The sequence below is a fragment of the Varroa jacobsoni genome, unplaced genomic scaffold (genome assembly GCF_002532875.2).
Source record: "Varroa jacobsoni isolate VJ856 unplaced genomic scaffold, vjacob_1.0 contig00699, whole genome shotgun sequence".
Classification (NCBI taxonomy): domain Eukaryota; kingdom Metazoa; phylum Arthropoda; class Arachnida; order Mesostigmata; family Varroidae; genus Varroa; species Varroa jacobsoni.
The window spans coordinates 33,817-105,905 of NW_019214510.1; the positions used below are offsets into that span (position 1 = coordinate 33,817).

The 72,089-nt window shown below is 39.7% G+C and overlaps 2 protein-coding genes and 2 long non-coding RNA genes across 8 annotated transcripts in view; 3 read left to right on the forward strand and 1 right to left on the reverse strand.

Moving 5' to 3' along the window:
- LOC111271495 (sodium-dependent proline transporter) overlaps positions 1–4,940 on the forward strand; it is a 20,721-nt gene extending 15,781 nt beyond the window's left edge. For all 4 annotated transcript variants that reach the window (XM_022852326.2, XM_086972946.1, XM_022852325.2 and 1 more), the window contains 9 exons: positions 487–643; positions 888–1,062; positions 1,408–1,464; positions 1,765–1,946; positions 2,704–2,815; positions 3,056–3,181; positions 3,616–3,844; positions 4,073–4,329; positions 4,629–4,940. In XM_022852326.2, the coding sequence (XP_022708061.1) occupies positions 487–643; positions 888–1,062; positions 1,408–1,464; positions 1,765–1,946; positions 2,704–2,815; positions 3,056–3,181; positions 3,616–3,844; positions 4,073–4,329; positions 4,629–4,769 (1,436 nt within the window). In that variant the 3' untranslated portion in view covers positions 4,770–4,940. The remainder of the gene's footprint in view (positions 1–486; positions 644–887; positions 1,063–1,407; positions 1,465–1,764; positions 1,947–2,703; positions 2,816–3,055; positions 3,182–3,615; positions 3,845–4,072; positions 4,330–4,628) is intronic.
- Positions 4,941–13,730: 8,790 nt separating this feature from the next.
- On the forward strand, positions 13,731–30,256 carry Ndg (Nidogen). 2 transcript variants are annotated; one of them, XM_022852320.2, is made up of 27 exons: positions 13,731–14,622; positions 15,731–15,814; positions 17,111–17,286; positions 17,431–17,590; positions 17,874–18,015; positions 18,182–18,236; positions 18,603–18,756; positions 19,399–19,561; positions 20,191–20,309; positions 20,741–20,795; positions 21,083–21,187; positions 21,591–21,673; positions 21,793–21,950; positions 22,243–22,290; positions 22,584–22,672; positions 23,293–23,418; positions 24,283–24,465; positions 25,249–25,380; positions 25,632–25,829; positions 26,035–26,120; positions 26,247–26,361; positions 26,637–26,811; positions 27,056–27,185; positions 27,566–27,716; positions 28,578–28,739; positions 28,903–29,003; positions 29,393–30,256. In XM_022852320.2, the coding sequence occupies exons 1-27, from the start codon at positions 14,443–14,445 to the stop codon at positions 29,477–29,479; spliced, it is 3,417 nt and encodes a 1,138-aa protein (XP_022708055.1). In that variant the 5' UTR covers positions 13,731–14,442; the 3' UTR covers positions 29,480–30,256. The 2 variants fall into 2 exon arrangements, with proteins under 2 accessions (XP_022708055.1, XP_086829071.1); XM_086972945.1 differs by lacking the exon at positions 15,731–15,814 and having other exon boundaries at positions 13,732–14,622.
- Positions 17,157–38,565, reverse strand: LOC111271494 (uncharacterized). The gene is made up of 3 exons (XR_002686910.1): positions 38,505–38,565; positions 17,497–17,612; positions 17,157–17,247 (listed from the first exon to the last, which is right to left on the reverse strand). It is a non-coding gene; the product is annotated as an uncharacterized LOC111271494 (long non-coding RNA).
- Positions 38,566–39,744: 1,179 nt separating this feature from the next.
- On the forward strand, positions 39,745–40,142 carry LOC111271492 (uncharacterized). The gene is made up of 2 exons (XR_002686908.2): positions 39,745–39,835; positions 40,046–40,142. It is a non-coding gene; the product is annotated as an uncharacterized LOC111271492 (long non-coding RNA).
- Positions 40,143–72,089: the final 31,947 nt, after the last annotated feature.

The window sequence follows — 72,089 nt, forward strand, 5'->3', positions numbered from 1 at the left end:
TTTCGAGCATATCCTTCTTCGAATAAATGTTTTCTGGTTTTCATATAGTTTTCGACAAATATATGAATCTGAGACAATTAAGGGATTATTTGTTTGGCAACGGTACTGATATCTTCGGGAAGCAGATCCATTATATTCATCTATCATACACTGCTTAAATTTGATATTAATACAACTTGAACGAGTTCGCGCATAAGAACTTAGAAAATGAACTTCTTGAATTTAGTAACAATGACATCGTAGCATTGAAAATGCTACGATTCATAGAAGCCTGTCCATCCATCCGAGAAAACGATTAATGAAACGAGGCACTTTTTGGAGGTTTTTACCTATAACGGATAAACGTCATGAAAAGATATATATAGGTATATGTAGAGGTATAATGACTTTCATTTTTGACGGCAATTCTGTCCTTTCTCAAAAGTCGTTCTTACTTTAACAATATTTACCGATTGTTTCGTTCCCTTCAATTCTTCACGATTTCAGATATAACACTATGTCGCAGCGTCCCGTATATTCTACACCTAAAATATGGATCGACTTCACACTCGAACGACACTAGCGGCTGGACACTAATTACGTACCGAGGTGTTTCATTTCTCACGCCGCTGGCGGAATACATCCAACTCAACAACACCTGCAGGTACGAAAGAGCCCTAAAACAATTGCGGAAGGCGTTTAAGCGACAGATTCTCTTTCACAGTGTAGACCATATTTGTTGGCTAACTTTTTTCCATTTCAACTAAGTATACATATTTTCCTGTACAATAAGCAACATTATAAGAAATGGCGGTTCAATCCTAATTTACAAATGAAAAGGAAGGATCACGTTAGGACGATTACAGTGGGCGCTACTCTTTGTGTAAATTTTTTTCTTGACTCCACAGTGACGTGACCGGTACAACTTCGGCGGCCGAGCAATTTTGGGAACGGCATGTTTTAGATCTATCTCCAGGTATCGAACATGTCGGTGGACTTAAGTGGGACCTTGCTGTCTGCCTGTTTATTTCGTGGGCGATTGTGTTTTTCTGCCTCATGCAGGGAGTGACGTCTTCAGGAAAGGTAGATCACGATCGAACACTGGTAACTGCGGCTGTTGCTAACCGCAAGCCTAACAAGATCTAGATACAGATCTGGTTAAATGTTAAATATGTTTTTGTCTTCTACTTAAAGCTACAATATTCATCTTCTGTTTCTTGAAGTATATTTAAACACGACTAGTTGTTGTGTCTATCAGAAAATCATCAGATGTTAATCCGCCTAGAATTAGATTTCGCTTAAACGACATAGACAATATAGTGGAACATTTTAAATGATACGCAACGATCACAACTGGCGTTGAATCGAAGAAAATGAATGCGTTCCCTAAAGATCCAATATATGTTTCTCCCGCACGATTGTATCTAGGTCATGTACTTCACCGCTACCTTCCCGTATGTTATGCTGACAGTTTTGCTAATCAAGGTAAGCACAATGAAGCCTTGCACGCTCCCTGACCCTTATGACGATTATACAAATAAAATGAAGGCACGAATTCGGTTTGGGTTTTGCCCCAATTTTGCCATGAGGTGATTAGGGTACTGTTGCGCCCTGATAGAGAAAAGCGATGAATTGATCTACGTTAGCATATCTTGCTGTATTCTGTGTACTACAGATAATAAAAGTGTTTTCATATATAGCCTGAATCAAGCTTCTAATATACATCTCATGCGTGTGGTATGATACAATGATGATGACGACGATGGGAATGATAACTTGGAATAGGGCGTCACTCTTGATGGTGCGATGCTGGGAATCAAGTATTTTCTCGTGCCCGACTTTTCCAAGTTGACGTCGTTAACGATTTGGCAGAGAGCGGCTGAACAGGTTTTCTATTCACTCGGCATTGGTTGGGGCGGACTTATCGTGAGCGGGAGCTACAATCATTTCCGTACAAGTATCGTCATGTAAGTTCCTAATAATATATTGACACAAGTAGCGCAATCGTTAATGACGCTAATGTGGCTGTACAGATCGCGGAAATATTCCCGTCCACAGATCAACAAAATGACTGTCTATGTAAGAGCTATATCGTGCAGAAAATGCACAAGCGAATATAAATCAACCACTAGACTTATTCTTACTCTAACTGGAGTAGATGCATCAGTATATGCATATATATATAATCAGTAATCATATATTATACAATAGCTATCTTCAATGCTATCACCCAATACTAAAACGAAGCTATTTCGAACACGGCGAAGCAATGCTTCCGTTTCTTTATGAGTTCTCATGAGCAGACAACATTCTCTAGAGGTATCCCGTGCAGGGAATGGTGTAACAAGTATTACGCTTTTCGGTGTCTCTATGTGATCCTATTAGAAAACCGAGCATCGTAGCAGCTCCAAAGAGTAAATTTTATGCGCACCCTGTGAAGGTAACTCTTTTTTATTCTTTGAGACTCTTTTACAAGAATATATCTAGACAATATGTGGTTGTAATAGCTTTTGTGACCTACCTGAGAAAGTGAACAAATCTTACTGAGCTGAACTTCATCACGGTAGGTCTATATTTACCCAAATATACATTTACGATATTACTCGAACGCCTGAACGCAAGCCTAGAATGTTTTGTCAAAACTTTGTCTGACTAATCCGGTTAGAAGGGACGACTAACAAGTGCCGTTTGTCACTTCTGCCGCTGTGGCTATTTTCTTTGTAGCCAGTCGACAATTGTAAATGTTGCTGATCTACTGACCTCATTCCTTGGAGGTATCGCCATCTTTTCGGTTCTTGGCTATATGTCCGTTACGTATGGTGTTCCGGTTGAAGAGGTGCGTACTTTTTAATAACTCCGATCAAGCCAACTTAATTTAGTAGTCTAATTACAGTAGATGCGATCAATCTACGAGATAGAGCCTTGTCTCGAAAGATCCCCTGAGTTGAATTCTACTTTTTCTACGAAGTTCTATCTGATAAAACTTTATATATATATATAATTCGACTCCTACTTTGGAAGTAGTTATTACTCAATAGTTAAGTGGAGATTTATTTCTGGATATTTCCGGCCTCAGGTCGCTAAAGCCGGTCAAGGTTTAGTGTTCGTTGTCTTTCCGGAGGCGTTAACAACGTTTTGGTGCCCCCAACTATGGTCCGTTGTCTTCTTCGTAATGCTGTACCTGCTCGGCATCGATTCGGAGGTAAAATTCACTTGTATTACAAAAAAAACGATGCCTGCAATCTGTGCACAGTGCAATGGCTGTTAGAATTCAGAGGAATTGTGTAATTTTGTTTCCACTCCACAAAGGCCACTCGAATGATGGCGTGTCGGGGCCGTATTACATCTTGGAGGGCAGGGGCTAAAATGAATGCGTTGTTGTCATAAATAAGATTAGATTTTCATTTAGCACATTACTGAGACTCGACACTCTATAACTTAATAATAATGTGACCCGCTCTTACGACATCTCAATGAAAAAAATCATAGTTGTGGCAGATAATTGAATAACAAGATGTACAGAGAGGAAAAACAAATCTCTTGAATTTTATGTCCAGTGATGCCTTAGCTAAGCATTGCTGAATAAGAAAAACAATAACTGACGCCTGCTATGATAATTTAAAATGTCCTTTTCAGTTTCCATTGGTACAAACCGGTCTCACAGTGCTTTCGGATGCCTTTCCAGTCCTTCGAAAGTACAAAGGTATCACGGCATTTGTTGCGTGCACTTTGTACTTTCTTGTCGGGCTGACCTGCGTGACCCGCGGCGGCCAGTATGTTCTGAATCTATTGGACACGTACTGCGCCGGCGTATCGCTATTAATCGTGATTGCTACAGAAGTGATTTCTCTTATGTGGATATATGGTTAGTTTAGAGGTGCATTAATTTCTTGTTTTTCTTACTGTTTATTTTAGTACATTAGGCAGTGACTTCCACATTTATCAATTTACAGTACACGATGCCTACCATAATTATTACTCTGCACAATTATATAATCCCCGCTAATAACAAGTATATAACATCTATACTGCAAAGTTTTTGGTCATAGTTTGGTCCGCTATATATATATATTGTCTATGCTGTAATTCACAGGCGTATCAAATCTTTCATTCGATGGTAGTTTTATGCTGGGTTCCCCACCAAATATTTTCTTCTGTTTGTCGTGGACGGTTATTTCCCCTATTCTTCTGCTGCTCATCATTACGTTTTACTTCTATCAATGGACGCCAATAACCTACAACAACGTCGAACCCTATCCACACTGGGCTGATGCGGTCGGGATGGCATTCGCAGCGTTTTCGGTGCTTCAGATACCTGTTGTAGCGATATGTGTTCTTCTCCGCAAAAAGGTAAATGTCGCAAAACACAGGAAAAGAATAAAGTAACATTAAGCAGGTCTCTATCTCATCCTTTTGTTGACATAATCTTTCTTTTAAACCAACAGACGGACAAGCCATATAACGATTAGATACTTGAATTAGGTACAAGCATCATGCATAGACATAGACTAATATCAATAATTTTTTTTGCAATTTTGCACGGTGCTGCCTATAAATCGGTATATGGAACGCCGATCAACTATGTTACTGCTAGCGATAGTGTTTACTGAAGTAACCCGCCTTAATCTTTCTCCCGAATCAATCTACAGAGTCTGCAAGCGGTCTTCCGTCCCGAATCAAACTGGGGCCCTGCAGACAAACATCTGTTTGAAGACTACCGAAAATTCAAGGCCCAAAAGAGGAGCCTTCCGCTGAATCATCGATCATCGATTATCAATGGACACACGTAAATACGTCTTGTGCGCCGTACTGTGTCAGCATTGGTTCTCCAGTGTGGTCAATTTGGACGTTTATGGGTTACGGCTTGAAGCACCAGCTCAGCTCTAGGTCTGAACGGTCATAAGGCGATGTTTTATTCTGTCCATCGTATACAAAATAAACCTAGCATAAAATTTACAAAACCTTTAGTAATCTTTTTATATCTAACCAGTGTTATGCATTATGTGAGTCTATGTGGACACAGTTACTAACCCCATTCTGAGTAGGAACCACGTTATGCAATCGAGGAATAACAACGTCCAATATAATTAGTCTTGCTAATCCATTGAGCTCTTGGTTCTTCTTGAACTTGAACTATATGTCCATCTAAATATTTAGTTTATAAGCTACAGCGTACAAGACATTTCATTTTATGACATTTGAATGTTACGCTCCTTTAAAATATTTGTCGTGCAATAAACGTTTTTACGACAAAAACGACAAAAAGTTTTTTCTTCTTTTAAACCTAACTTTTAAAAACTTCCAATGCTTGTCTCCATAGAGTACAATAATAATATAGAAATTACAGAATTTAAATATCAAAAAACATCTGACTCTTTATGCGCTATTCATTATACGTACGGTATTCCTGGTTTCTGTATAACTACTGTTATACGAAGGTGTTATATTCGCTGTTTTCTACGCACTGACAATGCTTCTGCCCGTTTCAAAGTCTACACAACATCCTATACTTATCGAGTCCGAAGGCATATTAAGGTGTAAAACGCGCACGTGATGTTTAATAGGAGAAAAATACAATGAAAATAAAGATTGAACGGTAATGATGTCGATGCTAGTGATGGGCAAAGCAACTTGGGGTCGTATACTTAGTATTAACATCTGCCAATCATTTGTACGTTTCGATATTCATAGTTCTTCTGATTTGCAAGTAAGACCGAGGAAAAATTAAGCTTAAGCTAAACTTAATATCTACTTCACAGCTTCGGTATATATATATATATATATAGCAGGTATGAATGGACAATAAGATTACCATAAGACAGTAATGCAAAGTAATTCAGTTCACTGAAATGTCATATGGAGTATACGGAAATTGCAAATAATTTTCCAAGTCACCTGAAAGCTGCCGGTCTTCAAATTTTAAACTTATGTTGTTAGGTTACTTCAGCTGGAGTAATGCTATCGGGACGACAGTACAGTTCATTATGAAGCGGTTTTTCTAAATGACCAAGCTTTTTAAGGATACTTTGACATATTCGGTTTTTCTAGAATACCGTTTGGAAACTAATTATTCCTGACAAATATAAAGCAGCGACGAGTTCTGTGAGTAAACGAGACAGTCCTGCGACAATCATTTTTCTTGAACTACCATGTAATGGAGAGATTTGGCACGAGGGCGAACAATCATCTTGAAGTCAAATTGTGGAAACCAGCCAAATGTTTCAGTGGCAAGCCAATAATTCCATAGGTTTATGTAGCCTTCGTAGACAACTGTATTTTTCCCAAGAGAAGTAACAGCCGCATTTATTGTTGGTGACCTTCTACTGCAGTAATCAGAAAGGAATAATCAGTGAGAAAGCAGAGGGACTCCATCTTGGGAATCTCTGCTTGACAAAAGTTACGCTTCTCGATAACGAAGTGCTAGATGAAAGTGATTATATACTCCGCGTGAGTCTTCGGAATGACGGTGTTGCGAGGGCCGTTCATAGGCCTGTATTTAGACTCGCTCCAAACTGTTCTAGTTAGTAAATGGATGAACGACGAAATTGAGTGAACATACCATTTCAGCCGATACGAAGAGACTTGCAACTATTTAGCGTAATAGAGGCAAATACTAACTGTATTTACAGAAAGGGACGTAAACCACGCCTAAACTGCTTTATTTACTAGACATTTAGTCTACATGTTAGTAAATACTAATAATGAGCTACAGTGGAATTTTTATTTTGTTTTAGTTTGTTGTGACCTATTCTGAATCACGCGCTTATGCGTGAATTTATCCTAACACAAACTTGAAAGAGTTTAGTACAAGCAGTTGACGGACTTACAAGAAAGACCAAATCAGCCAAAAGCAGTAACTGGAAGTAAGTAATTTCATCGAAATATCTTGATGATCTAACTTACAAAATGGCACGAAGAGGCATTTGTAGTATTCATAAAGATATGAAAGATAATAAAACAAAAAATGTATTTGTATGCGCAGACACTTTAATGCTGTATGGTGAAAATACACCGTCCGATCCTCTAAATAAGAACCTCCTCACAAATTTTGTTTAGTTGTATTATTCAATTATCAAACTACCTTCGGAACTTCGGGCGAACGCATTTTGTAGTAATCAACTTATATATATATATATATGAGAGAAAAAAGAGGGATAATCTATTTTATAGTGATGTGTGAGCTACCTCCACGCGCTACATAGGTAGAGTCGTTGGACTGATCGAATTTGTAGTGGAATGGTCCTTTTTCTGTGTTATTTAAAAACTGCTAACCGGTTATTATACTACTTCAAATACACATTGAGTCATACAACAGGTTTTATTTATAATAACAATTTAGATTAATTATATGAAAAAGTACAGCCATCAGAAAAACCCTGTTCAGTAATTTCTCATTTGTACGGTTGGGGCAACTTTATTATCTTGAACGTCTTCCGTCGACGAGCTCTCTAACCGATTTTACTCTGTTCTAAGACAATACCATTATCGTTATTTAGAATACATAAAAGCCTAATTAGTTATAAGCCAAGTCTGCCGAAAAAAACTAATGTTTATTTAGGTGCTTAGAAATGACAAGATAAGCGAACGTACATCTACTTCGTGGTGATTAATTAACAGGCAAGCATGTCAAAATGCTATCGGTCCGCATTAATTAAAAGAACAACTTCTACATTTGTTAGCCTTTATGCGCTGTTCCACACTAATACTTACTATATATATATACATATATATACCTGACAGATTCTTAAAGAGAACTAAAACATTGTTTTAACATTAGTTCCACGGAGAGCTTATACTGACTAGCCTAGAAAGGACCAGTTGTGCTGGTCCAGCACGTAATACTGCTCATGTAACACCAATCATCCAAGTAATTCCGGCTCTACCCATTGAAACCAAGTGGATAAATTAGTTCTTCGCTTATTCGAGCAGAATAACCGGACAGCTTCAGCCTATTTCCGAAAATGGGCAACGAAGTTGATTAAAATAACTCGACCAAGTGGAGCTTGCTGTGCTGGAATTTCTGAGCACTCAATTGTAAAAAATTCTCGTAAATACGTATTATATATTTATGTATGCGTAGAACGCAAGGTCGAGCGCAGACACTGGGTCTGTTTTTTCATTTGGGCATTGCACGTAGCGCCAAGTACGGCATAAACAGCGGTCTCGCAGGAGGAACCGAGAAGAAGCTGGCTAGAAATCGTATGAACTAACCTTTCTTTTGTGTGTAGTCTAGGGTCCGCCCGTATGCAGAAATGTCTTGGGAAACAGGGTGCCGGGTGTCCAAAGTATGCTGCATAACAAATGCTTCCATTCTCATGATGGTATTTCAAGTAGGATTCGTGAGCCAATGGCCGTGACAGAGTCTACAAATTATTACAATGAAATGTACCAAATCGTGGATATTGTTCCGCATATCGCATGAAATGGTTAGGGTAGCGCTACGGAAGACTTCATAGCGTTTAGAAGACAAAAGGCGACCAAGAAATTATTCATCGTTTGATGAAGGCGGTCACGTTAATAACAAGGTTGCCGTAGTTTATGTTAAACAAATGAAGGAAGTACAACATAACGCACAAAGAAATAGCTCTAGCTTAAAATCACTCTGCTAAAAGAGGGCGCCACGAACTGTGTGGGCCACTGGGCGCGAAAAATAGCCTCATTGAATTAAGAAACGAAAAATGCGAATTTCCTAAATCCAGTGTTTCATAAAATATTGCCTGACTCCATATTCATGGTAATATCATGTTTTGAAGTAATCATAAAGCATGTTAACGTGGAGTGAGCGTACTTTGCGCATATATATGCATCATATGAGCATAATTGATTCGGGAAGTCAGAAGTTAGAGAAGATCGTATTTCAGAAGTAAATAAATACACAAGCGACCGTATCCAAATATTATACTTGTAAAGCTTTTGAAAGTTACATATTTTATCTCTAAATACGTAAATTTATGTTGTTTGATCAAGTCAAAAAGAAAACCTGAGAATGTTCAATGTAAAAATGGCCGCGCTGAGTCTATTGGGAAAGTCAAACTTATAACTTCGAGAAATTTCTGATTACTTAATTAATGCGCCACCTAGCGGAAATTAGCGGAAACCGATTAGTTCGTTGTTTGAAATACCTCAAAGCATTATTTCGTTACATGCGTAACGATAGACCTAGCTGTTATACTACCATAACTATAAAACGTTATAGTTATAATTGATAACTATAATTAAATAACTGAAAAAGGTGTATTGTCAATAAAAGTAAAAAGTAGATAAATGTTATTCCTGTGCAAATTTAAGAGTATTTGTCTATTAGTTTTTTCGTCTTAAAACTCCGGTAGTAGATACGTCAGGGAGTGGCCCTATATCTTGTGTTTCAGCTTCCTGTTCTGCCCTTGATTGGAGTACTTCATGCGAAGACGTTGATTGTATGGGTGAAGAATTTAGACGCGGTTATACGATGGCAATACAATCGATAGCTATCGTGCATAGCTATACTAATTATAAGCAGTAAGATTTTCTACGACAACTAATCAAGATGGAATCGGAACATCATGCAGTTTTTGTGCTAATCTGTCCCAATCTAAGTAAAGTGCACGCTTGCTTGGAATGTTTATTCCATGTATGTACATGCTGCATGACGCTTTCAGTTTATAGTGTTCAACTAGCCGACTCAGGAACAGTGTCTGGAAACTACTCTGTCCTAGAGGAGGGACTTTCCTAAGCTTTGCATATACTAGTGAAGAATATAGCCGTAATAGCTGTAATAATCTTCACTACATTAGGTAGGCCGGTCTATTTTTGACGGAAAGAAAGCCTATTTCCCGCTGTAGCAGAACACTTAAAGCGGGAATAGATGCATTTCTCAGTTGTTCTCGGGTGTGTTATCTTCAAATCATTTATTAGCTATTTAAATTTAGTTATTATTTTAAGTCATTTTTTATCCAAATAACTTCTCTACATCATTGATTAACAAAATAGTACCTCTGTCATTAAGCCGGTCCTTCCGTGATATTTAATTGGTTCATTCTCGTGTCTTTATTTCCATGAGTGCTATGTATACGATCAAACTGCCGCCGCAAAAACTTAGCCTTGTCCTAGGCCAATGGTCAAGTTTGCACTCGAGTTTAGCTTGTGTCTGAGTGATAACAAGTCAACAACCAGCTCCTGTATTTCAGTAGTCCGACAATTGCCAATATATCGTTTTCGAATGAGGCTAAGCATAGAGATATCATTGATTGCTTTAGATTGAACCGATTTATGCAAACGATGATTATTTCCAACCGGTGTGCTGCTATCGGGCATTGCATGACAAGAGTCTTCGTCTGTGGTGCGACTGGTACATCCCGATAGAAAACCTAGCATAGTGTACATCGCAAATTGGACATTGACCAGCCGACTATCGATTAGCTGCGCAATTCCTTTAGTTTCTAAGAGCGCTCTTCATTTTCTAATGATCTAATAGATGCCTATCGCTGTGCTGAACATGTCCCTTCGAGTGGGTGGCACTAGCTAAGGAAAAGCATTACTTTCCCAAAAAAATTACAATGGAGATTTTTGATGAGTTTTTTTCCTGCGATTCACTTCGCTCTCTGTGTTTTTTCTATAGTCATAGTGCTGCATAATCGGAGTCTAACGACAAAGAGCTGGTAAGTACTCCTTTAGAAGCTATGGCTTAATTTAGACAATGTATATACGAGACTACACTAACTGCAAGTCAGCAAAATAGTAAGAGAATTATTGTAAACTGCTGTGAGCCAGTACCGTTCCCAGGTCGGTATCTTCCCATAGGACTTATTTTTTTGGTACTTATTTATATAATAATATGTATTTGAAAAGAAAACATCTACAGTTACTATATTGTCGTCGTATACCGATGGTTTGCTAAATTCGAAAGCTGTCCTGATTCATTTTTTCATTTGTATATGTATATTTGATAGAAAAATCGGTACGTGATTTTAGAAGATCTCTATTTTGATCGATCACTTTGGATTGTAGTAGACTGAGTAATCGGAAATCGTCTCTGTGATATAGTGGAGTGGTGACGTGTTTGCCCATTGAACTTGGAGACAAATGAGGCAGTGTAGATACGCTATCGGACGTAAAGCTCGAAAAATGAATTAGGTATTCGAACCGAAATCACCAACCAATGAACAAGACTATGACAGTGTTCTATACTTTCAATAATATATCGTGGAAGCAGTGTGCCGTTCTTTAAACCAGGTTACAAGCTCAGCTTCGAATAAGTTATCTTTACGTCAATATTAATGTAGAAATTTGTTACAGCACTGGCCTACGGCTATCGTTGTACAACGTCGTATCATGTTTTCATGCTCCTGCAGTGTCCTGCTTCTTCTACGTCTCCTAATTTACTTGCAATACAACATGGTAGGCCGACAACTATTCAACTGTGAGTATGTGTGTGATTTTTTTTGCTATTTTTCCTTAATTTTATAGCGTTGCTTCGTGTTTACCTGCACTTATCGTTAAGCTTATATTTTCTAGCATCTATGCCTTTACATCTTTTGTGACTTCTATTTCATTGTACGAGTTTCTATTGCGCTACATATATACACGTTTGTATGCAACTGCGCTTTTGCACAATTGTCGCTGACCCGTTACGCCGACCCACAATTCAGAAGCCATTTTTTTTAATCTAGTTCTAATACCATATGCTTCCCCTAATTGCCAGGCAATAAGGCGAAGCTCGCGTGTTCGATGGAACTGTTGTAACTGGGGCCAGATCATGTTCGGGCCGATTAAATTGAACCGGGACAATATAGCCATCTGAGTTTTACCCTAATAGCCGATATACCTATGCGGGCAAATGTTCATGAAGATGATACTGACCTACAACGCTCATCTAAGGATTGGAAAAAAGAGGTTATTAGTCATGCACCTCTTGTAGTCAATAGTTGCTGTTCCTATTGGGCATAGTTCGAGCAGTGACTCTTACGAATCGCTCTGTCTGCTTCTTTCTAGCTTTCAATAGCAACGCTGGTGAAACACTCCCAATGATTCCCTCACGCGAAGATCGGCAGGTCGATTTATAGGACAAACGATGATGAAATGTCGGACATGCTTAGGCGCAGCTGTGTGCGTTTATTCGAAACAGGCAACCTTTAACGAAGCGGTTTGGATCTAACAGGCATAAAAAAAAACAGGCTCAAATAATCATTGTTCTTGCTATCATCGGAACAGCGTATGAATATGTATACACACGCGAACAGAGTATCGTGTTCACTACATGTGACGGTTCTAAGGCTCGTTGTTTGTAAGGTCTACGCCTATTTGAGATCGCCTTTTTCTACTATTCTTTTGAGGATCAATTGTAAATAACGCCGCATAAGACCCAGCTCACTCATGCGTCACGGAAAGAATCAATCGCTTTTTCTGCAACATATTTTGGTCACGCTCTCGTGACAACTGCATTCGTCACTGTAATTTATGTGTAACCACTGATAATTAACTATATACGGATTCAACATTGGCAATGTTTCTACAGACGATGAATAGGGCCGTGGCGCACCAGCCTGGTCGTCATTAATCTTGCTATTATTTTTAGGGTCATTCGACTCAATTACGGTTCGGTCCTGCTACGTTTACCATGAATACGAGTAGCAATAGTTATTGCTAACATATTGATTAATATTATTATTATTATGACGGTGTCGATGTGGAGACAGGCGCTTCGTCATAGCTAGCTCTGTATCGTGTGTGTAATTTTCAGTATCTCTATTGAGAAAATAATCGAAAAGCCTATCAGGGAGACTCTCCGTGAGTGATTGTTTTTGTATAGTACTTCCAGTGCCACTTACTTTGTATGTGAGTTCATGAAACGTATAGCACATGCCGGCCGTTTCCTTCTCTCCGACCATGATCGGAGCGCCCTCTCTATTCGTAGCGGCAGTGGCTCGCGAACGGACGCCGCCGCATCAAAACTCACGAAATTCTTCTCCTGAGCTTTTGAGAAGTGGGCGAAGCAGCGTACGACCTCAGTGATAGTTCTCGAGAGAAAATGGAACGGTCAAGATCGAAAAAAATTGACCCGATTTGTGCTAGCTGATTGCCTGTGGGTCTTGCCTTAACATCCAAAAGCGCTGCGAGGACAGGATCCTTTGGCTGGTTGTCCCGATACAGTTGGAAAAAAGCTACTGCATATAAAGCAGGAAAACTAGACCTGACGGAAAATTCGAGGAGACAAAGTCGCTGAGCATTAGTTAACAAAAATGAGTAGCTAGCTCATAGCAGTAGTGATCACAATGCTAAATTAGTTTTAGGAACTCGATGGCTGGCTCAAGTAGCCATTCAAGTTAAGATCGCGTTAGAACCAGGCGCCGCTCACGATCCACCCAGTGTTCTGGGTCACTCAATCTTGTCGCGCGCGAAGCTTCTAACGTATGTTAGTCACCTTGTTTCTCCAACTAGATTGTCCGACGACTACCGTATGTAAACGACTTGAAGCGTAGCATAGTTTTTGGTTCAAGATTGTCTCACCCATGAAAGGCGTCGACAGCGAGCTGTCCTGCAAGTAACTGTTGTGACTCTGCTATTTGCCATTGCCTCCCGACCAACTCCGCGTACCAATACTCGTGGTTGACCGGTAGATGGTAAAGGTGGTTGGCTGTGTAACGCTCAGGTACGCGCTGTTCCTACGAGACGATTCTGGCCTGCGCGCGGTCGATCGATCGATTGTAGCCGCGTATCTTGTGTCCTTCTTAACGAGCACACCTCGAAGAAAAGAAAAATTGGCAGCCAGCAGCTGAGAAGAAGGGCCAACATATCTCCCCCGCATCTTGGATAGTTTTGAGTGGCCGTTGCTCGTCCATACGTTGACACCGTCATTCCGCCACTGGTCTGTGCTATTGATCGAGCCAGCCTTTGAAAGTGGTACCTACGTATGGCGATTAGTTTCGTTACCATTCCGTACCACTGAGGCTAGTAATTTGTGCAGAAAGAGCGTTCAGTACGAAATCAAAGACGACCAATTAGTAGTCGAAGCATTTGTGTTTGTCGTCCATACCGAATAGCCGACTACAAGTTAACGGAAGGTATTCCAATCATACTCCGAATAGAAGCCGAACAGCTAACTTGTAAGGCTCATAACATTAAAGCGTCTGTGGACGCGTTGTAGGAGATCTTTGCACACGTGGGAAACTGTTGTCAGCAAAAACAAGAAAAAAAACGGCCATTCGTTATAGAAACATGTGCCCCTATTTAGGACGCACATAAAATCGCTTTGATTTTATGCGATGGATACATCACCTCTTGGATAACTCCGTGTGATCCTGTGTTTTGAGTGTCTTAGTGCAAGGGCCAGAGGTCTTAGCAGACGCTAGCATCCTTAAGAGTTTTTGTAATGTTGAAGCTCACTAAACTGACGACGCTTTGTGCCTGTGTTCTGATGTGTTAAAGTTCAACTCTAAAGTGGAATTGCCCGAGGCGTAAGCTTTTGAAAAGCGGATAGTGCGGGCGATGGGGTTCGAGTTGACAAGTTGCAGAAAACGGATTGGCTTTAGGCAATCTGATGGCCTCTGGCCTCCGACGATGCCGTCCTCGATAATTCTAGCTATTATTGGGTTAACTTCGTGCCTTACTGAAGTGCTCGGCTCCGATCAACCATTGCCACTTTTCCCATTCGGCCAGGATGACGAGGTATGACGACAACAGTAAAGTCTTACTAAGAATATAATGATACGTTTTTCAAAAGCGTGATTACCCTCTCATTTTTAACTATAATTAATAAATGGAAAATGAACTTGAAAAATAAGAAACAATTAAGCAAAAACATTAGATTTTAGAAAGCAGCAAAATTTCGGTTTCATTGTTTGAATGGCTGCTTGGTTAGCTCCCTAATAACTTTATATATCATTCAGCCTTTACTATAAAGTTTTCCTTAATTTAATTAAATCATTGCGTTTATTTCTCGATTTTATGTCGTCGGTCAAGGACGGGTACGTTCCAAATTGCCTATAAAACTTAATCCAAATGAGTTCGATTTAAGAGAAAATTACATGATGTTTCGACCCGTATTATAAAGTGTGAATATTGATTTAACCCTGAAAAATGACCGTTCGTTTAATGGTTTCACATGCAACATCTTATTGCTAGAAAATATAACACTCCTCCGGTTTATTTATAATACTCCACACTGCATTCGTAGCCGAAATACTGTATTAAATTGATTATACGAACCGTTTACCACACGGCCATATTTAAAGTTACTGGAACGGACAGATGGTGGCAAAAAATAATTTCATAAGTCAAATTTATACTAAAGATGACCATTAAAATGCACCTAAGAATATATGTCTATTTTGTTAAAATTTTAAGTAAAGTAGCCCGATTTTGAGTCTTGAGACCTCGGAGTCGGTTCAAGTCGGGCCAGTTAGCTTAATTCATAATAAAATGTGCGTTATTCCCTGACCCATAAATACAAGAATGGCTTTGGTTTACTTGTGTGTGTATATGTACCACGTTTTTTACTGGAGTCCACTTGAGACCAGTTTGAGCTTACCAGATGAATTCGCACATTATCAAAACGGGAAGTCCCATTGCTAACGGAACCTTTGCCGAATGTGGAAGGTTCATAGGCTGTATTAAACGTATCTCCTCCTGTGGCACACGCATACACACACACACACACAGACACATACTCACACACATACACACAGACACACACCTAAGCCTAAGCAACCGATAGGCACCAGTTTGGGAATAACGTGTTTGTCGTACTGCAAATGTTCCTTTAAAAATCTCATAGGCGCTAGAGTCAGGTGTGGCCGGGCGAGAACTGCGTCTCGCCTTTCCAATTACCGTGGAATCTCGATTTTACAGCAACGTTCACGTGAGTATCATGCATAAACGTTTCGGAAACTTTCGTTTCATTGCAAATTGCATAATAGTGAACTATAGACTCACCGTACGCAGGTTTAGGTAGAAACCTAAGGCATCTGTGACAAATAGGCTAGGCACATCTGTAACCGTTTCCAACTGCAAAAAAAGTAAGATTTTTCACATTTAACTCTACCTCAAGTACCTTATAGCAGAAGTTCGGTTCACCTACACACATAACAACCACCAGATTGAAAACTTTTACTGATAACCCAACCAGTAACTGCCAGAAAACGCAATTCCTCTGTCATCTGCGCAAATATACATCGCTTATTTCATTATATTATATTATACGATTTGCAATTTTACTCGAATTGTCGGCGAAAATGCGTCCCACGCTATATAAGACGAACAAACCTATGTACAGTCACACGCTCCTATCCAATATGCTCATTAGGTTATCAAATTAAGGGACCAATAAGGTGCAGTTTAGGCTCGAGCCCGGGTGTAGATACGTGGTTCGTTTCGTGCTGGAAGGAGCTGATTGAAGCAGTGTTTAGCTAAAGCAATAGTCTCTCACGTACAGTTGAAACACTTAGCTTATCAATGACGGTTCTTCAAAACTGTTTTTATCCATAGAATTAAGACTAACAAAATCTCAGAGGGATGTTGTTGTGCCAATAGACTTCGGTTATTAAACGTTTCTCGAATGTATTGACCCTTTACTTGAAGTCCCTTCCTCGACTTTGCTGACGCTCTAACTTGTGACATTTAGGGTTACATGAGATGAGAAAATAAATTTTATGGCAGTTGCACAAGTCCGCATTGTTGCGTAATAAAGTATATGATATAGATATGTATCTGTATATATATATGTATAGGTATATGATGTAGAAATTCATTCAGAAATAAAGTTATCTACAAGAAAAGCAAGTAACTTTCAACCAACTTCGCTAGGATGAATTCAGTGCTTTCTTAAAATATTATAAAAAATAATGGTAGAAAAATTATTTTTCTAATAATATGTTTATATGTGTGCGGGAACGTACAGATTGATACAAAATTGACTTGAAAATTAAATGACATTAAATAAAATTTTATTACTACTCATATAGCGACCTTCGATTCACTGAGATCGGCTTTTTTCCTGTCGTGGTAAAATGCGCATTTGACTTTGAAAATAAGAGTATCCGTATTTTGTCAAAGTAATAGCAAAAGAGATATCTGTTCTATTTAAAAAGATCAGACTGATATTAACGGGCACTAAGCTAATACAGACTCACTGATAACATCTTCATTTTCACTTTAGATAAGTGAAGATGGCGTGTTGAGTTTTGGCCATCCATACCCAAATTACATTGTGTCTCTTGACGCCGTTCACGTGCCATCGGTAGCTGCGTTCTTCAGTGACATAAACGCAACCTCGCTTGGCGGAGGGAAAGTGTTCTTTAGAGAAGAAACCCGAAATACAGATGAGCTTATCAGGTAAGTTAAATACGTACTTTTCGTTAGGGAAAAGCCTACACAAATAACATGCATTTACCTAAACAAATACTCACATGTGCACCAAATATATAAAAGCAGTATCAATTCAATACAATCGCTATATACACGCCCTCGATTAAACAGGTTTGATAATTTGATCGCGCAACACTTCGAGAGAGACTTCACAACAAAATCTCTGGTCGTCGTTACCTGGTTCAAGGTGGCACCGAGCTCTGGAGTCGATCGTGACCGTCTTCCATTAGGGCGTCAGCCAAGCCAACCGCAAAGAATCCGTACAGAGAAGGTAAATCAACAGTACGAGTTTTCTGGAAACAATACGAGTTTTGTTAAAAAAAAAATAGGTTTCAAAGTCATATAGCCTAGATCTCAAAATGCTTGGCAGTTGCCTGCGTCGTTCTGGTGACGAAACCATATCACCAATGGTTGAAGTGTTGGGTTTTTGATCGATGATTACAAAACCCCGATATAAGGTTCACAAGTAAAACGAATACTCATTTTGGCGTGGAATGTGTTGTTTCCTTTAGTACTAACAGCGTCCGTTTCCCATTGTTTCGTTCCCTATGCAGAATACGTTTCAGATAACAATTGGAAGTAGTGAAGGTCGGAGTTACGTGGCACTTTCGTACCCGATAGGATCACTGGAATGGGGCCAGAGTGCATCGCCTTCTGGCGACATTTGGGCTCAAGCCGGCATCTATGATGGACAAGGTTTGTTAATTACAGATGAAATTTTATGATAGTCCAGTGTGTTAGAATTGTTATGGTTGGCAAACTCTTTCTTACAAATATTCCCGTGATCAGTTAAAAGTGTTTAAATAAATCGAACCAGTATTAGGTAGAAGCAAATTTTTACTTTTTTTTTTTTGGGTTACAGGAAAGCGGATCATTTTCAAGGAGTCCGGTGGTCCGCGAATGCTTACGTTGGATAGGTAATACCTACGAAATATTACAGTTTCTTATTTTTCTTTCGTACGATAAAACGTTACGAATATTTCTTACTGTTATTTCAGCAGCATGTACTTATTCCTAGGATAAACATTAAACTCAGGGATATTATATACAATTAACAATGAGTAATATTTTTTTACTTAATCCCATTTCTCGTGTATCTAGTAAATACATCCAACTGCAGGTGGCCTAGCGTCACCGGGGTAGCGAACGCAATGTATCAATCCAGGTGTATCTACCTTGGCTAATAGTTAAGTTTATTACACCTTACAGTGAGTGGATATAACCTGTGTTTGAGATTCACAGAATACGTCTCTTAATACACGCATTTTCATCTACGATTCTAGACGATCGAACATCGGCGAGAGTGGTACGTTCCTCTTCCAGCTGGGTCCGTCGCTCGAATCCCCTTCGTCACCGGCTGAATCTTTGTCTTCACTCGGGACACGGATCACCTGCGATACTAACGACGACCCCTGCCATCCCCAAGCAAAATGCACAGTAAGCCTTATACCTAAAACATATTTAGGGTTATTTAATTTATCTTTGCCTAGAAATAATTTTTTCTGATATCACACATGTAAAATCCCTTGTAATGCAGAGAATTAATGCTGAACAGAATGTTAATAAATGGAATCAAATGGTTTCGTAGGGCAATGAGCGAAACCGACTTTTTTCAAACATCACATAGAATCTGCAGTCGGGTAGTATAGAGATCCGCGGTTGAAAAAATGCCCCACAGGGCTGGAACACATAAGAACACATAGTAACTTATGTACAAGTTATCAGTTAAAATAAACGCTTCCTTTATTAAAAACCTAGTTTTTTGCCAACTGCCAACCAATTTTATTCTTAGGTATAAAACTGTATGTTATATTATAAAACTGTAAGCCCATTTTCTTTTTGCTCCAAAAACTCTGTAGTCTTCTTTAAGCCAGAATGCTTGCCAGCTTCGACAAAGTAAGCTGCAAGTCCGGTACTTGTTAGTGCCATTTGCAGTATTTCCTCAAATCTCATCGTTACATTTCATAGCGTACAATGGTGGTCGTACCCTAGAAAATGGCCTTAACTGGGAGTTGTAGGTGTTTTCATTTGCCAAGTAGAACCATTAACCAGTGAATCTATTTGGGCTTCGTGGTTTAGAACGTGGATGTTGCGGACACCCCGCTGGATCCTGAAGGGAGTTCTTCAAACGTGAAAACTCGCGCCTTTTGCTGCGAATGTGGAAGGGGCCAGGTTGGTGATGGCTACCTATGTCTAGACGAGGAAATACTTCCCGCTTATCGCATCGTGGGGCGCTTTGAAGGTTTGTCAAAGCATTCGTATGTTCATATAGTCTTAACGTCCGTTCGTGAATGCCACCTAAAGAGCACCAACGGCATACTTAAAACAAACGGATTCTACGTAGCGCACTTAATGATAATCTGCAGCATGTTTCTGTAGTATGCAGTTTTGGTAAGGAGCTTCTCAGTGTTTTAGGGGCTTTGAGGCTATCAAACGATTTTCATTAGAAAACTATGCCCCGATAATGGCTGAGACAACACTGAAATGGTACTAAAGGTCAATCGCTCGTGAACTGTTTGTTTGAACATAGACATTAGCGCAAGATATTTTCACCGAAACATTTCTCATAAAAACAGCATTTTCACAGTAGGGAAAAAATGAGATAAAGCTTGGAGGGAGAGGAGACATGCATACAGAGGCGTATGCGTGCAGCTCATAGCTTTCGTAGGTAGTGTGCATAAAGATTTGAGAGCCCGAACTTGAAAACACTTTTCCGGAACGGAAAATTGAAATAATTAGGTTGCTATAGTATAAGTTGATAGCTTGCCTTACTGACATATATCACAATAAATATTGAGCAATACTACAACTTATACGTATGAAACTGGTATTTGACATCGAAATAAGTTAAATTCTACTCGGTTTGAATAGGTGAACTCAACGGTCGCTATTTGGAGCAGTCCGATCTGTATGGGTTTGCTAATGCTTCATCGGGTATCGCCTATCTGTCTCTGTCTGCTCAGCAGCCGGAACTCATTTACGATCTTCAGGTATTAATAAAAATATTTGTACCGGCTTAGATATCTGTGAGTACTACTAACTCAGTTCTCGTTGCGTTAGTAAAATGTCAGCAATCATAATTTAAAATAATCTATTGACATAATAATTATCATAATTTGCTTTTTTTCAAATGTGCTGGTTAATTAAGTATTGATCTAATGTTTGTTTCCGGCAAATATTTGGCCTGCGATTTCCTTCACATGAGAGGCCTTTTATTTAGTGCCTAATTCTAGTGGTTGTGCCCACTTTATGAATGAGTTTGTGGTGAACTCGTTGTCTTTTTCCACCATGATATAGGACTATTGTTATGCCTGCGAGTTTCAATCACTCTGAAGCAAGGTCGAACTTAGATAGTCTTATTGCCAAGTAGAAATCTCGTGTCTACTAGCATGTCTGTTTGTTTCTTTTTGTACCTTTGCAGTCGTTGTTTGCCGCCAGTGGTGGACTCCATTGGCTGTTCGGAAAGACCCCTAACGGTAAGGATATTGAAAAGATTATAACGGGGGCCTATGCAAGAGACACCTAAATTTTGCCCTAAAACAAATTTGTATATTCTTGTTTTCCGTACTGACAGACTGTATACAGAAATTATCCAGTTGAAAGATTTAAGCCTGCTCTATTTCTACGATACGACCGATGGGTTCGGAAGGACGGTAGATATTTGAATTACGCACCTTGACAAAAATACAACTTGATATCCTAACCCTATGAATATTCAGATGGAGCCGACAATAATAAAAGAGATCAATAATTGCTATTTTAGGCGGAAAGTCCGGTTTTCTTCTATCAGTTGGCCGACTCAACCGTTCAACGGAGGTGACCTTTGTCAAGGATGGTCACCGGGTAACCATTGAGGAAACCTTCCAAGGTTTGTAGCTTAGCCTTTTCCTTTTACAATTATATAGTCTATTAGTAACTACAATTGACGAACTCTACCGTTTACCGTTAGCTAAGGCTGCGTTGGTCAACTGCATCTAAAAAAAATAGGACGAAGCTAAACACCTGAGCACCAAAATGAAAATCTGTGATGCCCTGAATTCATTCTAGGTTTTATGCGTTATTTTGAATAGTTGCACTGATTCTGAATGCCAGTACGGAGTCTACGAAGAAATAATCTACAGGTCTACCAATACATATCAATCCACTAGTTCCCTGCCTACAAACACGTTTCTATCGTCGATTTTTTAACTAAATATTATAAACGAGCCGTTCTTACGCCTCTTTAGTGTAAACTATAGCGTCAATACTCCGTTTCTATTTATCACTTTCAGGTTTAAGCTTTGATAATATTGTTCGCATGCAGACCATTATAAGGGGTTCGCTACCAACGATTTCGCCTCACTTTAGGCTACAGGTACGCACTCACCGCATCTTAATTACCTAAATAAGGCTCTTGATAATAAACTAGAATATATGGCTATCTGTTAAATAACGTATCAATACAACTAAAAATCTGGTACGAATTATTTTTAGATACCAGAATACGTAAACGTATTTTACCAAATTCGTCCGGGTGAACTTCGATCGAACTCGAGTCAGCAGCTGCAATTTGTTTCTGAGAACGATTCACGCTATAGAAATACTGAATCGCCTTTGGAGCCTCTTACCTACAATGTTCTTCAGTACATCAGGTACAAAACAATACAACGCCATTACTTGTTTTGTTTGGTAGCCGAAATACCTTTGTGTAATATCGTAAATAAAAAAATTCTAAAATATCGGTCCTTAATTGGATTTTTCTTAATTAATATCACTGTACAAATAGAGCTAGAACTTTTCATCATGTATGCGTCGTACTAATTAATTACTCCCATAGTGAACTATCAAATAATATAGTCATATGTACTAAGTTACAAACTAACTTCGTTTCGTGAAGATAAGCCAATTGAAAGTAGATAACTAAACGTTCGAATATGATCGCAGGTTTGAATTAAACCCATGCGACGAAGACCTTCTGGACGATCCTTACAAGTGAGTGCGAACGGAATTATTCAGAGACTCCTATTCCACGATACATTCGGACACAAAGCTATAGGCATGTGGCTCGGCAGATTCACGTATTACGTGTCCGTACAAAGCCATCGACCTGCGACAATTTACGAATAGAAGGGACGCGTTTCTCAGACATGCGCCATATTTATCTATTTTAGAAGACACGTGTTGGCTTGTCTTACTTTGTTTCCTATTTAGTCACGAGACTATGTAGTTAGAATCTAGAATCGCTGAGACATTAGAGCAAGACCGATTGTGATTCCCACAAACAGGGTTATCGTGAGTCGTGCGAGCGTTCGGGCCGACGAAAGAACTACCCCAGGGCGAGTGCATATGCACGCCGAAGTGGATATTCGAGTTGGTAAGTAAATTTTCGTATGGTACGTAAATTACCTAACCTCCGTCACTGCGTGCGGGACATTTAGTTAATTTCTTCCAGCAGAAGACGTCAGTAAGTAAAAAGACAGAAGCGATCGTATTCGCTACCGATGAATTGTCTGAAGACTAGACCTTTCGCCCAACTAGCTAATTTATCAGGTGGTTTTCAGAATCTCCATTGTTACCGGTGCCTTTGTAGTAACTAGAAAAGTTCGTTTGAGGAAAGATAGACTCAAAATGTAATCTTGCTTTCGAAAGCTTTATGTTGATTTATTTAATAGTGTTTGTTTCTTCCCTTTGGCAGATTATGTGGCTAAATCTTTATTACATAGATGTTAAAAATGTAACTGCAGTGTTTAATGCAGCTATCCTAAAATAAATACAAATTACAAGTTTTACGTCCAGTGCTCAAGCCGCTATGTATTGCTCCGGACGGTTCTTGTCGAGGACAAAATTAGTTGTGACTCTGCCCGTCGTCGAAGTTGAACTACTTACTTGTTACAAAATTTATTAGTTAAGCACGTCACTTTTACACGATGGTGACGACGTCCTGCTATATCCAATAATACTAAACCAGTCGTTTCGGATCGTTTGTTATTGCAGGAAAACTTGCGGCCGATCCCTGCGACACGGCCGACTGTGGCGACGCCCTCTGCGTCCCAAATGGCGACGCCGATTATCGATGTCTTTGCGATCAAGGAGCCGAATTTCGCAGAGGAAGATGCGTCCGTTAGTAGCATATGGTTCATTATGGACTACGTGGCAAACGAAAGACAAAAAAGAAGTCAACTTTGGCCTTGGTCGAAGACACAATCCGTAGAAGAACATTTAATAGAACATGAGTAGTATGGGGAACTATTCCGCCAAGTAATTTGAATGATTATTTATTAAATTTTAAGCTGTGTATAAAAAATCAACAGAAATTGCGGATCAAGTTCTCCAATGCGGGGAAATTGTCTTGAAAAAAAAAACGAGAAAAAGGCGTGAGAGTGGTTGAACTCGTTAGCCAAACGCAGCAGGTGGCTGAGAAGGAGAATCAAAGCCTTCATGTGCTGCTACGGCACCTGGGTCAGATTGCGTCAACTGTTTTAGAGAACTGTTAAGGCTTTCATAGAAGTCCTGTAAAGCCTATGCCTTTGTAATGTTAATGAATCTGTGTCGAGTCTATAGAATGAGTAGTGTGTCACTTTCTATCGGTACGTATCATTAGCGAGAAAAAAAATGTTTTCTGTAGTTAGACACCTTTCCAAATATAATTACTGCTATATACAGTCGTCATTTTTTGTTTATTTAACTTGTACAGTAAAAAGAAAACAAGGCTCTGTAAATAAATGAGTCTTAACGCAGGTTTCAGACGTCTTAGAATGTACATTGTTGCTTTTGTGTCATTCCAACGGGTCTTATAAAACTAATCAAGCATTTTTGTCTTCAAACACACTTCCAAGGCAGTATAGACGTAATTTTTAGGAAATAACCTCTAATCTGTTTACACACATGTACATGTGTAAATTATTGCTAGATAAGTATCTCATTATGAACTATCCAAAGGCCATTGTTAGGTTAATCGTACCCTATGTCACAAAATCATTTCAGATGTTACCCCACGCGTTAGGACCTGCGCAGAAAATCCATCGATGTGTCCTGCAAACGCAATTTGCGTGGACTCGGTCCGAGGTCCCTTCTGCAGGTGCGAAGAGAGATTTCGCGATACCGGAAACCGAATGTGTGAATTAATCCGAATCAGCCCCCGATATGGCAATGGCTCCCATCCAAGTGGCAAGTAAATTTTTTCTGAAAAAACCGCTTACTAAATATGTGCTCGTTTAAGTGCGATGATTTACTTTAATGTGTATTTTGTATCAGCTACGCCTCGCGTACTTTTTCTCTTTTAGGAAACTTAAAATACGCAAGAGTTTATCTGTCTAGTTGTTCACCTGACAGAAGAAATACAGATTTGTGCAAACGAAATTTGGTTACTTTTTGCTGATAAGCTAGTGGTATTTAGCGAAAGAGTCAACAAAATGTCTAAAACAGCTAACCTAAACTGCGGTATTACCTGTTTGTACCGGCTTGTTGACGTATTCTATATTTTAGTATTAACCTTGCTATTTCCAGAAGTCCAACTCTTGTTATTGATTTTTCCGTTTCACATACAGACCAGCCACAGCTGACGAAATAGTCGAAAAAAATCTCTAGGAAATAAACCTAAACTAATAAAATATACATAGGGTAGCGCAGAAGTCTTGTGGTAGTTTGAGAGTCTTCGTTTGAGGTCTGTTTAAGCAGCAAGAGATGAAAGTGTATTAAAAGTGAGTGGAAAAAAAAAAGAGAACTGAGATAAACATCCTCAAAATGTAGAAGGACCATTTTTAATTGTTGCAAGGGGTTCGTTTTGCTCTCTGTTAGATAACCTTAGCATTGTCAAAATGAAAATGAATATGAAAATACGCTCTTCATCTTTCAAAACTTCATCGTATATTATTACTGTTTTTATGTCACCAAGGCTATACTTCTAACTCATAAACAAATTGACGTTTTACGCTATTATTTTGTGATAAGGTGATCCGCAAGATCGCGGTATCGCGCTGTCATCTGGGGGCGGTCTGTTACCCGCCCTGTGTTCACAACCCTGTCACCGAATGGCCTATTGCGTGAATCACGGCCAGACATCCATCTGCCGTTGTATGCAAGGTAAAACTTTAATACAATGTACTATTCTAAAGTTCGACTTTCAAAGCGCCTACCAGTAAGTGGTTTTTTTTTCAAATATCCACGTTGAGGTGATTCGTACTAACACGCTTGATGTTTTTTAACCAAAGATGACCTTGCTTGTGGGCAGTAATTCGCTTTAATTCCAACATTATTTGCAAATAATTTTTTTTTCCTATTCATTACCTAGCTCGTAACTAATTAAACCTATTAACTCTGCTTGACAATAATAGGAACGATCGGCGATGGTGTAAAAGACTGCCGGCCCGTTACATGTGACGACAACCCCAGGTTATGCCCAGTAGGGGCGCATTGTGTCGCGTCCCAATGCCGCTGTAAACCAGGATACGTTGGAGATGGTAGTCATTGCACTAAAGAGGATCGTCTTGACCGATCCCGGCATATGAATGACCGCCTAATATATTCTAGAGGTTGGTTACGAATTTGCTGACTCACTGTTTATTATATTTGGGCTTCCATCAAACAACACTTCAAAGGGTGGTGCCTGAATTGGACTGCCCTGCTTGTTCTTCTATGTTTCAGCATTTTACATTTGGTACCGCCTTATCCAAGCACAAGTCAAATGAGCATAATAACAACAAGCAATACTTTATCTCTTTTTGGGTATGACTTTAGGTATGACCATCCTCGAACTTCCGACCGTTCCGTCTGGGCAACAGACACCAGCAAGACTTGTTACGCTAGGGGATGACACGTCTGAGGTAAGCAAGCGTGTCCCGCTAAACCCAAACAGGTAGTTTTACCAACGTAAATTCACATTAAATTTTACAATTGGCATTAATTAAATGAAGTAGCAACTTTGCGTATCGACACTTTGAAACTCGCAGATTGTAGGAATAGCAGTAGACTGCGATCACGAATTCATCTACTGGACAGACTCGATTAATGGGAAGATCTTCCGGTCCAGAACCGATGGAAAATATCGTGAAGAAGTCATAACTGGTAAGATTGACCAGCAACAGAAGTATTACTCAATAGTAGCCATTAATTACATGATATATCCGAAAAGTAATTATTCCTTGTCACGGTTCCAGTGTGGCTAACGATCGTTCTAAAAAAAAGCTAAGCAGCTACCCATAGCAAAATAATATGCTTATCTTTGGTTCATTACATATGGGATTCTTGGAAGAACACATTAAATAAGCTACGCTTTAATACGAGACTGCCTTGGCCTTAGAGATGTTTAATACATCTGTCTGTGATTCCTCTATGATTAGGTTTGAAACAGCCCGAAGGTATCGCTGTAGACCCATCGTCGCGGAACCTATTCTGGGTAGATTCTGAGCTGCGGAAAATTCAAGTAGCATCGATTGATAATTTCAGCCACACTTACACCTTGCTTGAAGTCGGGCTCGACAATCCGCGAGGGATAGCCATTCACCCTCAAAGGGGGTATGCTAGCTTTATTTTTATGCAGTAACTTAAATTTAAGAAAGCGAAATTCTCAAGATGCTTAACGATGAACAAATATGGCACATTTTTCTTCATTGCCATCCAACAAATGGTTTCCTTTAACGTAAGTCATTTGGCATCATTGGGAGACCGTTGCCTGTTTCCCTGTACCTTATTGTTTTTTCCTATATTCGAATAAATCGAACATTCGGGTGTATCTGAGTCCGAGTGAATCTTTTTTCAGCAAAGTGTACTTCACCGACCGCAGCTTGATCGCCCCATGTATCGGCTCAATCTCGATGGACGGTACGGAGCGTAGAAATCTTGTCTCCGAAAAACTCGAAGTACCAAACATGCTCGCCGTTGACGCAGAGGTGAGCAGAATAAACAGATATTCATTATCCGTATGTGTCTGTCCAAAAATGGAATTCAGTGCATATACCGAATTGTCACGACGATATAAATATACAGGAATAGCTGGTAAAACGTCTCAAATGATAGATCGCACACAGATATGGTAAATTACACCAATAATTAAATTGCGAAAAAAAATGAGCCTTATAGTTATTCTTTTGTAGAGAGGCACCTACCGGGTACGCCGCAAGATGGACCAGATATCTATTCTATTCGAGCTCTATTTTGAATTTTATATTACGACAATGCATTTAATGGCTTTGATGTTTGCATTTGAAAAAAAACGTCATTGTCTTTAATCTACTTTTTTCAATTCGACCCGGCAACGACTTTCAATCAGGCCGATGAGCTCTGCTGGACTGACGCTGGCAAAAAGACAATTGAATGCGTTTCACTGGATCCTTCGCTAGCGGGCACTGTCGGAGGGCATAGGAGGATTATCCATACAGGCCAAGCCTTACGTTCAAAAATGTTTGGAATTGCCATGTTCCGTAAGTACTGTAAGCTGTTACCTATTGCTTAGAAAATTGACGACCACAACTTATTGACACCCGTTTAATTAATGCAATCGGTCAGCAAAATGGTCAGCGAGAAAACAGCTTTGTATTAAAAAAATCGTCGCGTACCTAACCTGCACGGGTCGTACAACCGCTAAAGACATCTATATATATATCCTTTTTTACCCGCTTCTGTGCAAATATTGGCACAGGTTTTAGTAATGTTTTGCAAGTGCCTAGAAGTCTTGGTGTGACCTTTGGGATAAAAATAGCTTTAAGCAACGTGCCATGGCCAAGTAAACAGATTCGAGTTCGAAAAAATAAATTTAAGAAACGGCCAGAGTAAAAAAATTAACGTTTTTTCTTAAAAAATTGCCATACTACACTTGAATGTTTAACACTTAGCCCCAAAGCAGTTCATAATAAAAGAAAGAAGTCATGGAAATAGGGTAACTACCTGTTCATATATGGTATTCCAGAATACAGTTTGAAAAGACTCTGCTCAATGCAGCCTAATATCTTCACCTCAAACGTGTATGATAACTCGAAAAAATTACACCTGTATAAAGCTCTAAAACTGGAATTCTTCTTGAGACTAGGCTGAAACATTACCACAGATTGATAAAGCATTAATACTACCCTATTTTTATACATATATATCCTCCTATATTATGTATGTAAATCGGCGTTTATGACTGACTGTTAGCTAGAGGACTCGTGTTAGTTAAAGCCTGCATTTTACAATATCTGTTTAATAATCTTGATTACTATATTTTTCATCGAAAAAAAAAGACGTAATTTTGTAAAAGCTAATTTTTAAAAAATATGCCTGTCAATTTGTTTTCCCTATAACAGAGATGCGTATCTACTGGACGGACTGGGAGATTCCAGTGGTTTTTATGATTGATAGGGCGAACAGCACAGGCAATAGTATCCAAGTTACGCGTTTTCTTCCTGTGAGTGGGGGAAGTTCGCGCCTTTATTCCATAGCAATCGCACCTAAACACTGCCCCAAAAGTAAGTATTAGAGTTCCAGTGTTCTGGCTAGCTGTCGCTGTTTTTTGGTGCTGATATCCGACGCTTTCTTGTATTGGCTCCGTAGCTTTCGATATTGAAAAACTACGCTATTCTTTTGAACAATAACTTCAGCATACTAACTTGAGAAACTTTGATTGTATAGTTCGAACACCATGCGAGGTCCGTCGAGGTGGCTGCCCATTTATGTGCCTTCCGACCGACTCCTATGGGCGAAGCTGTGTCTGCCCCGATTCTATACAGAAGGTACCTCTTTAAATATCTCAGATATATATATGCCCACAAAATCTGTTGGAGCTAACCCAGTTCTTTGTTCTGACAGGAAAGAAAATCTTCTACAACAAGCGAATACCTGGTTTAAGCTAATTTGAAGCGATCTTTGTTCGGATGCATGATATCAAGCACTTGAGAAAAATGATGTCATGATCGCCCATAGATTTCCAACGAGTTTTTGATTTTATAAATGATTTGACAGTTACGAAAACAAATTTTGACTTCGTACTCTACTTGAGAACTTAGTGCCGTTATCAAACAAAATCGCATTATTTTTTTTTGTGGATCTACACTAGCAAGTTGCAATTTGTTGTATCTGCTATATACCTAATAGTGTGTTAATTCGTTGTGACCGTTTCTAGGCGGGGCATTGCCCGCCCCCTCAGCTTCGGGATGCCACCTCAATTCTTTATGACGCCGCTATATCATCAAATGGACCAAATACTTGATTAAGAGTTTCGCACAACTCGGTTAAAAAATCACGTATATTCCAGCTTCTAGTTTATGGCAAGTTATTATTTTGTAAAACATTTCAGTGTCATACTTCGTCATAAGCCTTAGCCACTTCATAATTAGCATTGTGGCTCGAAAACGTTTATCAATGAAATTATAGAAAGAGATCATCGGATGAAACGTGTCGGATCTTGCGGGTGAAGCGAGCAGAGTGTTGAATATTTGGCTCCCTTAAGCCGTATAGCAAGTACTACGCTCAAGCCATCTTATTACTATATAGCTCGTGAATTTCTCTAGAAGCCTGTGTGAAGAGTTTTAGATAAGAAGTCATACAGGAAGATATGCCTCATTATATAGGTCAGCATATTCGTGTATACGCTATTTGTGCTAGCATCCTTCTATCCATGTATACCTACTTAAACTATATGTTTATAGAAACACATGGCCTTAATTTGCATTATACTTGCTTTGTGTGTCGATGCTTCATCGTAGCAGGACTGTTAGGGTAAAATAGCTTGATTTCATTACATTTTACGTAGTAAGGAGCGAAAGACGAGCAGATAAGAACATCTTCTAATTTAGATACCACTTACACAATTTGATACACATACATATAAACATGCATATCAATATTTATCTAACAGACATCTATATGAAGGCAGTTAAACATCGAGTCTGTGACTTTTTCAGTTCACATCATCAGTATTATGATATCACTATTATTTTATAATATTATTGAGTAAATAAATTATACCAATTTTTTGTAAAGCTTAGTAAGTTCAAGTTACTTTTACACGAAGATAAATGCCAATTTAATGCACCAGCTACGTGATACACGGTGTTGCTAATTCATTCACAGTACGTAGCTTTATAGGATATGGGGGAGTAATAAAGTCATTGTTTGTTCTTCGGTTCGGCTCTGTGGGCGGGTAGCAAAGGATGGGCTGCCCATTGTGCATGCAGTCGAGTTATTCAAATGCCAAAATAATCCTGATAATAAATAATCTGAGTAATAGTAGTAGGTGTTGTTAAAAAAGCGGCCATACATAGACTTCAACTGACCTTAATTTGACCTCAGTTCGCCCATCGATAATTCTGTGATTCGTTAACAAGGATGTCGTGGTCATTAGTTGAAGGCGAGTCACTGCCTCGTTTTACTCTGCAAAGCCATGATCTTTCTACCTTTACAACCAATTTCCTAATGACACGTTATGCGACAGCTGACGATCTATTAGATGTGACGAGCTTCTTAGGCTGGCAAAAGAGTATGAACACGAGAAATCAGTTTGGATTGTCCGGTTTGGCCGTTGGTCGTAAGGTCTGTGTGAGGCAAAAATAGGTCTCACCAAGCATATAAAAGGCAAGATTTAAACCACTGTCTGCCTGAAAGTCGTGAGAAAAGACTCTGACAAGCTGTTATTTTATCGAGGCGTATCGACCCGACGTCCTGTCGGCGAAACGGAGTTTGTAGTAGGTAAAAGTGAAAAGTTGTTGAAGAGACCTAATGGTTATCACGCACCCAGATTTTTCAGGTTTCCCTGAAACCACTCAGGTGGAAATATACATTGCTTCTCGTCCATGCACGGCATGCGATCTGTCATCGTGGAGGCAACCTACCGTATTAGACACAGTCGTTAGAAACAAAAAACACAGAATAGGAAGCAGAAAAGCAAACGAGGACGAGGTAGCTATAGGACACAGTACTGCCTGAGAGAAAAGCAGCCCGATAGATTCTTCTTTTTAACTGTCGACTTGGCTAAATTGACGTCGGCCAACCCAGGGCATGTTCATGTACAGTGAGCGCCCGGTGTCCGCACTCCTCGATGGGCTAACACAGTCATTTCTGTGACGCATTCCGACGACGTCATGAGCATCTTTTATTCAGTCTGAAAAAACGGTTGGCCCGAAGGTCAACAAGGTCTGGAGAAATTCCTGAGACAAGAACGTTGTACGGTACTGATGGGCCTGAAGGTTTCTCCTCCTTTCGAAAGACAGCTAACTGGAGTTCGAGGGGACGCCAGATAACCAGAGAGTACTTGCGTGTAGAATAAAGAAAGAAAGAAAAATAAAGGACAGATGGCTGTGCCTGAACAAAGAACGCTAATAGCTTTGCTTCTTGGGTAGTAAAAACTTTAAAGGACGCCAGGTTTTTTTCGTTAAAGCTTCTGGGCCTCCGCTTCGAAAAAACGGAAGGTCAGCTTTACATTTGTGCTCGTCGTTCCAAAAAAAAAAAAGGCAAATCAAGATGACCAGGCTAAATGGATCGAAAAATGGTTAGGAGGGCGATGGCTGAGTGAGAATAATAGTGTACAGCAGCACAGCTTGTCACGGTGTCAGCCACGGGAGCACAAATTTGGCGCAGTCAAACCTCGAAGGGAAAACCGCCTGAGTCGCATCTTAGATGAGCCGGAAACAAAAATCTGGTCTTAGCCTACTTAATCCCTGTTTATTGCTCTGTCCTGTTTTTAGTTTTGTTGAATAAAAATATCTTGTATATTGCGATATGCTCTCGCCACGAATGTCTAAATGCCAGCAATGGACTTCGGCGTGAAAGGGCCCAGAATACGTAGTACAAAACAGGAATGGGCAAGGAGCCTCCCTACTATATTACACCTGAAATAATAATATTATTAAAAATAATTATATTATTATTAAAAAAAATAATAAGCCCAGTTTCGTAACGTCTTTATTCGTCTTTGTTTCGTGATTCTTAAATGTATAAATAAATATCTGCTCAGAGCTGTAATTGGATGTGGACCGCTACGGTGCAGTCGCTTTACACCTATTGTTATGTCGGTATATATTCATGTGTGTAAAATAACTTATTTGAATTCTACTTCGTGTTATACATTCGATCAGGACCGTATGCCCTTAAGAAAGTTTTATTGCGACACTGAATGACCGGCGGCTTCAATTATGCCTTCTTTCTTGCATTTTAATAAACAGTATGATATAAAGAAAGAAGATATTATACACTTTAAAGGCGACTGCTTTTCAAATTTTCGAATGCTGCTTTGCTGATAGCGTATGGTTTTTAGATGAATGATATCGTATAGTGAAATTCTATGCAATTTATAATACGGTCAAAGTATCTGTGGGCCGTTTAGGTTCTCATAAGTAGATGCCTTTGTATATAGGTACGGCCTTAACTTTGTTGCATTAGCGGCATCTCTTAAGTATGAGGTGCTATAAAAATCATAGGTCTGCCGTGCGAGTTTATATGGCACCATGTGTGTTTTTCATCGACTTGGCTTAGGCAATATCGAACATGCATAGAAAGAAAAAGGGAATAAAAATTCAAGCCTCATTCACAAGACAACCGTTCAATAAAAGCTCAGCTATATTCTGTGCTTAGCTATATAGGGTCGCATTGATCGTTTCTATTCAGTTAATACTGTATGGCTGGCATCCGCAAATAGCTTTCCTAGATGTAGTGTTTCGTGTAATGTACAGATACAAAAAAGCAGGTTCTACTCGCTTGTGTCCTTACCCTATAAATGCGTTCCTTACAATCTGAAATCACGTTTTGAATCAGCTCAGATACAAAACTGATCCAATAAGAAGCATTCTAAAAGTCCACACTTTCCCGTACAACCTACCACAGCTATAACAGTATTTCAAAGATACAGCACAATGGTCCGCTTGTCGTTAAACATCTCGAAATGACAATATCAAGGGGCATTTAGGGCTCCGAATACAGGCTTGGGGCTCCACAAATCCTAAGAACAGCTTCTTTTTGTGTACATGCTCCCTAAACTTATGGTCGTCCCGTTTCAAACACTTATACTATTGGATATTAGGTATCTAGGGTAAAGTTACGTACCCACTACGCCAAACGTTGCTTAATAAGGAATATTTATAATTAAATTAAATCAGTAAAATAAAATCTTCGGTTCTGATGCGCAAAAAGCAAAGGACGCCAGAGGCTATAAACTAAAAATACTAAAATAAGCTTTATGTGCGATTGCTGAATAACTTTGCTTCCACGGAAAAACTCTATTAAAAACGTACGATTTAATAAGACGGATGAACTACTAGCGAAATGTTGCAAACAGATAAAAACGATCGTTAATCCCTTCGGTCGCTGACCGATGAAACAAATATGCAATGATCCCGTTGTTGTTGGAATATAAATTAGGAGAATTAAGGATAGCTTAAGAGGATTAACGAAAGAACTTTGCGTTAATATAGTATTGGTGACTTCGGACAGTAATCTATCTCTCTATAAGATATACTTCATTTATCGCCTACAAATATACGACTGTCCACATTAAACCGTAGGTGATTTCATTGCTCATGCAGATGACTCACAATTCTTAGTATTTGTTCTTTAATTGCACGCACATGTGCTAAATTATTTGACTTAACAATATTTTCTAATTGCTAAACGATTTACTGGATAGGAGAAGTTCTTCAGTTATACAAAAGAGGCTATTGCTAATTATACGGTAGCGTTTTCTGTGCAAACCCATCCCTCTCAGTCAACTCTTAAAATTGGGATTTTTCTGAGTTTTTTTTTTTCTCAGAAAGATAGATTCGCGTAGATTTGGTAATCGCTTGCGTTTGGTCAAACATCAGGTTTTGTTGAGAAATTTTGTCCGACCCATTGAGCGGAACTTAGAGAAACACGTTTCAGAAACGCAGGACAGCAACCTGTAGTCCTTTATGGAATTAGGGCGGTCCTAAATCTCCTCGGTCCTCGAGTGGAAGAGCTGAAAAGCAACCTTCTTGTCTGCTAAGTGAATCTGGCAACGACGCGTTGCGGTGACGAAATTGCAGGCTAACGAACGAACGCTGGTTAGAATCGATAGGCCCTTTTCTTATGTCTTCATTGCTGTGGTGTTATAAGCTACAGAAAACGCAACGTTGGAAGAAAACTTGCTGTGATGGAGGTGCTAGAAGCCTTGTAGAGGCCGCAATTATGGGATTAGACTGACAATCATTTCTGTGTAGACCTGACCCTTTATAAAGTCTCCTGAAGGTTGGCTAAATCGTTTCGGAAGTTTGAAGGCAACCCGCACATAAGCTAAGCCTGTGTTGGATATTGGACAGAAGATGCCGATTGTATCATAACCTCAAGTCGACGAAAAGATAAGGTTTGTTGGGAGTCAACACACAAACGCTAAAAGGCTCCTTCTTCGCTTGTTAAAAGCTTTGGCTTGATGACACAGGAGCGATCGACTGAAAAAGGAAGCGAACAATTTCAGCAGGAGTGACGCCGCACTGCAATGTCCGGTCCCTTGGCGACAGAAGACCACACGCAACCAGCGTTGAAGAGTAAGCTTGGCTATCTATCGAAGATTTAACTCTTTTCGTGGTCATGGTTATGTGTGTGTGTGTGTGTGTGTGTGTGTGTTTGAGTGACAAAAGCCATGTCCTATTGTCATACAGACTACCTTAGCAACGGCATCGCGTCAAGCCGTCCGTACCAACCGCGTTTACTAATGAACGTCGCACCGTAAAGTTGAAGTGCCGAAACCACAAAGAATTTGATTATGATGAATGATTATGTCTGGCGTCAACCTTTACATTTTCAGCACATGTGCATTTAAAACATTTCTAGCTTGGAACCGTTTTAAATGTTAATGTATATACTGTCGTAGCAATTTTCGTATTTCTATTTATTGCGCCCTTTCTAGCGTACAGAACCCATTGCTGGACGAGAGCTTCCGAATGAACAATTGGATTCAGTGTAACGTACCCTATACGCGCCGTGTAACCGTACAACCTCCTCTTCATTGTCTGTTTTATTGTGTATTTTATTGTTTTTTACGTCATAAATAAGCATATATTAGTACATCATAATTCAACGAGATGTCATGGTTAGATGCGTTACGCTATAGCTCACAAAAGGGGTGAAGTCTCGGAACGTAATGCATCTTTACAATAGCAACGAGCCCTATAGAGGAGCGTCAAATCAATTAAATTGATTTTTAGGTAGTCAACATCGTTCTCAGGAGGGAAGCTGATAACTTCAGCGTTATTCCGCTTCGCCGCTCATAGTATCACATCCAATGCATAATTTGACCTGGTAACTCGTTATTCTAAAAACGCAGATCTAAAATTAAACAAGCTATATGCTATCAAGTCTGAACGACAAATGAACACCTGGAGCCGGTGTCGTCTGAAACCGTGTTACTACCATCATGAGTTTATCAGATATGTTATTAGAGCAGATATAGGTACAGGTTTAGAGAAACCTTCTATTACAGATATCTAGAATGAGCGCTGTAGTGTATATCAAGGGTAACTAGTATAACGGCAGCAACACAATTGACGTAATGGCCCATAGGTTGGCTAACATCGATCACTCGGTCAATCGTAGTTACCGGAAAATATGCTTCGTGACTCTTCCGAGCCTATTGTACATGGACTTAGAACTTAACGTGATAAACAAGAATGGGGCGCAAAAATGGGCATTCGTTATTTACAAGACGACAATTGCAGTTTGTGATTACCATGAATCAAGGCACCCTTCTTGAGAATGACAATGAACAAACAATTAATCAATAGAAGCGTATAACAGATAAGTCTTCGTGAAAGAACTCTATTGCGAAAGGAGATCGTACGATTAGGCCAATTAAATAAGCAGTCGTTTGTTTGGGGTTGATATCTCATTGAAATGAAAGATATACATTTATGTATCATGCCAACGATAACCCCAATAATCCTCTCATAATTATGTGTGGAACCATATCTTGTTGCATTATTTGGTTACAAATACATAATTTTCAGTCAACAAATGATGAATGATCTTTTGCCAAAAAAAATGGCTTACGTTCAATCGTTATGACTGTGATGTTAGATTACCTGCCAATAGAGAGGTTCGTTGAATTATGTATTCCACCATAATGTCGCAGCTGATGACGCCGTGCTGTACTGTGTATGGAAACGGACTACTCTTGCATACGGATTATTGCATAGAAGCGCGTCTAAATTAAACATTTTTCTTGTACCCTGTATTTCAGAGAGATACAGATATTTCACCGAAATTTTTTGCATATACTAAAAGTATCTTTTCTGATGATTATATTTATTCAATATAACCGCCGTCTACCGCGATTACAGTTCCAATACAGAATCTAAACCACTAACTAGTCATTTTAAAAATATTCCTTCTATAATTTGCTCCTCGGTATCTCATAGGGTAAAAACCTTTCGCTGGGACCATTGTATTGCTTCGAAACCTTGAGGAAGTTAGGTTAGCAAAGTGCCGTCTATGCCTTATCTGTTATAGGGTGCGCGTGAGGGTCAGTATTAAATCTGAACGATTTCTTATGTCCTTAAATTTAGTAAGCAAACACACTCACTGAACAAACCCGAAAGGGCGTCATGCCGTCAATGTATGGCTCACCTCGGCGAAACAAAGGTCCTTTTGAAGCAAGTACGAGATTTAACAAAAAATAATTTCCTACACATCGTACGACAATCGTTTTCGATTTATAGGTCAGCCGTAGGCAAACCGTCAACTCCGATTGCATTGCGCTGACTAATCTGTGATAGCTCCAATGTTTCTTAATCAGGTGTTTTTTTCAATAGAAGGGAAAATGCCAAAGCTTCCGTATACATGATGAGAATACATAGTTCATATCTATGAATCCTTTAAAAAAACACATTTATTTCATAAAATAGTGAATGAAAAGGATACGGCGAAACACAGCAGTCTGCCCCAGAATCCAGCTTTTAAAAATACTACTTGACTAGGTCCATCTTCTTTTTTTGTTTTGTAACTAGACGCTTTCTAGTTACAAAAGGAAAGGAAGACCTGCAAAGAAGCATACATTTACGTGTGTAGATTCGTTCTGTCCCCCCCCCCTCTAAAATTCCGTCTATGTAATAACTAGACGTGAGGATAAAAGTTGTGCTTGAAAAGTTGGTACTGCATATATATGTTGGCTTTATTTAATCCTTGAACTTCAACAGATAAACGTTGATGCCAAACTGTACAAGAATGTAGATTAGACCTTAAATCCCATTCCACCAATAGTTAATGACTCAACAATTCTTTAGTATGCAAATCAGTTTTGCTATTGCCTACCTTATCACAGTGGGAGCTACTTAAACTGATGCAAGTATGGCATACAGATGGATTAAATAGAAAACAAGAGCGTAGAGGAAAGCTCTTCTCTTTTGCTGAAAGAAACCGACGATGGGTTTCCTTTCAATGTACACCCATTTCCACCATTCCATTACACTTTCTACAAAGCGATCCGGAGTTATACCTACATGCGCTGCATAAAAAGCCCGATTAACGAGGCGACAAATGAGCTACTTTGTTCGGTGCTTCCACCCTAATGCCTGATGGCAGGAGTAAAGCTTCCATTGTGCTGAGTGATTGAAGCACTTACGAGTTTACCAGTAAAAGACATTTTTTTTTGTATTTTGCCTTCGTTTGTTTTGCCGTTGTGGTCTTCCCCCCAGATTCTCTTGTAGACCCAGCTGACGTGGCGGCTTTGCTCTAGTAAACGCATTCGTGTCCCACAGGCGTCGCGGCTATTGAAGTAATCAAGAGGCATCTCATTCCATTGATCCATAATTTAGATTGTCATGCACTATTATATGCTAACCTGACTATAACAATGGAAAAAACTCGTTTGCGATAAAATAGTACATATGAAGTAGTTCATGCTGTACGTGTATTAAGTACGTGGCAGAATCAAATTCGATACGTCAATCTGGATACAAAATACGCACATAAGTTCTCAGAACTACATTTTTCCCCGTGAGGTACATGTTTGGAAGTCGCCTATAGCATGAAAGAAACTGATAAGAAAAATACGTTCCTTAGGTATTATATGATAGAAGCAACACCTTAGGAAACAATCAGAGCTTAGCATGAAATTATGTTATAATATCATTGGTTATTTGGAGCTTGTTCTGCTCGCTGATAGACCTATTCGCAACTTCTGTCGCTTTTTATGTATACCGATTATTTTTACGCATATATTACTTCATGTTTGTTTCTATAATCATCGCATTTTTATGTTTGGGGATCATTTAGCCACACTTATGCGTACTTACGTTCGTTGTATGTCGGCATATGCATTTGTTTCTCTGTTCCTCTGTGAACTGTTTCGTCGTCGACTATGGGCTTGACAACCTTTGTACGGACTTGTCGCGTGCTACATGCATATAGACTACAGGGGCAATATAAGTAAGTTTAGTCGCGATAGCATCACGGTGACGGTCTTATTAGCGCTTAATTCACCGCGAGCTGGTTTACGCCGAGTGAGCACTCATTCAGGTGTCTTCTATTGTTTCCGGCAACCGGCTATCCAGCGGATGTACAGTTCCTGCCGGTTCCCTCCACATTGGCTGGCCAGACTTACCCACGGAAGCTCGGTTGCCTCAAGGGAGTTTTGTCTTTTCTATCGGCCCTCTAACGACCTAACCTTCCAAATCTTTTCTGAATAGCACTCCATTTGCGCATACGTCTACTTAGGAACGTATTGCACACACATACACAGACAGAGAACGAGAAAATGAAATAAACACTGCCAAGGTCAATTTCAGTGGACAAGTAAAAGTCCGGTACACCCTCAGGGGGCATTAACTTTAGGGTTCAAAGAAAAACAAGAGACCTTCAGTGTTAACGCCGCAGATGGTGGCCGTGGTAGTGACGACTGCTGGCATTTTACTTTTTTTGGAGGTTAACTTCGAGACTCAGTTTTCTTCATTTCACCGTTAAGGGCGGACTGAAACGCGAATGTGCGTTAGCCAGCTCATGGCAAAAGAAACCGTGCCGAACGTAAGACCTAAAAACCTCCAAAACCTCAGTACTGTAGCCAAAATCGCAAGAGTTAGTATATGTCCATAACGTGTTCGATTTTTGTAACTCGAGGTATACGATGTTACCCTTAATGGATCGCGGTTAACTATCAAGACGACTGTAAGTTCTCTGAATACTATCAGCGTATCTGCTATTCAACTTCGACGTCAATTTTTTGCATTTGCGAGATGATTCGGGAAGAGGACAGCCATGAGAGAGGGAAATCAAGAGTTGGCCTGAATGACTAAACGAGGTTTACATACACGCGGCAGAACTTCGAAGCGGTGTCGCAATTTTTGCTTATTCAACGTACTCTTTTGTTCGTAGTTTCGGTTACGCGACTGCGACCCGAAATGTTTTTATCGTAGTTTTCCGCAGCGACCCCGCCTGGACTATATGAGACGTACAGATGTTAACTAGACAAAATAAGTAATTTTGTTTTTAAGGCTTGTTTCACATCGTTATAGTTCGTCAACGAAATATCGCCTTCGATCGTAATGCAAGTAAAATGCGTATTGTATTACTATGCATGTTGCACTACAACGGTCCATAAAAATCTACTCTTGGACTTCATGGCTAAATGGTGATTAGAACCGGGTAATTTTTTCCATATACTGCGTGCAATTTTCATTCGATGGTATAACTACATAGAATAGTTGTATCTAATTAATTACAAGCAGAAATGTATACTACGATTCCTAAGGCTATAAATGAGAGAATAGAAGTTTGTCTTTGTAGAATAAAGATGTTTTAACATTTTTTTACTGAAGAAAATCATATACATTATTTCCAGCAACGTCGGCTGAAGGATACTAGATTTTCAGTATGTGCAGACACACTCAAATGTAAAATCCAAGCATGACAAATAAAAGTAAAAGGTAATGAAGTTAGAGAGCAAAGCTTTTCATGTATATATATGTGCTTACACATTTAAGTTTAAGTAAATGTTTCAAATTTTACAACAGGTGACGCTGGTATGCGTTACTTTACGTGGTCCGTTACATGATACAAAGTGTATTTTCGGCCAGCTTCGGTTTCTAACTTCGACCATGTTACATGTTTAATAGATAATGCATAGTGGTACATACGCCTACATCTACTGATAGAAAGTATATATTTGCTAAATAGTATTTTTGTTCATCATAGCACTTTTTCTAAGCCACAAGCAAGTCAATTCGAGTTAGATTTGCAAGGAAGAACGCAAGGTTAGCACAGTATATTGATATGCTTATATCGATGAAATTGCTTTAGAAAGCATAAAAATCACCAGTTTTTATAATATATCGCCAGTAGTCTACTTTTCAGCATACAATAGACAATATTTTCATATGAATTCGTTCTCTTTTGACCTTTCGACAAAAAACAGTGAATAAAAAATACACATTTCCTTTATCTATCCAGAATAGACGAAAGCGTACCCTGCAAGGCCTATGCTTTCAAGAGTTTCCTCAGCCAGTCTGAATTCTCAATTCATTTTTCATCGGCTACGCTATACACGTTTTATCTAGGTTTTTCTCCGAATACGGGACAAGAAAGATGGATATTTTTGACCTGTGCTTTTAGTTGATCAAATTTGTTTTGGGCAAAGTTTGCTACACTTTTCCACTTAACGGTCTGAGCGAAACATTTAACAATCTCCGTTATTGTACAGTCCAACGAGTTTTACGTTGTATTCGAGCCCATCCATAACGGTATTTTTTTTTGCATCCGTGTTGTTAAAATTAAAAAAGTTTATAAATACAGTTATATTACTAACTATAATTTACGTATCCTTTGATTAGCTGTTGTACGAATGTATTAATGAAATTCGGCTTCAAAGTGCGCGGAAAGGCTACCTACGGGGATAATCTCCTATACTGTCTGCTATAGGCCTGCCCGGATGGTTGGCCCAGTGGCCCTTAGCAACAAGCATAATTGTAGCTGCAGCGGGTCATTCTAGGTCAGTGCCCATGACGCACGATTTTCTTATGAGCCGTAGGCACCTCTTAGGTGGACCCCCTTTCATGAGCTTGAAGTTTATCGGCTTGATTTTAACAACTAAAGTACTCATAGATACAATGAAAGAGTCAATCAAATTTATTTTACTTTGCCAACAGCAAATATGCGCCTTATAGCCGCTTTAATTTTCAAATTTTCCCTACGTTTCCTGACTGCTTTTGGACTTGAGCTCTCCGAATCGCAACACTGCGGTGATCAGCTTTTATTATAACTAGTAGAATTTTACCTTAGCATATATGAGGGCAACGACAATCACTTTATATAACTAGAACTCTGCCAAAGCGTGGGTGTGCGAATAAACGACTCGTTCAAAAATTTTAATTATCCCAATCTTTATTTAACTAGTTTTCTTAAAAAAATATCTTTAAGCTAAGTAAGGAGTTGTTATAAATGCACTTTATAGCAAAACGTTGCTGCTTGAGGACAGGCACGCGGCTTGATTGAGTCTCATTGCCGGCGAAGTAGCCGCTTCGTCGTTCGACCCTTCGACGACCTTGACGTCCTTTTCCTGAAAGCCTACAATCTTTGCCTTTCGTGGTGGTAGTGCTAAAAGGATGTTTTTTTTTTAAAGGAGTAATGGCTACCGCGGGGTTATGCAAATCGAATTTAGAGCCACACAGCAAGCGAGGCTTTTGTAGGAAAGCTGTAGCATGTGTGGAACTTTCTCCCTTGGTGGATTCAGGGGTACTCCTTCGTAACCACACGTATTCATGCAACATCAGCTCCATCTGCTTCGACAAGTCGCGTCGTACACTCACTTTGACAGGACAGAGGCCGTCCGCACACGCAAGGTAACGATCTGCGAACTTGACGAGTACCGACACGTGGCTCTCAGAGGGTGCTAGTAGGTGCTTACGGGTTTGCGGAAAAGCGGTGGCGGTTACATCCGTTCGCACTTTCTTCAAGCTTAGTATTTGGTTTTGCTTCTTCATAAGGCGTTGCCAGTTTGGGCATCACCCGATGCGACTCGACGCGTCAGCTAAACGTTGCAGCGCAAACACCCTGATACCCACCAAGTAGACGCACCTCTGCCAAGAAACTCGGGCACTCCTCTCCAACACGATCATTCCCCCTCTCTCTCTCTTTCTTTCTGTATCACAGTAGTAGGATTTGACTACAACCAGCGACAAATATCCCCGCTTTCGGAATCTTCAGCCCATCTTCTATCAAAGTTCCCACGTCCGCCATATCCCTTTCGTTCGCAGGGTGATGCTTCTGTTTATGCCGGTGTGGTAGTGTTCGTAGTGGGTAACGCGCCGTAAGAGTTTCCCTTCCTAATACCCCCTTCCCCTGCCGACATCCGATTGTCGTTAGGCGAGCAGGACACCACAACACAGAAGGATGGAGCAAAATGGGCGAGGCACTAAGGATTGCTTAGAGCACATAGTGTGGACATACCCTTTCCATATATCGAGTTTGTCGATTTGCCTTACCTTGAGCCAACTGCCAGCTCTTATTTCAAAGCATCTGTGCGAATTGGCGGGAAAGCTAGGTGAGTCATCAGCAAACGCTCACTGGAACAAAGTGCAGCGTCAGTAACAACAAGAAACGTCCTTCAGAATATTTCGGTGGCAGACAGTGAACTCTGAAACTGTATTCAGGCTTGTAGGACAAGAGAATCTTATAGACAAGGGTGCTCGTGAAAGCGAGATAACTCGTATCTTACCAGGAATAAATCAGTATCGGCCATGCGTTTTTGAGCAGCCGGCTTAAGCTGCGTTAATTCAGCGCGACAACGCATTCGTCGGTCGAGCCCTTTAGTCTAAGGCAGCTCATCTGGCAGGCAACGTAATTTCAGCCAGGTCTTTGATAGGCAACGATTATATATTTCAGATCGCAACCTAGCGCTATTGGTCGATTTCATCGTGTCAGCCTTCATTATCGCCATTACTCGTCGTAGATACGGCTGTGGTGTTGCAACTCGATCTTATGTGGCCATTATGCGAAACCGAAAAAACGTACCTTTTTACTAATGTTTTTTCGTCTGTTCTTGCATCAGTGCTCTCTTTTCGGATTCTTCTTCGGTTTTTCTAATGTTTGTTGGAACCGTATCTTTTTTCTCTGTATTTTTTGCCAATGCTCTTTGATCTGCTTTTCAACCCATGCTTTGCTATCTGCTGTTTTTATTTATGGTTTTTCATTTCTTCTTTTTGGAAGGTGGTACTGTGGAACGGGACTAGACCTTAGTAATATCTTAGAAATTTGTAATATTTGGCACAGTTGAATATGAGACTATAAACATGGAATTTTAAAAACTACGGTACTCACATACGTGTATATAGTGTACCGTCACCCAGAGTGTAGTATCTCGGACTTCAATAAAAGGAACGTCATGAAATTGATTTTTAAAAGACGGTGCGCTCATCCTAATGACATATTCCGAGATTGCTACCTAATTGTATTGAAGCAGGGCTACTACCGTCAGGATTGATCGAACGAAGATCGAGCGCAGGACGTCTTTACATAGCCTTTTTCGTTGGTTCACGCTGAATGGACATTAAAAAAAAATGTCGCCGTCTCAGCTAGCTGTCAAAAAGACCACACGTTAATACTAGCAATGAAAAAATCTGGAGTGAATTTACCTTCGGAACGAAATTCACTAAAGTAAATCTAACTGAACAACAAGCAGTAAGTAGAAATACAACCAGCCCGTCGTTTGATAAGTTTTCAAATTGGACCTCTTTCAACAATTAAGGCTCACGGAGTTTTTACAGCTCTGCGTAACTTTATGTTACGTAAAAAATAAAAATTGTCTTTGATTTCGTGTACGACCCGAATTTAGAAAGGTGGCTTTGCAATGCGATCGAGATCTTTGGACCTTATTTAATCACACCTGTAAAAGTGTTGGAAAAAGCAATAGTATAGAAAAAATTAGCATTATTTTCTCAGGACTTAATATTTTGGTTGTTTCTGATTTCGCATTGAGCTTTTTCTCAACGTTGTCTTCCCTCCACGTAGTGATACTCATCCAAATAGCGTTAGCATACGTTCTTCATTTTTGACCCTTTTCGTTTATCTCGCGGCTGTTGACGCAAACAATTAATCGGACGACGTCGTCAGCCACTCGGACACTCTGGACAGTAAAGACGTTACGAACTACTAATTGAAAAAGTCAGGCCGAATATCGATCAGAGTTACTAGAAAGCAGCAGGGAAGTGCTTTAAAAACGGCTAAATCGAGGCTTAGGTTTCACAAGCATGGTGTAAAATTCAACTGAATGTTACTAACTAAAATAAATGTAACCAACAGAGCACAAAGATCGAGCCAGGTGCTGGGCCGCCTAGGTAATCTTCATCAATTAGGCTAGCCGAGGGCAACCGACGCACACAGCTTTCGTCCTTCTGACTGGAGAATACACTAGATGGGCCCTTTAGAGAAAACCGGTGCATCAACTAGGCCGGAAACAATAGCTGCCATTTCGCTGTCATTTGCCTCGCGGCAAACTACCTAATTTCCCGATATCTGCTAGCTCAAACGGCTACTAATGTTTTTTAAATAGCCACTAAAGTTTCATTAATAGTTTCGGTTAAGACTAAACTGAATTGGGGTTACCACCCGCATTCAGCGACACTTAAGGACTCAGCGTCCTTACAAGTCAGCACAAGGGATGAGACGTTTACATTGGGCATATTAGCAAAACACATGACCACTTAAATTACTTCATATTCGCGAAGAGACTACTATGTTAGGATGGACTATTCACGATCGCAAGCTTAGCGTAAGTTTGTTTTCTTTTTTTAAGGTATACCCAAAATTGTGATTTCCGATTGACGAAGAATTTATTATAGAGAGTGTATTCCCAAATGATGGTACGACTATTGGGAAAAGCTCAGAGGACCGCTTTTCACAGACGACTTTAGAGCTCAAAATATCAATGCCAACTTCTACCAGCCCTTGCTGATGAACGCCTATGTGCGCGAGCATACGAGCTCATATCAGCACAAAAGGATACAAGAATCGCCATTTAATTCTTTTCATGTTAGTCCATTGCTCATTTATTCTTTTATTATACTTATTATTCTCTTCTATTATACAGTTGCCTACAGCCTTGTCTAAATCACGTCAGCTGTCCTAATCAATTTTACCCCTCAGCCACTTAGACAATCCTAATCTTCCGTTGTTTTCCCAACTGCGTAAAAATTTAAACCAAACGCAAATATCTCTATAGCCAAAGTGGCGTTGGTCGTACACTTTTTGCTTTTCAGTCATGTTTAATTCCCATGGCAGTACTCGCAAGCTGTATAGAAAGGCCGTCTTGCCCAGTGGAAAGCATCTTTCGTCTCGTACAATAGCTGTAGCCCCACAACATTTTGATGCCAACTGGGCTTTATCAAGGAATCATCCTCATCGAACAACCTTCCTTCTATTCGTTTGTCATTTCAAATTGTCATCTCAATTTCTAAAACGAAATTTCTTTATTCACAACCCAACCCACCACCTGACCGACCAAAAAATTCTGCTACAGCGGTCTCCTCGATCCTTCCGATAGGTTCGATGTAATTTCACATCCACGAAATTTTACCTGGATAACACGGTGTCGCTTATGCTCGTTTCGTCGTTGGTCTTGGTCACCGTTTTTTCGGCCTCCTTTTTCTTCGTCTCGTCGAATTGGGAGAGCGAGATTCGACTACTGATCTTAGCCAGTGAACTCGCGATTCTGCGCAACGGGTCACTAATCAGCTTGACTGCGATTGTAAACCGAGGTTAAGTATTCCGGTGGTTTCAGCGACTTCCTCACTGCCGCTTCTGAGATTTTAATAAGATTGTAATATCCATCCTCTTTACTGTCTCCTGCTCAGAGTGACACCCGGGACCGAACTATTATTCTGAGCTGCCCTAATATCCTTCGGTCGGCGTTCTACTGAATACCAAGTACTGCCCTTCCGTGAGCGTTAAGCTACGGAAAAACTGAGGCTGGTTAGGTTTTAGGCACGTTTTCAGCAGATGGATGCGCTTTTGAAGCTTCTAAATATCTGTAGCCGTCCTGTGAGGCAACGAGTTACAATGCGGACATGCTATTACAATACTGAAAGAGTAGCTTTAGGTACACGATAGCGAAAGGATTACTGGCCATCTTCAGAAGAACAGCTTTTAAGTCAGAGTACTAGCTCCTAATGATCTAAAGCGGATTTTGAACTTTACGACGCTAGCTGTAGTGTTCACTGTTAAATGCGATATTATACAATACTAGTGAATCCCTTTGAGTAATGAAAGACTGAGCAATAGACATAGTGTCCCTTGCAAAGTGCTCTACAAAACAGAAACCTAAGTAAATTCTGTTTGTATTTATACACGATATTGTAATTATTGTATAGAATTTGGCTCTTAAATTCTAATTAGCTCTAAAGGACATTGCAGGCGGATTCGACACATGCTATTGATATAGATAGTTCATCTTTTAGGTTTTCCAATCCAAGTAAAATAACCAGTTCGAATTTCACGTCCCCTGTTGCTTTATGGTATCCTACACCATTCTGTTAACCTTATATACAATGCTAACAAATTTCATTATTAATACCAACAGTTTCATATATCGTAAATGCAACAGCCACTAGGTCCGTTATCTTCAGAAGACAATCCTCTAACAATATTAAAGCAATTAGGATTAGAGCTAAATTTTTTTCTCCAGAGTTTTCTTTTAATCCGAAATTTTTCGCTTTCTTGAAAGAAGGCACATTATATAGTCTCCGTATAAAGGTATTTGGCACAGGCGAGCTAAATGACCATGGTACCAACCGAGGCTTTCTTTGCAAACACTACTAGAATGGCTGACTTCAAGTTTAAAGGTTTTTTAGATTGCGGTATTTGCCGGTAGCAGACGCCTTCTCATCATTTCCGTCTTATTTTGCATACCTTCAGTGAAGAACTTGACTTCATCATGTTACACTCTTCGCTTATAAATGCTTATAATGATGGCTACGTGAAATAACGCCACTCAGTAGTTCCGTGAAATCGCACCTGCCAGACGCTCGATGAACAGCTTTGCCCCGTTTGGGTCTTTCTGAATTCCTTTTTCTGCCACCGTTTCTTCGCTGAATGGCCCTGTGAAACATACGAGTTCACCCGCCCCAAACCCAGTAGCCAGCTGCACGGGGGTATGCTGCCGCGGTTTCGTGGGGCGGTAGGCTTGCTACTGTCATAAACCGCAAATCAAAACATATGTCTCCCTAGTGAACACTTTAGCTTTTCTATTTTCTTTTCAAACTTTACGCTGTCTGCTACCTCATAGAAACTGTTCGGACACATCGTTCTGGTATGACCACAATCGTTTAGAGCGGTTAACAAAAACTGGAGTAAGATGAATGTCCGATGTAATACTTCATTGCACAGCAGGAACGATGGGGCGGACGTGCGATAAAGGATATAATACATGTTTTTATTTCTAAGCGAAACGAATGTTTTCTGAACGACGGAGACATGTTCTTCACGTAATCGTGGATAATGCGCGCAGTAATAATAAAATTGTATTATATATTATCTCTTTTAACTATTTATAGAATTACAAGCGAATATTGAAACTTATATTTCGACTAACCCCTTATATAGTTGACCAAATACAGCAGTACAAACTGCTAATATTCTGATAGATTTAATAAAATGGGCAAGTTTAAAAAATGTGAATTGATAGTCACTGTCTGCCACGATATTAAATGAGTATCGTAAGGGCTCAACATGTTATGTAGCGGTACTTACAGAGGCGGTGGATTCCGTCATCACATAAACACGCATCTACTCAATTATCTATGAATTGAAAAAATCTACGTGTACACCTTGAAATATATGAGAAGATTTGGGTGAAGATGGAACAGGTATTTATGTATATCCATTATTTCTTATATCCGCCAAATGGCATTTTTCTGCAGTTCCGCTTTACAGCTTCCGAATTGATCTAGAAAGCTTATGTAGCGTTTTAGGATACAGCTATAAGACCTGAAGATCTCATAGCTCTAAATCAAGCTTTATACATAGTATATGTTAGTTACATCAATATATCACATATATATATATGTGGTGCGTACACCTGTGAAGGAATAAATGTCAGGAACTTGTCAGGGTGGTAATGACAAGGATGCACGTAGCAGGTGAAACGGAAGAGTTGTTTACGAGAATATACAGAATTTCTGCGGCATTCACAGTGAACTGATAGATTTACCCTATCAACTGCTAATTTTCGTTGCTAAACCTCTTGGGGTTCTATACACAAACAGTGCATCATATGGATCGTGATGAAGATCAGCGATGAGTTTGTTCTGCGGTTCATTTAGCATCGATGATAGAGGTCGTCTTCGGAGACAACCCGGTGTCTTATCCTTTGCGGAAATGAATAGCAAGCTACACCGGTAAAATCTTCTGCAATTTTCAGGAAGTATCTGTCCGATTTTTAGGACATATGGCGCGTACCTGAGATTTTCGCGAACGGTTACTTACATCAACATTTCTACACTAACGCTTATCGACTAACTAAACACAACAATCATTAGCACTGCACTCTTAGATGGCGGCGATAACTTTAAGAGTTCGTACTATTATTTTTATTGATTATTAATATATATATATATATATATATATATATATATATATATTGAGCTTCACCTATTTAGAACACGGCATGAGATTCAAATAGCATTAAGTCACGTTGAAGAGATTATAGTATCGTTTTTAAAAAGTTTTTATAAATCAAAACAATTTTTGTTTGAGTTGACACATAGAAAAACAATTTGTTGGGCCGACAACTTTCACTTACACCAAACAGTAATCGATCAATGTTAGAAGCTGCTGAGAAATTATGGAAATTAAATCAGGTCAATATTCTATTTATTTGTCGTTCATATGTTTGTATTATATATAGAATTACAGAAAATCTCGTTAGTACACAGTATTTTAACTTAAGAAGAGTATTCATGCCAGGTATGAATTTAAATCAAATAAATAAAATGATTATTTACTTTCTGTAATCATAAGAATAGACAAACGATAATATTTAGCTGTGAACAATTACACTTGTTTACTGAAAACCATTGTATAATATTTAATGTACTTTATACAAAGGCTCTGCATATTAGACTCTCTATCGGACTATTTCGATCGCACAAGTTGTAGCACGGATTTAATAAGCGGGTATTATATTCGTGATGCGAGGTATATTATAAAGTAGCGCTAGCCTCAAAATAAGCCAAGCCTTAGCAACTAATGGTTAATAACCTAGGCTGAATTTCTGTCTGGGTAAATGGTATAGGCCAGACAGCGTCAAAAGGAATTGTCGGACTTACGATGACCCTTAACGAACAGAACTGCGTTTGATAGACAATTATGTACGGCATGCGAATGTTCAACCTGTTTGTTTAGACGAAATCCATGGTGGTTTCTGATAGCAATTTAGCGCAGTGCTGTAAAATAAGCTAAATAAATGATCCAAAATAAGTTTTCGAACTCGAATGATAGATAACTGCTTGCAGTATAACTTCTCAGTCGATCAAAGTTTTCTTCAGGCGCGCTCCCAGCGTATTTCGGGGCGTACCTCAACGAAAATGATTTTTGTAAGTTGCTGAACCAAACAGGAGGGAGGAGCTAGTAGACAAACTGTTAGAATAGAAATGTTACTTTATGTGTTAGTGAAAAGTTTCTTTCCTCTCGTTCCTCAATACACTCAATCGCTGTTTACATAATAACACTGACTACTAGCATTTTATCCATCAGTTTCGATTCTGCTTTATTAGCTACCTGATACTGACGGAAGCCAATGCATTCAGTATAATATATCACTGATACAATTGTTGAGAAATACATGTAACTCCGAAAATCAGAAGTGCATTATTCGTCACAATTTCCACAACACAACACTTTAATAACTGATAATAATAAATGAAATTTAAATAATTTAATAAATGAAAGCAGCTGTCAAAAGGAATCTGTTGTGGTAGTTTACTGATGACACTTGCTTGATCCACTGTTCTTCAAATGCAATACCTGTAACAATATAACACTTAATAGTGACAATGATGCTTTAAAGATTAAGCTAATTTCCATACAAACAAGGACGAATTGGACACAAAATGTTTTACCGAAGAGCCTACGTACTCTCGGTATCTCACAGGATAATGCAAAATTAGATTTACAGCGGCGAAGCAAAATAACACTATGCCCATTTTCTTTCTGCTTAGCCCACTTTTTTTGTCCGGGTGTGTTATTCTCCTTAGTTTTCCGACAGCGAAAGGGACGCGAACCGTTTCGCTACCGGCATTGGCAGACCTATCAACGTATAGTGTCGTATAGTTTTTGTCCTTCTATCACTGCTATTATTTTGGCTGTTTATTCGAAAGCTGCCTACCCCGAAGTCCGAAAGGGGTTGATTGAATGTGTTGAGTAGCGTGTCTTTCGGTGAATAACATCGGTCAATACTGATCGTTACCAGGATGCCCATTGATTTGGTTGATATTCATCTCTGTCTTGCTTATTGTGATTGGGTTAGCTTCGTGACATGAATGCAAACCAAAGTTAGGCAGTGTGTTCTCTCTTAAAGTTGGCGCCATCCACTTCACTGTCTTCATACCTCGATCTTTTTTTCATGTTACTAGGATCTTGTCGCTATACAGTTTGTTAGCATACTAACGTTGCAACGAATCAAAGACCGTTCGCCTATTGGTACCCGAGGAATCGAATCAAACATCAAGTCGTCCATATTGGACCCGCCATTGTACCCCGCTAAAAACTCTCTCCCGCCCAAACTCTTGTATTTCCCGCTAATAACCAGTTAGCAGACAACGCCGAGTATCAACTGGCTCTCACAGCAATTCTTTCTGCTCTTAGCAAAAGCCGCAAAGAGCGCAGTCGACCACTAATCGATTCAGTTACGAGACAAAGAAAACTCGTATTAAGGCAGTTGCTGATCGAAATGATGAAGCGGAGGCCAAATGAAACTCATTGTAACAAAAAGCTCTCTACCCTTCATAGCAAAGCAATATCGGTCGCTCGCGCGAGGAACAGTTGCGATAATTCCTCCTGACTCCGGAGATCAGCTTGAATTTTGCCAAATATACGGATGGGCTACAGGGGTACGAAACAGGTGAGGCAGGGAAGAGTGGAAAAGTCTTTGTAGGGAAAAGTATAGGAAAATTAAACTCGTGGTTGATGAAGTGGCTTAGTGAAACCTGTTTGTCTAAGGCAGAAGAGCCCGATCGCTTTTGTGTCAGCGGTAAAAGCAGCAAGCATTCTATACTGTAAAGGAAAGAGGGAACTTCTCTGATTCGAGATAAAACCTAGACGAACTCCTTTTAGAAAACTAAATCAATTAACTGCAATATTTGCTGATTGATGATAACAGTAGCGGCCGACTGAAATTCTAGTCCCTTTTATTCGTATTTCCTTTTCCTAGCTATTTAAAATGAAAATATTGATCGAAGAAATACAACTTGCCATACGGCTATATTATCTTTTGACAGCAACATAAATATATATATATATATGAGTAGTAATTTATAAATATCAACCTGCGATTGGGTCACCAATCTAGTCCGCTTAACGCTGGGATAATGCTAATGCGCAGATATGAGACTGCTAATTTCAGTTTCTTCGATTTTTATAGAAACGGAATGTTTTTAAGCGGCGATGCTAGGAATAATCATGATCATTAATAAGAGCAGCTGACGGCTTAATTTGAGCCTCAAACGTACATCTATGTGAAGCTGCCTCCCGCGTACAATCATACATAGTGATAAACTACAGTACATTGTATATGTGTTTTCCATACGATTTTCTATTATACACGATATAACGCTGTCCTGCCCGATTACAGGTGTACGCATAATACCCTGGAAATAATAAGCTTTTTCAGCAATTATCATAAATCTGACCTAGATTTTCTGCGTCGCATTTGTTTTCCTACTTGAGATGCCCACAGAGACAGATGCTGACGATCTGTTTCTGATATGGACCTTACTGGTATGTCCTTGATTCAAGGGAGAGATCGCCCGAGGCAAGTCGCTTCGAACTGCTTGTTCTATGTGGCCTAATAAAGCGGATGTTCTTTCCAGATTTGCTGCTAGGCCCTAAATAGGAACAATACGAATAGAAGGCCGAACAGGACAAAAAGTTCATTGGGATAAACAGGCATTAGCGATCGTAGCAGGAAGCACATTGCTTTGCTGCTTCGTTCACCGTAAGATTATTACCGCGCTCAGCGGTAATGACCGGCCCCCTGCGCAGCCGGGCTTGAAATGTCGCTGAAGCAGAAGCAGGAGACCCCAGCCTCGAAGACTGATGGAAAGATCCGAGAAACCATGAGGTTTAGTTGGAAGAGCAAAAGACCCAATAAAACAAAAGTTAGTATCATTATGAAGATCAACGAGAATACACTTTCTAAAATCTTGTGGACCAATTGTACCATCTATAAGTTCAAGTACTACATCGCGCAGTCACTCTATACTATCGACTTTTCTTACTCGTTGTAAAACGACGTTAGGGTTTTGGTTGTGATTGAAATAAGGAGATTGTATTTTTAAGTACGTTTCTAACTAATTCGGAAAATCTGAAAATTTGAAAACAAATTTAGATTTGATTCAGGTATAAATGCCGGCAGGTGTTTCATCCGTTTTGTCAAGTAGGTCTAACGGTAAATGTCAGTTCTCCGCAGCACACATGTATTTACATATAAGTGGGAAATAAACGCGTAAATGAAAAAAAAGCAGTAAACGCGGTAAATTGACCGTCTGTTTAGGAAAGCCGTATAAAGTAAAAGAAGCGTATGTTGTTAGTAATAATGTATATTACTTGTTACTTATTGCGTTACAACTAATGTACAAATACTGACTCGATAGCTCCTATCTAGTTCAGTATTTATTTTTCGAATTTATTTATATTTTTGTTAATTAAAAGAATAATAATAATCGATAATTTTAGTCAATTAAAGTCAAATTGTAAAATGCATGCGCAGAACTCAGAACACAGATGTCCGTCTTGTTAACATTTTGACCTCAAAATACTATCTCGGACCATAAAGCATTAAACAATAGAATTATGTTTCTTTTCCACACTAGACCCATAATAATGCCACAAGTGGTTTCATTCAGCCATCTTTAACGATTTTCTAGATGGATGGCTCGCAAATGGCGTTTGATGTTACTGCATTTGTGCGCATTTTAAAAAGGGCGCCATGACTCATCGTTGATACTATTACGGACGAGTTCGGCACTCTCGTCAAAACGCCGAAGTATTCAATGTCAAGCAGTGCCCTCGTACGAGGTAGAACGGACTTTCAGTCAGGTGGTAAAGGACAGTTTAGCGTTCAACGCTCAACCGAAAGCTTACAGGACGGAATCAATGAGAACCTCCCGACCTAGGTCTGTCGTCTAGCCAGATCAAGACCATCAGACTATGCTTAAATCCTCATTGGAAAGTGATTAGGAAAGGATCAAGAAGAGAGACGATTAAGAGGCCGCACAATTGCTTTTAATGGTGAATAGTCTTCGACATAATAGAGAGTTCATAAAATCTGGAAGGAAATTACATCGATAGCTACTGCCGATATTTGGCAAAATACATAGCTATGTTACCAAATTGGTACGCCTAAATATTCCATGTTCAAGGTAGTGCAGAGGTTTTCTTACAGTTTAAGGGTCTTCGTTTTTCATCAATTATAGTAGTTAAGATAAAGGTAGAACAGTGCAGTAAAGACTCCCAAATTTCCACGTGACCTCTGCTTCGCTATATAAGAACTCTGTGAAAATAAATATCATGATAATGATAACTATCATGCATTAGAAGGTACCGATATGCGAATGTTCGTCATAGACGATAAAGCACTTCCGCAATTCGTCTTTGTAACTGGGATTATGAACACGTGTGCTCAGTTAACTTAGCTTGGTGTACGTTATGTTTAATGTAGCATCACGAAAAGTATTACAAAGGTATATTGGAAGTATATATGTATAACACAGATCCCGATAGCCTGGATCGGAGAACAGGAAGCTAGCAATGTCGTGTTCAAGTCGCTGTTGGCCTAAATGCACATGACGTGCCAGACCAAAGGTAGAACTTATGTTAGAGAACAGTGTGCCTAGATAGTACAATGCCCTGCGGACATATGTCCTACAAGGTTGCTTGCAACAAGCTTCTTCTTTGCCACAAATCGAATTAGAGGAACATAGCTAGCTAATAGAAGAAATATCTTCAGAGAGCTAGCTTGCTGTCAATCGGCTGCGAAGAAGTCGATAGTTCTTCGTTAAACACTTCTGCCTGTAACGGAAGTGCCTAGCGGCTTGACAAGCAATCTGTGATAGTGTCCACAACTTCATATGCTGAATGAATTTATATAATCGGGCTTGCAATAATATAATTAGCTCGCTATTCAACAGCTTGAATAGAAAACTAGGTTTGATCATTGAACCACTTAACTGGGCCTCCTGAAAAGAGCTAGCTTAATCAGCCGTTGGAAGCTTGTCATTATGAGAAAGCATAAAGTATATGTATGTTTATTTGAATAATAATGTACGCTATTTCTATTTCATATGAAATTATAATAGAAAGAATTTTTTTTTCATTTCTATCGTAAGTAAGACCATTGTCATGATCGGAAGTTATGGGTTCGGAGCAACCAAACATATCTGAGAGTACTTACCCTCTTGTAAATTTTTCAAATTGCCTGTTCTACAAATCCACTTGCCCATCTCACATGCCGTATTGATAAAGCCGTTGTTTAAAAACTTGTTCGAAAAAATGAGAGCTGTTTTTTAAAAATTAAGCAGCATTTTTGTTTAAGCAAAATTTTGAGACACATTTGTTATTTCCTTAGCGTATCTGAACAGTATCGGAGTGGTGTACCCCCAGCAAAAAAGCAAAAATCTCGTCGATGTTTGTTTTAACAGTGCAGCAAGCTAGTGAAATTGATTACAATGAAGTTCGCCATTGAAAGGTAAAAATGGAGGAATCAGAAAACGTACTCTGCATGCGATTTTCTAAGTTTTTTTTTCCTATTTTACCAATAAAATTAGCTGGTTTCCCTAAAATTGACTTCTTGCCTGCTATTTTTCAACGATATTCAACTTGCTATCTTATATTTCCAAGGCTTTGTATCTTAATATTGGTATTGTTTTCTGGAATAATAAAACAATCGAATTTTGAAAATGACATGTTATCAAATGGAAATACTACAGGCAAAACCGTCAAGGACTTCTGCCTCGATCCAACAATCAAACTTTGCCAGTTGCCTTTTTTCTTTTTTTAGCTCCGAAGAAGCGTTCCGAGTTTTATGTCAGCTGCTATTGTTTTAGTTAAACATTGTTTCAGACTGTTCAGTAAAAAAGCAAACGTGTGTTTACGTCCGCTTTCTAATCGAGACTGTCTCACGTGTCGTTAAATTTGATAGGCAATCAAGTTACCACTGCACCATAACGGGGATTTGTGTTAGCTCTATAGATGAGTACACCGAATTAGACAATAGATTGTCGTTGGATTTACTTGGACGTTCAACTTCAGGCACCCTTTCGAAAGGATCGCTTTGTCGGGCTTAAATTGACAGGCAGACACGCCTAACTTAGGCCAAAACTAGCTACGTCTGCTTCGGGTCCTAACGAACCTGACAATCTTGTTTTGTAGTGAGTGATTGGATACTTTTATTCATCCTTAAAACTTTCGATAGAGTTCACAGTCTACTACAGTTCATTAAATATACGTGAGGGAAGTTGCGTAGTAACTTTACTTCTCGTGAAAGCATGCATTAATTAAGAAAATCGGTTAAAAAATTGTTCTGATATTATCAGCACCGAATTCTATTGTGTATGTGGCAAAACGTTGGTTTCTCAACGCCGGGACCTTGGCGTATAATAACGCTATCACGAAATGCTTACATAGACAAATGTTGACGGTGGTCTTTTTGAGTATGACCGACAAAGAGCTAGAGTGGAAGAATGTAATTCAAATTGAAGGGGATTACTTGGTTGAAGTCAAATAATAGTTAGAATATTTGTTCATTCTAATTCATTTATTTAGTCGTTACCTCTCTCACGGAAGGAAAATATTTTTTTATGTGTTACTTGTTTTATGAAAACGATTCGCTCTCCGCGATACACAAATAATATATTACACCCTAATAAAGATCTCCATTTGCTTCGAAGCCTATCCGGGTTTATAGCGCTGCCATTATCAACTGGGCTAGCAAAGCTGTTTAAAACCTTCAGACAACTCTTCTAATAAGTCTTTGCAGCTTCCACCGAAAATTCGTCGATGGTATCGGTATCGTTACAGAGCAACAGATCAAGAACCAAGACGTTAGAGACAGAAGACCAAGAGAATCGGCACAAAGTTAAAATTAGTCATAACTTTAACTTTGCGCTAACTCTGAAGCATTGAAACACGAACAAATTGTTAGGCGTGTCTGGATTTCCTTCTGGCGGAAACATGTTTAAATAACCTAGACCGTTCTTGGCTCTCGTGAAGAAACTGCAATAACAATAATATCATTTATATACACGATATTGGTACGCTGAAAGTACATTAATACAGTAGATGGTGAAAAAATGTATGTAGAAATAAAGCTGCAGATTGATATGGTTAAATCTTGTGAATGTCTTTGAACACAGTGCTCCATTATAGTCTTTGGTATAATATTTATTTTAATTATTTATAACTTTTGAAACATTTTTCTATTGTATGATTATTTCTGCGTTTCAATTAAGGCTAAAACTGTTACCTTGAATGTTTTAAAATAAATGAAATATTCACAGTACGTCCCAGGTATTATTTTTGGTCAGAACATAATATTGTTTGTAAGCATGCTGTACATGCGGCTAACGTGCGAACAAGACCAAACTATCCTTGTCCAATATTTTATTGGGCTTTCTGTGGGAAAACGATCCATAAACCCATCTTTACCCTCCTGATCATATCGTATGAATCTGAACGGGTGTAATCTGGCGGGGCAAGGTCTAGGTCACAGGCCGCGTGCAAAACAATTGCCCTTTCGTCTCATTTGTCGTCATTGTCGTTGGCCTCTAGACGACTAAAGCCAGACAAGGTCAGTGTTGTCATGCAGCGGGATACATTTACTCCGTTTTTTTAGCCTGTACAGGGTCTTCTTATCAATTCCTTTCGACGTCGAATTGCGGTCTGCATATATCATTTTACCGCCTTTAAAAATTTATAGTAGAACAGTGCTGGTTCCTAAGAATTTTCGAAAGTATTGATGTGGAAGGTTGTCCGGAGTTTACCTATACTGTTTAAAATATAATTTTTCTAGATACCATCGGTACTGAAGCTGCGCAGGAATAGTTTTATCTCTTGTTGTACGAACAATGACATATATGTGCTCAAACGATTCATAATGAATTTTTTCACTGAACTCATGTTAACGAAGTAAATGAGCAGAATTTTCACAGAACACGGCCTGCATTTCGAAATCATGCTATTTTTTTTTATAGTTTTTTTAAGTGTAATTTTTCAGTTCAGGTCGAAACCTCCAACCCTATTTAGCTAAAAAAGAGTTCTACTTATTTCTTATCGGTACCTCACACACGTACACACAGAAGTGCTGTTTTAAGGGTTACACGTTGTGCAGCAATGTCACGTAAAGTCGAGTCATATATGCATTTTTCAGACCTATATTTGAGTCGCACACAAGACTGCGACTAACGAACAATCGGGACACGAGTAGTGTCTTAGACACAGCTCAATAAAAAGCAGACGAAACGACATGCCTAGTATCACACCAAACAACTAAATACAGTATACGGATAGCCAAATTGAGAAACGACCAAAGCTACTTTCTAATATTATGCGTATTAGTAAAAGGCTATAACGTCAACGTGTTTTTTTCTAGGAACAGACAGTTAAGTTAAAACATCTAATTCAGAGTGATACAAATTTTCAGTACAAGCAAAGACAATGCACAAGGTGGGGCCAAAAGTCCTTTGAGAGTTTAAGGGTCTTAATTCCACATGTGTACAATATATGCAGTAGGCCCTTGTCGAAAAAAATTATTGACTACTTCCCCATCTAGATGGCCTAAATTGACACGTACCAAGTAATATGAGTTGCACCTTGCAGCCGTCATTTTAAAACTGACATTTGGCAGTAATAGATACTCTAAACTGTCGACATACTTCTCTTCAAACTTAAGACTTTTTAAAGATGAGTAACATTTCTGCAGAAAGTTTCTATGTTAGACTCTTTTTTTCCTTATAATAAATGCACAAATGCTGCCCAGGTCCATCAAAAGAAATCCGTGCCGTTTATAGTTAAAAGGCGTTATCGGGGGAAACAATCTAAATGTAGTTTTGCTGTTTTCGTTTAAAAAATCTCTACACTAAAGATTCTACTTATAGTGATCGATCAACTACGGAAAGAAATTCATGAAATTGACCAAACCGATACGTGAATAATAATGATACCGCCAAAAAACTAGATGTCCGCTAGGAAACAATTTTCAAGAATCTGAACACAGTGGGCTATAAAAAAAAAAGCTCGATATTTGGGTGCCGCATAAATTGATGTAAGAGTACTTAGCCGATCGCATTGCTATCTGCGAAGTTGCATAAAATTATTAAAAAATCAAGCTATTTCTGAAGCGTTTGATTATGGGTGATTAAAAATGTATCGATTAGGACAATGATGTTCATATATCAAAATAGATTTTAATGCGCCCTGCAATCTGTAGCAAAGTCCAAATAAACGCTATGGAAGGTAATACTATATGTCTGTGGAATTAGAAAGGAATCGTTTATTATGAGTTGCTGTCGGAACAGCAAGACGACTGAAACGGACCTCTACTGTTAACAACTATCAAGATTACGGTACGCTACTGAACAAAGGTCCACCGAAACTAGGGAAGAGAAAAGCCGTCGTTTTTTCTCACGACAGTGTTATACCGCATACATCTTCTGCTAGCAGAGAAAAATTGACAGAATTTGGATAGAAAATATTGACCTGCATTTGTCGTATAGGCCGGATCTTGCATAATCAGAATATCATCTGTTTCTGCAGAACTCCCTTGATTGCCTTCAGTTAGATTCAATGGAGGGACGAAAAATCACTTGTCGTCATTATTTGCATAGAAAACACTACGGTGATGGATTTATGGTGTTATTCAAAGAAAAAAAAACAAAAAGCCATTATCCATATGTCGAATATCTAATTTAGTAATATCATTTTAATGTATAAAAATACTTACTTCAATCTCGGCCTAAAAAAGGTCAATACTTTCTGTGCAATTTAATGTATACACCTCGTATATATATATATATGCGTGTGCGATATATATGTATATACAACATATAGCTCTATGCTTCACCCTGTCGCGTGGTGGTAAGGCCCTGTTGTCAAATATCATAGTGGACTGAAGGCGTTTTCATGCCACGGTACATCCTATGGCACTCGCACAAACGAACACCTTAGTCTCCCCGTATATTTCAGAGCCGCTTTGAAGGGGAAATAATGCGAATAGATTTGTTAGCGTCTTCTCCAACGATGAAAGGGCTATACAAATTTAGCGTAGAAAAGGAAGGCTTCAAAGTCACGAAAGAAGACCTCGGTATGTTACTGTCACTCATTCCGCATGCAGGTCACGTATTCGATCATGGATAAAAATGCAACGAAAAATATTCTATATTTGGTGCCCTAAACAAATACTTCCCGCAGTGCAAATTTGCTATAAGCTCCGCTGTAAAGTGACTGAGCAGTATTAGCATAGTTCATCAAAAAAAAAAAGCCTTAAATTGTGTATAGGCTTTAAGTAGCCAATTCAAGTCTATGTGCTAATGTACAGATAGGACGATGTGGGCGTGTCGAGTCCTATTCAACCACTGTATGCTGCGGCCTTCGCCACGGCCTAAGAGTTTCGTAAAACTCTAACCACTTCTCTGTGTACCCCAGCGGTTGATTGTATCAAATCATAGTCGATTTTTTACAGTACATAAAGGATCTGCACCTAATTGTTCTCTACGTATTAGTAACGATATAATACTAGGTTAACCTGCTCAAGAAAAATGTTTAGCATAAATTTCACCTTATCTTTGTCAGTAATCACCAATCTGCATCACGGTATAGCTTCTCGCACACTATAGTTTAAACACACAGTTTGTAATGCAGCACAGTTTTCACATACAAATTTATGCATTTGATGAATTATATATCAGCGTGAATGCTACTGGTAGCCTTCTTGGTGTTTGTAAATACTAATTCGGTCTTGTTTTTTAGCGTCGAATCCAAGACAGAGATTGCTGCCGTCACTTTACGACCAACCAAATTACAAGTATGTTCTATGGTAAAAAGCAAATAGTTTCCTCTGAAGAAAAGAGAACTTGACCAGTCGGCGTCGTCCACGCGAGGCTTCCTAGAACGAAACTCTTACAACCAACAAAGAATCAGCCCAATCAATCAATCTATATACGTATGTATATATACATACGTATGCACGTTTTTGTGTTTGACAAACAGATAGACAAATCAACATAGACTTTTAATAGTACACCAGCTTGGATCGATACACCACACGACTTCCTACTCGAATCTGGTTACTACCAAAATATTTCATGGGGGTACGATCTTTTGACTGCTCAGATTGCTGCACCATAAACTTTTCTTTTATCAATTTCATCTCTATTCTTAGTGAACAATCAAATACCGTATGTGAAGGTAAATCGAATCCAATATTTTTTAAGTATGACGCCGTCTGCCGACTACAAAGTACCACTTTTATGTCCTCTCTAAGCTGCAAAAGATTGGTACTTTTAATCGCGCACTATCTAGAACAGGTTTTTTTGTAATGTTGTTACTCGACATTCAACCAAACCTTTTTGCTTTCTTGCGCTATATACATAGATCTCAAGAGACCTCGTTTGTGAGCTTTTCCTTGTGGCTCACTGACAACGACTCAGTTATGAACTACTTCTAGCAACGATCTGTACGACACAATGAATACTGCTTACGTTTTGCGGTACCTCATCCAACACATATGTGTCGCTAATACGTGGCCTCGAGCAAGTTCTAACCTCGACCGAGTGTATATGCACCGACGTTCAGGTGACTCAGTTTGATTTTTTATTTTTCCTCCCTACAGATCCTCGTCTGGTCTTTGATCTCACGTAAGCTAGCTGCATGGTAGATCCGTATGCACTGCTAGTCGACGAGGCTACTAACACGCAGGTTATCGCGATATATAGGTCCTTGTAGCGCAGGCCATTGCAATACAAGTCATAATGCACAGCTCAAGTCGTTGTTTATTGTTCCAGCAACTTGAGTACCCGTAGAGTGTAATAGTGATCGGAGGCGGCGGGATCATTCGCTTAAAACTTCTTTTTATACAGACAATCTGCCTCAGAGCTAAAACAAAGAACAGCTTCAAATTCTCTGAAGAAAATTGACGTCATGTTTTTGGTTCAGTAGCGGGCGGACAGATCGAGCCGCAAACAAAAACGTATGCAAAAATTTAGAAAAATAGCTTTCTGGTGCGGTGCGGTGAGCGGGCCAAACCGCGAACGAAGATGTATGCAACAAGTCGGAAAAAAGGGAAAACATTGAAAACTTAGCAGCATCTGAGCTTTTTCAGAAAGGCAATTCGATTTAAAATATTGCAGTCTGCGCAGGACCAACATTATATCCACTATATTTGAATTATAACTATTTATAGGCTTCCTACAAACAAAAAAATGGAATCCTAAAGGGTAGATTGAAAAATGTAGTAGTAAATAGTTTCCAGTGTATAATAATATAGTATATAATACATAAGCTTGTACGATCTACGTACATAGAAATAGACAACTATTGTGAGCTTTTTGAGTGCGACAGATTGCATTTATTTTTATTTAATTTTATTGGTATTGCGACATTGAAGTACGTCCGCATGCCGAGACACGATGCGACAGAAGCTACCGTAAATATCGGCAGCGTAAAGGGTAGTACTTTCTTCTAATTTAATTCCTTAACGATATAAGAATCGTACTGTTGTTTTGGAAGCGCTCAATCTTACGCCACTGTGAACTTTCCTGGCTGAATTTTATCATCCTGTATTTTTCCGACGAATTGTCAAAAAATCCGCCAGAAGAACCCAAATGCTAATAGGTGCTTTTATCGAACGTCTGATTTCTATTAGTCATATCTTCCACTAGGCTTATTGTTCTCTGAGCGAGCAAGACAACGACTTGTGCGGTATAGCCGGCCGCGCAAAAGACGATTGCTTTTAACCAATCAAGCTCTGAACTGCAGTAACTGAATGCAGTACTTTGTTTCTCCGTGTACTGTCATCAGCTCTGCGTTTCGTCTACTCAATCCGATTTGTTCCGAACATCATCATTATCAAGTGACTATCTTTGGTTGTAATAGAGGCAAAGTAGCAGCAGTAGAGGCAAAGCACGTTCATATAGGTTCAAAGCAAATGCTGAATCTGGTAGTGTTACGCAGCAGTATGTTATCGAGCAAGAGTTATTGCCTTCATCTCATATACCCATTCACCTCCGGCTCCCCCAGCGCCACGCAATCCCAACCCATTAGATATCTGGGTGCTCCGTCAGAGAAAAGAGCGCTTGTGGGACGCGTTACCGTTCGTCGTAATGGCGCTATGATGTCAGTGCATAGTTCGTGCTGCTCTGTAACTGGAAATTTAGGCACACGCCAAGGGCAAAAAAAGGTATATTAGAATAGAAAAGAATAGATAGAGTGGGGTAGCGGTGCGTTGATTTTCTCTTTCTAGCGACGCAGGAACAACTCGAAGGAAGGCGTGAATGTGGATCTGACTTGTACTGGAATGAGCGTTATTCCCATGGCTTCCCTCGTGTTTGGTGAAGCGTTGAAGCGATTTCGTTTCTTCCCATACGCCTCTCCTTGGTTGTACTCCTTGAAAGTGTGGGCGGTCCTTTACAGCCTCGGTATGCCAGTGCAGCGAGACTCTTGACTTTAGCTAGACTCAATTCTTTCAGACCTTGTTTTATTCTGTCTTATATAGTATACATATATGAACATCCCTATTCTGTGGTTTTGCTCCTTAAAGCCAGTCATAAAAGTTCTGGAAGCGTCGCTGCTGTTTAGATTGTGGAGGACACTTTGTCGCTCCAAATGGAATGGCGCAGCTGGAATATCTTCGCATTACACGTCGTTGAAGTATAGCTTAGCGTGCGGTTCTGCGACAATAGTTCTCAGAGGTGACCTCAAATGCAGCCTCGTTCTTCGCCTTAACTGTAGTGTAAGAGTTCTAAACCTGCCTAGCTATATGCTAAATGTTTTCGAATGATTTGATAAGTATATGGGAGCAAACTGAGCAATTCCACAAAGTTCGGAAGGGCAATCGAGTTGACCAAGTGAAAAGAAGGTGACCGAGTTGCACTTTCTGCAGCGCCTTTTAGAGACAACTCTGGGAACCACAACAGAGGAAGATAATCGAAGATGGGGCACAAGTATATATCAAGTAATGCCAGAAACAACAGTACAGACCTTATTAAACGAACGTCGTGATCACAATAAGATGTCATTCTATCAGGTGCATCTTTCTAGCATGCTGCAAACATAGGACTTTGATAGCGAATGTAAATAAATATCGAGCTCCGAATGCGGCCCTGCCGTTAAGCGTTGTATCAGATGGCCCGCTCTGAGCATAAAACGAAGTACGTCTACGCCTATTTTCGAAAAAGGCCATTTCAGGTATCTCAGAGTTTACTAGGCAAATACCACACTGTATCTTCAGGGAAACATGTGTAGAAATTTAGTTTTACTATATTATTACTGTCATCACCATCACGTCTGCAGCCCATATGCGGATGTTAACAAATAGAAGTATAATAAATTACACATAAACGTTACGATCTACCAAGGCATGACAGGTCATTTACAATTAGTCTATTCCTCGACAGGTTGGGTGACACCCTGTGACACAACCGGGAACGAATTCGACCAGTTTCCTTGCCTATGTTTCGAAGAAGATAGCTACAAAAGGCATTCGGTTTTGTTCTTCTGCTAGTGACACCTTCCTACTATAGATGTCTTTGCCTTAAGATTGAACGTCTCGTCCACCACGAAAACCCCAAGTAGATCGTACGTGTACGGAATGACGATGGGCTGAAAAATAACAGTCAAGCAGAGCCTTTAAGAGATCGAAAGCCAATTCGGTGGTCGTTGAATCTACACTTCCCAGTTGATTTCAATTGAAATAGGAAAGGCAGTGCGTGGCTGCAGTCGATCTCAAAAGGTTCAGTAAGCTCCTGGGTCCGCCGATAGGCTCACCTGAGCCTTTACACATAACGCAGCCAAGTAAGCTCACAAGATTCGTTTAGAATCGATATAATAGCATAGAAACCGATCACGCAATTGTAATCAATCTTTTGCTATCTGAGTCTCTATGTCGGATCTTGTCTTGAATGATTTAGCACAAAAACAAACGAGAGAACAGGGGCCGATTGATCAGGATCATCCACTTCGCTGGTTTAAACCGTTACCAACACGCGCTTGTGCTATGCGCTATTGTTCTGTTATCGCTGAGGGCACAAATGTCGAAAAATTTTTCAATTCACGCATGTTAAAGGTGCACTCGACGAAAATCGCTTCAAATGAGCGATGTTTTTATATACCGGATGGGATAGTTAAATTCGAAGGCTTTCTGATGGGTTGTTTCTCAGACTGTATCTCGACGAAATTTTCCACATATGCCAGAAATGGCGTTCTTCGCAATCATTTTTATTCAAATAACCGTCATTTTCAGCGATTACATCGTCAATTTAGGATTTGCATTAGCCCTATGAATATAAACTCAAATAAGGATTCTTCGGTTTGCTTCCTAGAAAGCTTCCTTGGTTTTCTTCTAAGGGGCCGCACGAAAACTGGCAATAATATAGACTATCGGAAGTCTATAATCTCAGTCGGGATTTTTCACTTGTTGACAGATAAGTTAATCTACTTTCGAGTTCTGACAAACTTTCTTCCCGTGATAAGTTAATTGCTGCGTTTTAGAAATAACTGGTACCACGAAAGGCATGTGAACGCAAGCTCGATACGACAAGTAGCCCGTCGAAGTGTGTTCAAATTGGGGTGCGTCACGCTGCATATATATCTTTTTCATCTATATATACATCATTTATAATGTGGATCTACGGTGTTACGCGAGATTTTATACTTAATCTGTTGAGTAGAATGTATTTTTTGCTAGATGTTCTCAGTAAAAGGTCAGAGAAGGTTTAGAATGATTCAGCGGCGAACTTTTGAGCCTTACTGCAGTGTCGGCGTTACACCGATAACAATTGTAGGTCATAATGAAAAATGAACATTTTCTTTCGAAAAAAAATATATATATATTGACCTGTGAAACGAGCCTTTTGTCCTTATCCACAGCTAGTTAACAACAATACCTGTTACATTCTAAAATTCTTTAGTCCGGTACTCTTCGATACCTGGCTGTGTTTGTTTGCGCTCTTATTGCCAAAGTTCTTCTACAGTCTGGCCGGATGCCAAGTTGATGTGACCACCTTTTACAACCTGCAATCCTAACGTGTCCTGCTCCCATCATCCTGACGTCATGAATGAAAGAAACACTATCGATGCCTTTGAAGATGCACGCACGTCTCTACGCCCTTAAAAAAGGCTTTGACACGAAAAACAATCTGTTGACCATCGATACACTCAAGCATTTCAATCTATGGTCACTACTTTTTCTCGCTCAAGTTTTTCTGAATATATTAATTCTTTGGGAAATTTGCATCCCTACGGCACGTATCCAAATACCCCAACCCTTTTTCCAACAACGGAATACCGAGACCACTGCATCAGATGACACACTGGCATGTACATTGGCATCCCGTCCAGGCGAAAGCGGCACCTACATCGAAACAAGTACGCCCGAAATAAGCCAGAAAACTACAAGAGGGCTAGGACCATAGGTGTAAATTGCAGCAACCCATTCGGCGCATCGTAACCTGCGACCGACGACGACCAATGCCCGCTAGGCGCTGTTCGAAGCCACGATATATCTATATTAAGTGGAAACCTATCTAAATAGACTTGAAGCACACGGTAGCACTACAGACCTCACTTCAAGGTAGAGGTTTCAGTGAAGAGCGTTTATTGGGTATGTTATTTATCGCAACTACTTTAGCATACCATAAAATGAATGTTTGTGCGTTCGCTGTGTCTATTGATATTTCCGTTTTGGAAGATGCAGGTCAAAACAAGCTTTGCAGTGAGCTAAGTGACGCTGCTTGTGGACGATTCAAAAGATGGCCATCATAACTAGGTTTTTCGAAGGCCAGGTACGTTGTCGGTCTCAGTAAAGCCTTCAAACGGTCATTGTGCGACAAGGAGTTGAACCAGACGTTACATTATAATCTGCCTATATAATATCCTATGTGCATATATGTAGAGGGGCCATGAAATGCACTCATACATTGTATAGCTTTTCCGGGAATTCTAGAATGCATATTTTTTTCAATTTACATTTTTATAAATGGAGCCAACATAGGTAAACGTATACATATATATACATCTGTATCACCCATTTATTAAGTAAATTCGGGATTAACGAGGTATGGGTGGCAGATGCAGTGCGCTCTAAGATAATCGTGGGAAAAACGGGATGCACACTGCCACCGGTGATTCGAACCCAAGACTTCGCAGGTTTTTTACTCGAAAAAAGATTTTCATTCTTGCTATAAGAAAGATTCTAGTTAGTAATCGACAAATTGACGTATGTCTGCAAAGTAGCTTCGAGGAAGCAGCGCCAAGCAGATCTATATTCCAATTCCGCGATAACCTTTGCTATAATAGGGAAATTAAGCAATGCCTAGGTGACAAATCGTCCACTCAAAGTATGGACAAAAGAAGAATATACAGTTCCTGCGAATTTAGACTATCTTTTTACTAAATACCACAGTTTTGTCTATTTGGATTTATCTCATAGTAGCTACCAACATATCTCACAAAATGTGTAGATATACGGAACCGTTCGTTTGCTTCTAGGGCCGTCCAGCAGCGTAATTACTGCCCAGCGGCCATATGCATTCACATCGGCTGATACCATCTGTGTTTGCAGAAGACCAAACTGTTCGAGAAGAAGAAGCTGCAGAGGCCGTACAGAGCTCGGAGAATAGGAACTGACGGAAGCGAGTTAATCTCTTGGTCTGTACCCCCTCCCCCCTCCCCCCCCAAATAACTGAGTTAAAGATTTGTTCAACATAGCCAAAAAGAGGGATATTTGATATTTAAAGCAAAATAAAACTTCATTAGAACTTCGTTTGACATCCGGCTTTGGCTCTCTGGTCACGAACAGCACTATAAAGTTAGAACGGCTGCCTAGCGTTTTAGACACGTTTATTGTTCATGTCTCATATTGTTCATAGACTACTGATGAAACACCTCCAAATATATTTATGTATATTTGGATACAAATTTATGCCTCACGGAACGTCTCCAATGAATCACATGAGACATATATGATAGTAGACCCTTCTTTCATAGATTTCAAAAAACGGAAGCAGCTTCACAGTATGCTATATTCAGTTTAAGGTCGACGAAAACGCTAGATCATTCTACATGCAAAGTGAAGCGCACAAAAGGACAGGTTATCACACATCCACTAGTTCCTCTGGCACTATCACCGCTACAGCCAATTTGCACATATTCTCAGGTACATCTTCCCACTAAACTTTATTTCCACATATACACTACTTAAACATCAAAAAGTTTAGGATGTCTATGCTATACCCGGGGTATGACACACTCCGAGTAACTGGGCAGCCTTTTAGGATTTTTTAAACTTTAGGGTGAAAAGCTACTTTGCGAAAGTGCAAACGCAGGCTGGAGTGACGAAGCTACGCCAAGCAAGCGGTGGACCTTATTCATCCGGAAATGACATTTTTAAATCTGCTTTAAAGCTGCAGAGCTGTTCCCGTGCGCAGCTGAGGACAGCTCAGCTACCCATACTCAGAAAGCTTTCCCGTCAACGCCACCGGGCATTCCGCTCGTTTTGTCGCCTATGTTGGATCGATCGGGGGACGAACAACTTCGAGCTATCTGTCTTAGCCTGTGCGAGACCTTATCCGGGCCTCCCTCACTGCTAGGCTTTGTAAGGATAGTCGCCTATCAAGAACCCCCCTAGCAAACCTAAACAACGTAGCTTTGCAAGCAAGCGGCGCAAAAACGAAAAGCGCAGGGAACATCTATTTCAACACAACGTATCAATCAGAATGATCATAATCGCTCGGACCTGCGCAGTGTCGTCGAGGCGCTCATGTGATGCGAACTGAGCCCCGATGTTCTCTTTATACGAGAAGCTGTCATTCGAGAGTATACACGCAAAAATGGGCTGAAAACGACACATCGTTTAAAATAGGGACACCTTCTCGATCCGCAAAGCGACTCTAAGCTGTGGCCATGTAGTTAACATCCATACTATCCGTAACGTCTCCAGCTAGCGCTCGAATCGATTTAATTTTTACACCTACTCACATTTAATAAAAAAAATTAAAAAATCAGAGATAGAACTGATCAATTGGAATCGTTAATGTAAGCGCTGTTTGCTTTGGCTGCAGTGTTTTCATCGGGCCAGTTTTGTGGCTTTGACCAGCTCTCGACAATTACCACGGCTGAACCAGGTGGGGTTCCTTTCGATCATAACTAATTATATTAACTTCAGTTCGATTTGCCACTCGCTACGCACCTGAGGGGCAGAACAGGACTGCTTCATCTTCATCGAAATTACGTCATTCGAAAAATCCCGCGAGTGTTCGATAGGTGAAACTAGGAGGGTGTTGGGACATCTGCGTACAATGATAGTGCACATATAGGTAGATATGCTAACTTTGTGAACGTGAGACTGATACGCCCTGACTTCCAGAGTTTCGTTCGTTGTAGAAACATGCGGAACGGAACAACCTTTAGCGAATTCACTTTTGGTCCCGGGACGGGGACGCATATGAAACAAGAGACAAAAATCGAGCAAAATCTGATGCGCCCAGGAACCACCTATCGGCAGAGTTTGCTCCGATGCGCTTGATATGAGCGAGTCCCTTTACGATGATATTAGTTTTTATCAAGTAGTCGTCGGCCGTTTCGAAATGCGGCGTATTTGATTTTTCAGCCCTGGCCACATGCTGGCTATGCTGGGCTCACTATTCACCAGCCAACCACAAAGTGACCTCGGCCAACTGTTTCTTGATGCTGGCGCATATAGATCATTTCTTTCACGGCTCTCGAACGCGGGCTAGCGAACATGCCCAAGTGGCGATAATAGCGAAACCATTATACTGAGCCCCGATAGGTAAATTCAACTCGTTGAAACCTACCAACGAAAAACTTTCAAACGGATGCTAGTAGCCCGAAAATAGGGTAAATAGTAAGGATAAGGCAAAGTGACAAACAATCAAGGCTTGTTCTTTGGATCATCGCAACCGTTGCTCGAGTCATAAATATGGTTTACAGTTGTAGCTTCTATTCCCTGCTGAGATATTGTGAGAAGTATGGGAAGGCATGGGTGAAGATAGAAAAGAAACCGTCCAAGAACAATCTTGTACCTGCTCTCGTTCCATGTAGCACTTTTTTTAGAGCAGAATAAATGCTATTTAAGTGTTGAAAGTACGGTATTACTCTTAGAAGGAACAATGGTACTATGTAAACCACACACCACATAAATACGCGAGCCGTTTTTGTAAGTCGATCAATAAATATAATATGTAATTCTAGAAAGACGTTATCACTAAAATGCAATGCAAATATTGTAAAGTACGGAAGTATATATATATATACACTTTCGTACAACACAACCTATTCATTGAGCTGTATCATATGCTATGGAACGAATGAGGAGGGAGCTTATACAAAAACAATGCTTGAAATATTAAAGGGCGATATGGTGTAGCTATCGCAGGTCTCTTTCACACTCCACGTCATGCTACGACGTTGAGTGTGAAAGAGTGTGAAACGATATGATCCAGAACTGGTAGTTACGAGGACACTGGGATAAAACAGAAATTTTACACGCCCGACTAAGGTCAGCCAGCCAGCCAGCCAGCCAAGCAAGCAAGTACACGAAAGACCTCAGAGATGTGTGAGCCTTCGAATGAAATTCTCTTTCCTAGTCAACTAGTGTCCCTGGCGGGGAGAGTGACGTCGGTCTGGGGAAAATCAGATCAGGAAAGCGCGGCTATGATTGGCTTCTAGCTGGTACCTAAGGATCACAGGTCTCAATCTAATGCGACCTTGAACCTGCATAGCACTTGCCCTACGCCATCTAAACATAGGTCCGTTCGTTCCGTCATAATAATGACGTTTGCCCCCTGCCTGGATTGCCCGTTCAAGGGCAGCGTTTTTAGGTTGAAGCGATTCGGCATAGCACAGGACTATGAAACTGGACACTGGAAATTGATGACGGCAGACAACTGTTTTGTCTCTGCGGTAGACAGGGTCTTTATGCCGCCTCAGCTCGATCTAACCGGACGTCAAACAGCAAAGTCGCCAAATTCAAACTATTTTTAACTATAATAAACTAAGAATTTTTTTCATTCGATCTATGGGGCACGGTTCAATTGGCGTCTCAGCGCTTTGGAAGTTCAGGTTTAGAAGGCAACGAAAATACGACACGGAAGCAGCTTTCAACACGACGCTGGGCGCTAATAAACCTACCTGTGACCGATTCAGTGTGAACAGAAGTTTTTCGCGACATTTGGGCCTTTTTGCTTTATATACTTAACCATCTGCTATCTGGCGTCGAAGGACAAGAAAAAAGTAACTGTGAAATTTTTACTTAATCGGATGAACCGGTCACAACGGAACTTCGACTACATACCGATTGCGTAGCACTTTTGTATTATTTATGGAACTTCAAACATCCACTTCTAGTCTCCTTTAGTTAGAGCGTTGGCGATTCATACTATATATATATATATATATATATACCATTTGCCTGTACAACTCGCTAGCTAGGTTTATAGGGAACCGGAATCTATGGATGCCTACTGGTTATCAATGTTGGTTGTGGCTTATTATTATTTTTGCGTATTATTTTGTCCGTTATTATTTTTCAATTAGAATGACTATTCTGCGAAATCATTGACATATTCGAAGTTCAATTCCTTTGAAAATGTATTCACTAAAACCTGCGACCGATGTATCTAACAAATGACGTTTAAAACAAGCGGTGCCCACGTTTACTTAAAATCTATTATTTGAATATGTATTGTTCGCTCAGGGGATTCCGACATGTACGGCTTAGATTCGATCCAGGTAGAGGGTCGCACGAACGACGAAGGTCACAACGTCATGAGAGTCCTTTAGCTTTGCCTTGCAGGTTATGTTTGGAAACAAGAAGTCTTCGCGAAAGAGACTTTGAGTTGGCCAATAATAATAAGTTGGGCTCGATTAGGAATTTTCGGTATTTTAGACAGTTTATCACAGATCAGAATTTTCACGATATCGACAAGAACGCCGCATTCTCTATGGTACATCGTACTTCGTACGGCGTATCTAGTAGAACTGCCCTAAACACACGTAGTTGAATAAGCCGCCTTTTTTTGCGCTATTTTCAATCTCGTTTTAGATAAAACTATCCGGTCATGCTGATTTGGGACTGAAGTTAAAAAAATGCTTCCATTATATCTAAACTATATTCAGCCGTGTTTGTTATGTTCAATGGAAGTTTCCTTCTATTTTCCATCTTTAAGTACTACATTGACAAATAGAATGCAAACAGCAGAGAAAAATGCATAACCACTCTTTCTCTGTCCATTTCAAACGAAGAACCGGAAAGGTCAACGCTTTGACCACAAGGTACTCACAAGGTGACGACAGATCTTATTTACGAGCTTCTATTAGTATATAATGATTTGTTAGGGAATAATCTCACTAACTCCACTAGTTATTGATTAAATATCAGCTCTTCTTTTCTA

Excerpts from the sequence above, each read along its gene's own strand:
- Ndg (XM_022852320.2), top strand. The coding sequence starts at position 14,443 with ATGGGGTTCGAGTTGACAAGTTGCAGAAAACGGATTGGCTTTAGGCAA. Across the intron at positions 17,591-17,873 it reads AAAGAATCCGTACAGAGAAG|AATACGTTTCAGATAACAAT; the intron begins GTAAATCAACAG and ends TTCCCTATGCAG. Across the intron at positions 27,717-28,577 it reads GTTTGGAATTGCCATGTTCC|AGATGCGTATCTACTGGACG; the intron begins GTAAGTACTGTA and ends TCCCTATAACAG.